The 72,089-nt window shown below is 41.3% G+C and overlaps 2 protein-coding genes and 1 pseudogene across 2 annotated transcripts; 1 reads left to right on the top strand and 2 right to left on the bottom strand.

The window, feature by feature from the left end:
* Window positions 1-6,232: 6,232 nt before the first annotated feature.
* Window positions 6,233-18,621, bottom strand: LOC135538889 (solute carrier family 2, facilitated glucose transporter member 11-like). Its single transcript, XM_064964775.1, has 12 exons — window positions 18,486-18,621; window positions 17,947-18,045; window positions 17,493-17,653; window positions 16,303-16,427; window positions 15,897-16,026; window positions 15,544-15,692; window positions 15,116-15,303; window positions 12,268-12,378; window positions 11,739-11,840; window positions 8,772-8,847; window positions 8,298-8,425; window positions 6,233-7,432 (listed from the first exon to the last, which is right to left on the bottom strand). The coding sequence occupies exons 1-12, from the start codon at window positions 18,588-18,590 to the stop codon at window positions 7,214-7,216; spliced, it is 1,593 nt and encodes a 530-aa protein (XP_064820847.1). The 5' UTR covers window positions 18,591-18,621; the 3' UTR covers window positions 6,233-7,213.
* Window positions 18,622-21,995: 3,374 nt separating this feature from the next.
* Window positions 21,996-32,023, top strand: LOC135538888 (protransforming growth factor alpha-like). The gene is made up of 5 exons (XM_064964774.1): window positions 21,996-22,038; window positions 27,495-27,650; window positions 30,645-30,759; window positions 31,520-31,656; window positions 31,947-32,023. The coding sequence occupies exons 1-5, from the start codon at window positions 21,996-21,998 to the stop codon at window positions 32,021-32,023; spliced, it is 528 nt and encodes a 175-aa protein (XP_064820846.1).
* Window positions 32,024-52,276: 20,253 nt separating this feature from the next.
* Window positions 52,277-62,767, bottom strand: LOC135538890 (pseudouridylate synthase TRUB2, mitochondrial-like; annotated as a pseudogene).
* Window positions 62,768-72,089: the final 9,322 nt, after the last annotated feature.

The following is a 72,089-nucleotide window of genomic DNA, read 5'->3' on the forward strand; positions in this document are numbered from 1 at the left end:
CAATTGTGCAAGTTCTAGAACTTAAAAAGATGAGAGAGGCCTGTAATTTTCATCATAGGTACACTTCAACTATGACAGACAAAATGAGAAAAAAATTCCAGAAAATCACATTGTAGGATTTTTAATGAATTTATTTGGAAATTATGGTGGAAAATAAGTATTTGGTCACCTACAAACAAGCAAGATTTCTGGCTCTCATAGACCTGTAACTTCTTCTTTAAGAGGCTCCTCTGTCCTCCACTCGTTACCTGTATTAATGGCACCTGTTTGAACTTGTTATCAGTATAAAAGACACCTGTCCACAACCTCAAACAGTCACACTCCAAACTCCACTATGGCCAAGACCAAAGAGCTGTCGAAGGACACCAGAAACAAAATTGTAGACCTGCACCAGGCTGGGAAGACTGAATATGCAATAGGTAAGCAGCTTGGTTTGAAGAAATTAACTGTGGGAGCAATTATTAAGAAATGGAAGACATACAAGACCACTGATAATCTCCCTCGATCTGGGGATCCACGCAAGATCTCACCCCGTGGGGTCAAAATGATCACAAGAACGGTGAGAAAAAAAATCCCAGAACCACACGAGGGGACCTAGTGAATGACCTGCAGAGAGCTGGGACCAAAGTAACAAAGCCTACCATCAGTAACACACTACGCCGCCACGGACTCAAATCCTGCAGTGCCAGACGTGTCCTCCTGCTTAAGCCAGTACATGTCCAGGCCTGTCTGAAGTTTGCTAGAGAGCATTTGGATGATCCAGAAGAAGATTGGGAGAATGTCATATGGTCAGATGAAACCAAAATAGAACTTTCTGGTAAAAACTCAACTCGTCGTGTTTGGAGGACAAAGAATGCTGAGTTGCATCCAAAGAACACCATACCTACTGTGAAGCATGGGGGTGGAAACATCATGCTTTGGGGCTGTTTTTCTGCAAAGGGATCAGGACGACTGATCCGTGTAAAGGAAAGAATGAATGGGGCCATGTATCGTGAGATTTTGAGTGAAAACCTCCTTCCATCAGCAAGGGCATTGGAGATGAAACGTGGCTGGGTCTTTCAGCATGACAATGATCCCAAACACACTGCCCGGGCAATGAAGGAGTGGCTTCGTAAGAAGCATTTCAAGGTCCTGGAGTGGCCTAGCCAGTCTCCAGATCTCAACCCCATAGTACATCTTTGGAGGGAGTTGAAAGTCCGTGTTGCCCAACAACAGCCCCAAAACATCAATGCTCTAGAGGAGATCTGCATGGAGGAATGGGCCAAAATACCAGCAACAGTGTGTGAAAACCTTGTGAAGACTTACAGAAAACGTTTGACCTCTGTCATTGCCAACAAAGGGTATATGACAAAGTATTGAGATAAACTTTTGTTATTGACCAAATACTTATTTTCCACCATAATTTGCAAATAAATTCATAAAAAACCCTACAATGTGATTTTCTGGATTTATTTTTTCATTTTGTCTGTCATAGTTGAAGTGGTACCTATGATGAAAATTACAGGCCTCTATCATCTTTTTAAGTGGGAGAACTTGCACAATTGGTGGCTGACTAAATACAGTACTTTTTTGCCCCACTGTATATGATGAACAGAGAGTAGCAGTAGAATAAAAAGAGGGGTTGGCAGGTGGTGGGACACAATGCAGATAGCCCGGTTAGCCAATGTGCGGGAGCACTGGTTGGTCGGGCCAATTGAGGAAGTATGTACATGAATGTATAGTTAAAGTGACTATGCATATATGATAAACAGAGAGTAGCAGCAGCGTAAAAGAGGTGTTGGGGGGTGGTGGGGCACACAATGCAAATAGTCCGGGTAACCATTTGGTTACCTGTTCAGGAGTCTTATAGCTTGGGGGTAAAAACTGTTGAGAAGCCTTTTTGTCCTAGACTCTGCCCTCTGGTACCGCTTGCCATGCGGTAGTAAGAGAGAACAGTCTATGACTGGGGTGGCTGGGGTCTTTGACAATTTTTAGGGCCTTCCTCTGACACCGCCTGGTGTAGAGGTCCTGGATGGCAGGCAGATTTGCCCCAGTGATGTACTGGGCCATAGGCACTACCCTCTGAAGTACCTTGCAGTCGGAGGCCGAGCAAATGCTCGGAGGCTCGTGTCACACATATTCTTCAGATATACTACATATTCTATCCACATACTGTCCATAATGTTTATACATCCCATCCATATATTTACATATATTCTATATTTTGGAATTGCATTATTTTACTTTTAGACTTGTGTATTTTTAGATATTACTGCACTGTTGGAGCTAGGAAGAAGCATTTCGCTACACCAGCAATAATCTGCTAAATATGTGTATGTGAACTATAACATTTAATTTGAATTCAGCATTGAACACTGCATGGAGATGAATTACGGACAGTACATCCGTTTGGCGAGTAGGCATATGCTTAATGATTCTGATGAAAATACACTCTTTGTCTTTATCAAACTAATGTTTTAGCATATTTTCAGTGTGGAACCTGTTTACGTTTCGGGGGATTATAGCCTAGGCTAACCCATTCTAAAAGGCACCAGCAGTTCGCAAAGGAGCTTCAAGCCAAGCATCACACCGTTCTTCTCCCTAAATTCCATTTTCCCTACATGTCCCATTCACTCAATTGCGTTCCGACTGCTCCCTCCACACAGGCATGCTGAGTGTGCACACAAACTCCCGCTAGGACTACAGAAATGCCTATAAATACATCAGTTAGATGTATCCCATCTAACTAATGGGATACACAAGCAACATTCCTTGCCAAATGACGACAGTCTCATCACAAATTAAAAATGGACTGGTTGATTGAAGTAGGAAAATATGTGTTCCAACATCGAGCTGCAGATGTGGAATAATTGCTTTGCGTCTATTTTCCATTTAAACTGGCTTGGTTTCATTTTTGTTGGGTCTGCAAATGTGCATGTATAAATGGAACCCTAGAGTCAAAGCAAATTAACGTTATCTTCAAGACAAAATTTCACTTGTCCGTTCAAGCAGCCACAAAGCACATTCCGCCAAATAGTATTAAACAAAATCTCTGGTTAAAGATCGATCTTTGACATCCGTTTACTCGATTACTCATACCCATCCCTAAAAGGGAGCTAGAAAATGAGGAAAGAAAGCTCAGGAAAGGATAGGAAGAAGATAATTTGTTAGGAAAGGAAATTAGGAAAGGAACGGAGGAAAGGAGCTAGGAAAGGAAAGGACATTTATCTTCATGTACAGAAGACAGGCGATCTATTCACCTGTAAATCCTCACTGGACAGGTGTAAAGATCAAGTATCAAAATACATAACAGGCGTTTACAACAATAGTAATTGAAACAGGCGATATAGTTACCTAGAAATGCACAACGGACATGTGAGAAGATCAAGTTAAAAAAATAGATTTGACAGTTTAAAAAATGAAGTGGAAAATAATAATAACAAGCGTTAATATGGCCTGATTTACGAGCCAAACTTTTCCTGTGACACTACACAAGTTTTCAACTCGTGTAGAGGAATAACAGGCGAACACATCGCTTGTAATTGACACATATACACTTGTTTTGGACGGTATAATAGCAAAAGCCTGTTTTTGTGGTGAGACGATTTGAACCTTTTGGCTTTAAAAGTCTGCAACACTGGAAGCATAACTTTTGGTCTGGGCGCGCAGAATGTGTCGACATCTTGAAAATACATTTTATAACCTGAACTCACGCAAATGTTGTGCATTCGACATAGCCCTGTAGGCCAGTAAAACATTTGTTTCTGCTTCCTCCCTGTTGTTTACTTAAGTGACCAACAGGTTCTGACAATGTTGTGTGAAAATAAAATTTGACCAACAAAATACTGCTGACTTGTCAGATGGAGAAGTGCCTTTCAGACCTTAATGTCAATCCCTGTTCACTCCAAACTGTACCTCATAACTCATTGAAACAAAGGGCAACATTAGGTTGTACAGTACACAGACATGATTCACGTTTGATATTACTGTCAACAGTCAAATTGGATGCATATGCCTACATTGTTTGTAACATTGACATAGGCTAAGTGCCACATAACAAAAGGATTAGTCATTTCAAAGTGTGCCTCATCAGTTAATCAAATGTATGTTCATAATGTTCATAAAGCTCTTTTAACATCAGCAGTTGTCACAAGTGCCTCATGATCAGTTAGTTTGTGAGTGATGTTCTGCGCTCCTACCAGGTTTTTGAGTGCTTCTCTCATCTCTCTGTTTGAGGCTCCCTGGGATGCTGACTGGAACAGGAGAGCAGACGGTCATTTATCCCCACGACCAACCCGCCCCTGTCCCTGAAATAGTTACTATTTACGCCAACTGGGTTGATCATTGAGCCTTATAGTGGAGAGGAGGTAAGATGGGAGAAGGAGGTTGGAGGGAAGGTAGGAATGATAGAGAGACAGAGACAGAGATAGAGGGAGAGAGAGAGAGAGTGAGTATAAGATAGAGAGAGTGACAGAGGAGGGAGAGGGCAGGCAGAAAGGTGTTCTACCTGAGAGCTGTTTGTAGGTATTGTAGGTATTGCATTTGGTAATTGTTTAGTATGGCCACACAAATCTTTTTGCTGGTTTCAACTTGTATATGTATGTGTTTTTATATTGCTCCATAGGATATAATTTTTTTGGCATGGGTATACATTTGTTTCCAAAAACCTTTGGGACAACAACGTAGTCAGTGATTAAGGAACTATCTGCACTTGGTCTGACGGATGGTATATTTGCCTGCCAAACTGTCAATTGTGTAATAAGTTAGTTGATATCTAACTCAGTTTCTCTGCTGATCCTTCTATACTTATTTCCCAAACGTACAGTGCCTTCGGAAAGTATTCAGACCCCTTGACTTTTTCCTAATTTTGTTAGGTTACAAGCTTATTTGAAAAATGATTACATTGTTTTTCCCCTCATCAATCTACACACAATACCCCATAATTACAAAGAAAAAAATGTTTTTTTCTAGACATTTCTATTAATTTATTAAAAACAAAAAAACAGAAATATCACATTTAGATAAGAATTCAGACCCTTTACTCAGTACATTGTTGAAACACATTTGGCAGAAATTACAGCCTCAAGTCGTCTTGGGTATGACGCTACAAGCTTGGCGCCCTTGTATTTGGGGAGTTTCTACAAATTTTCTCTGCAGATCCTCTCAAGCTCTGTCAGGCTGGATGGAGAGCGTTGCTGCACAGCTATTTTCAGGTCTCTCCAGAGATATTCAATCCGGTCTGGGCTCTGGTTGGCCACTCAAGGACATTCAGAGAACTGATGAAGCCACTTCTGTGTTGTCTTGGCTGTGTGCTTAAGGTCTCCTTGTCCCTGCTGCTGAAAAACACCCCCACAGCTTGGTGCTGCCACCACCATCCTTCACCGTATGGATGGTGCCAGGTTTCCTCCAGACATGACGATTGGCATTCAGGCCAAAGAGTTGAATCTTGGTTTCATCAGACCAGAGAATCTTGTTGCTCATGGTCTAGGAGTCTTTAGGTGCCTTTTGGCAAACTCTAAGCGGGCTGTCATGTGCCTTATACTGAGGAGTGGCTTCTGTCTGGCACTCTACCATAAAGGCCTGATTAGTGGAGTGCTGCAGAGATGGTTGTCCTTCTAGTTTCTCCCATCTCCACAGAGGAACTCTAGAGCTCTTTCAGAGTGACCATCGAGTTCTTGGTTACCTCCATGACCAAGGCCCTTCTCCCCCGATTGTTCAGTTTGGCCAAGCTGCCAGCTCTAGGAAGAGTCTTGGTGGTTCCAAACTTCTTCCATTTACGAATGATGGAGGCCACTATGTTCTTGGGGACCTTCAATGCTGCAGTAATTCTTTGGTACCCTTCCCCAGATGTGTGCCTCGACACAATCCTGTCTCGGAGCTCTAGGGACAATTCCTTCGACCTCATGGCTTGGTTTTTGCTCTGACATGCACTGTCAACTGTGTGACCTTATATGGACAGGTGTGTGCCTTTCCAAATTATGATCAATCAATTAAATTTACCACAGGTGGACTCCAATCAAGTTGTAGAAACATCTCAAGGATGATCAATGGAAACAGGATGCACCTGAGCTCAATTTCGGGTCTCATAGCAAAGGGTCTGAATACTTGCATAAATTAGGTATTTTTAATATATTTGCAAAAATTTAGAAAAACCCGCTTTGTCATTATGGGGGTATTGTGTGTAGGTTGCTGATATTTTTTTGTTTTGTTAATCCATTTTATAATAAGGCTGTAACATAACAAAATGTGGAAAAAGTCAAGGGGTCTGAATACTTTCCGAAGGCACTATATTTCACATAGATACATTACATGGTCTTATTTGTTTATGATCACAATCTATTCCAAACAATGGAATATATGACATACTGTTCAAAACAAGTTGATTATTTGATAATATAGTTTGATATGAAATGAATACAGTATAATACTCTCACACTCTTACAGTATAATACTCTCACAACATACAGTAGCTTAGATATCTTTGGTTTTACCTTGTTACAATATCATCCACCATATCTGTATGATAACCCTATGACACATGTAACAGCAGTTGAACTTTGCATTTGACTTGGACAGCAAAAATAAATAAATAATCCAAATTTGATTTGAATATACTTTCTTCATTTTCATCACAAGGCAATATGTGATTGATATGGCATAAACAGGCTCACAGGGATGTGTAAATATTGGTCCTAAAAAATAAAAAAAATAAAAAAACATAACTTCACTGATCAGTGTATATGGGATTCACCATTAAATATTTATGTGGATTACATTCACCCTTTCAAGATATGGGACCCACAACATTGCATTTTATTCTGTACTGGTAGACTAAAAATGCACACTACTTGATGCCAAAGGCACATTATTAAAATGAACATCTTTCAAAGTAGACAGTCCATCCCTTAGCACCCTTTGTACATAAAGTTTCACTCAAGCCACTCAATACTACATAATTACATATTATAAATTTAATGGGATCTCTGTGCTCAAAACAATAATTATTCTCTCCAAGAGTTTATTGCCGACAATGGACTTACTGTACTTTCATTTTAATGAAAGGGAATGCACCATCTTTGCATGCTTTTTCCAAACCCAAGACGATGGAAAACCTGGTTTCCTGTGGGAAAAATGTATTCTGACCTCAATTGGATCTCCCGGTTAATTAATTAACCATAAATAGTACTGTGGTCAATGGTAGAAGTCGTAGGTCATAGGTAGGAGAGCAGTAGGCCTACAGTGCAGTGGAGTGGCAGACTTCTCCCAGCTGATACTGTGCCTGAGGGGCAGGTAGACCCTGCTTGTCCTGGCCCCTGTAGTTGAGCTTGTGGAACTCGTTGGCGATGGCTGAGAGGGTCTTCCCTTTGGTCTCAGGCAGAACCAGGCCCACGTACAGAGCAGACAGGAAACAGACAGCAGCAAATGGGACGAAGCAGAACTCACCCAGCTCACTCTGCAGAGAGAAAGTACAACACAAATGAGTCCGTGTGTGTGTTTGTATGCGTTTGTGTGTGTGTGTGTGTGTGTGTGTGTGTGTGGGGGGGGGGTGGGGGTGGGGTCGTTCCGCCAGTTACTTGCCTTTTGAGTATTGGAACTTGATGAAAAAAACGTTTTATTTCACCTAATTTTAACATTATGTTAAAATGTTCAACTTAATAAAAACATGTTTTCCCATCTCAAAAGATTCAGTTACAAAATGACTATAGTAAGTGCCTACTAAAGTAACAGGGTTGACCGTAACAGGGTTGAACGTAACAGGGTTGACGACTTCATCTTAAATCATACATAAATCCCCTTGTGACAGGGGGAATGGAGGCTTGTTGTGTGCAACAGAGAGGGGCAATTGAATGCAAGCTTCACCCAAATGTTTTTATTGTTAAAACATTTCTGTCTTGTCTATTGTATTTATTGTTAATTAACAGGGTTAATTTATAGATTTTTCCATGTGGTCTATTTGATATAACAAGCTTTTAAAATGCAATATTTTTGCACAATTTCTACTTCTATCAAAGTGACGCAAAAGGCACTCGTTTAGTAGAATGACCCTGTGTTTGTGTGAGCGTTTTTATTCATTTAACCAGTGAAGTCCGTGAAAAACAAATTCTTATTTACAATGACGGCCTACCCCAGCCAAACCCTAACCCGGACGACGCTGGGCCAATTTTGTGCCGCCCTAAGGAACACCCAATCACGGCCGGTTGTGATACAGCCTGGAATCGAACCAGGGTATGTAGTGACGCCTCTAGCACTGAGATGCAGTGCCTTAGACCGCTGCACCACTCGGGAGCTGTGTGTGTGTGTGTGTGTTTTTCACCCACCACCAGGAACGGAAAGATCATCCCCATAATGAAAAGGTTGATCCACATCATTGAGCCAGCTATCATGTAGGCTGCTGGACGGGCAGTCTGGCTAAAGATCTCTGTAGGGAGGACCCCTGTCACTCCAGCTGTAGGCAAAGATAAACACAGACCTTACCAATACCGATCAATAATGAGATGAGTGTACTTTATTCATCCCCAAGGAAAAATACATTTGTCATCCTTACAGCCATAGTTGAAATGAAATGAAATCACAGTTTATTTGCACAGACCCTTATATATGATCTACAGATGCTCAAACTATCAACAAACTGTCAGCTGCAGCTCTGTTGGATACTCTGTAGTGTGTAGGATAAAATACTTAAATGCCAATGTAATTCCCTTCAATATTAGCTAGTATTTCTAACTGACTGGTCTAATAATATTAAGCTAAATATTAATATTAAAGCTATTGAAAGGAAGAGACTGGCTTACCTGGGCCCATGCCAAAGCTGAGTATATAGGTGAAGATACAGGCCATACTCAAGTAGGGCATCCACTCCACCTTGTGCTGTTACAGTAAAACAAAGAACTTAGTTATCAAGTCGAAAGTATATGATTTAACAAGTCTATTTGTATTTTATTTTTTATTTCACCTTTATTTAACCAGGTAGGTTAGTTGAGAACAAGTTCTCATTTACAACTGCGATCTGGCCAAATTAAAGCAAAGCAGTTCGACACATACAATAACACTGAGTTACACAAGGAATAAACAAACATACAGTCAATAATGCAGTAGAAAAAGTATATATGCAGTGTGTGCAAATGAGGTAGGATAAGGGAGGTAAGGCAATAAATAGGCCATGGTGGCGAAGTAATTACAATATAGCAATTAAACACTGGAATGGTAGATGTGCAGAAGATGAATGTGCAAGTAGAGATACTGGGGTGCAAAGGAGCAAGATAAATGAATAAATACAGTATGGGGATGAGGTAGTTGGATGGGCTATTTACAGATGGGCTATGTACAGGTGCAGTGATCTGTGAGCTGCTCTGACAGCTGGTTCTGAGGGAGATATGAGTCTCCAGCTTCAGTGATTTTTGCAGTTTGTTCCAGTCATTGGCGGCCAAAGGAAGAATTGGCTTTGGGGGTGACCAGTGAGATATACCTGCTGGAGAGCGTGCTACGGGTAGGTGCTGCTGTGGTGACCAGTGAGCTGAGATAAGGATTTACCTAGCAGAGACTTGTAGATGACCTGGAGCCAGTGGTTTTGGCGGTGAGTATGGAGCGAGGGCCATCCAACAAGAGCATACAGATCGCAGTGGTGGGTAGTTTTGGTGACAAAACGGATGGCACTGTGATAGACTGCATCCAATTTGTTGAGTAGAGTGTTGGAGGCTATTTTGTAAATGACATTGGCGAAGTCGAGGATCGGTAGGATGGTCAGTTTTACGAGGGTATGTTTGGCAACATGAGTGAAGGATGCGTTGTTGCGAAATAGGAAGCCGATTCTAGATTTAATTTTGGATTGGAGATGCTTAATGTGAGTCTGGAAGGAGAGTTTACAGTCTAACCAGACACCTAGGTATTTGTAGTAGTCCACATATTCTAAGTCAGAACCGTCCAGAGTAGTGATGCTGGATGGGCGAGCAGGTGCTGGCAGCGATCGGTCGAAGAGCATGCATTTAGTTTTACTTGCATTTAAGAGCAGTTGGAGGCCACGGAAGGAGAGTTGTATGGCATTGAAGCTCATCTGGAGGTTAGTTAACACAGTGTCCAAAGAAGGGCCAGAGTTATACAGAATGGTGTCGTCTGCGTAGAGGTGGATCAGAGAATCACCAGCAGCAAGAGCGACGTCATTGATGTATACAGAGAAGAGAGTCAGCTCGAGAATTGAACCCTGTGGCACTCCCATTGAAACTGCCAGAGGTCCGGACAACAGGCCCTCCGATTTGACACACTGAACTCTATCAGAGAAGTAGTTGGTGAACCAGGCGAGGCAATCATTTGAGAAACCAAGGGTGTTGAGTCTGCCGATAAGAATGTGGTGAAGCCTTGGCCAGGTCAATGAATACGGCTGCACAGTAATGTCTCTTATCGATGGCGGTTATGATATCGTTTAGGACCTTGAGCGTGGCTGAGGAGCACCCATGACCAGCTCTGAAACCAGATTGCATAGCGGAGAAGGTGCGGTGGATTCGGTGAAGGAGAAATGGGGAGGCTTGGGCGAGTTTCTGTGGGGGAGGCGCAGGGCTGTTGATCGGGGTAGGGGTAGCCAGGTGGAAAGCATGGCCAGCTGTAGAAAAATGCTTATTGAAATTCTCAATTATAGTGGATTTATCGGTGGTGACAGTGTTTCCTAGCCTCAGTGCAGTGGGCAGCTGGGAGGAGGTGGTCAGATTCTCCATGAACTTTACAGTGTCCCATAACTTTTTGATTTTGTGCTACAGGATGCAAATTTCTGCTTGAAAAAGCTAGCCTTAGCTTTCCTAACTGCCTGTGTATATGGGTTTCTAACTTCCCTGAAAGGTTGCATATCACGTGGGCTATTCGATGCTAACGCCAAGTTAAAAAATATATATAAAAAATATAGTAATTTTCCTGACAACTCAGTTCTATCTTGCTGAATCAATATCAGTAAAATTGAAAACATCTGACTTTCTTGCAGACCAAAGGCTGAGGTCCAAAAATAATTGAGCTAAATCAATATTAATTCAAATGAGCACCACATAATACCACTGATTGAGTGGGCTTTTTAAGAGTGTCCTGTCGCCTTACAGATTTAGAATCTGAATTGAGCCAGTTTGCTACAGCAGAGAAATAATACTGCAGCAAGAGGAAATGTGAATTATGATGTGGATTATCATTTTTTTGCAGGGATTTGATACATTTTTTCATTGGGGAAAATCAAGTCTGACCTTTTAACGTGGAAATTACAAACTCTCGAAGCCTTTTTAAACCTTTGAATACACTACAAGTTTGCATTTTCTGCCGTGCAGAAAAATTCTCAGCAACAGAAGAGTGATCAAATTAAGATCCTACAACTGTACCTGACTACACCTATCCAACCACCCACTGCACAGACACATGCAAAGCACAAAGTAGAATCACCCCTCCTAGTGGATAGAGTGATGTGTTGTCACAACATGAAGAGGAACAGGGGGTTCAAAAGGGTATGTTTACTTTTCTGCCTGGTACACAGCAACCCAAGCGTGACTGCGACGCAGATGCACCATGTCAGACTGCTGTCCTTCATTAGGATGAGTACGTTCGCACTTCAGAAGTAATAGAGTCCCAAAGGTCAATAAAACCAATGAAATTAGAGACTGGGACATGACTAGGACATGGCATTTCAGCCACGTATCTCCATCATCTAGTTTCAGATCACCTTTTGACTTCCACTCGCACTTCTATTTTCTTACATTGACAGGGGAAGAGGATGACATAAGAAGATAGAATACCTCAAAACACAGAGCTATAGTGAAGACAATGGCCCAGACCGTCATTAAAACGTAGCCTCCCATCAAAAGAATCTTCCTGCCCTGTTGTTCAATCAGCAGGTTCTGAGGAGGATGCAAACATTACAATGTATATTAAAATCATGTCATTTTCAGCCCTGAGGTTAGCAGTAGACGCAAAAGAGAGGTGTTTCATCATCTTTTACGTCTCTGGTTACCCTGAGGTGAGCATTTTTGTTTTTTTTGCCTTGTGTGAAAATACATTCCAAAAAAATAAATTCTAATCCAAACAGAATGCCTAGAAAAGCACTTTAACAGCTCTCAGAATGCAGGAACAATTTTAAAATGTAACTTTTCTTACAGAGCAACTTTTTCAAAGGTCTGGATTAAGGATTTAACAAGAACAAGAACAAGAACAAGAGAGAGAGAGAGAGAGAGAGACAGGGGTAAAACAATCCCTACTTGCCTCTGGTGTGGTTAGTTAGTTACCAATAGTTACACAACAGCCACATTATTACTCAGGAATACTCACACATATTATACAGGCTGTGAATTCACATGTACCAGTGCATATGGTGATATACTGGATCATATCCGGAGAGATCCCGGACTCTTTAAACACATAGTATGCATAGAAGTAGATCTGTTGGAGTGAAAAAGAGAACATCACATACACTGTACATACAGTAAGCATACTGACAGAGTACAGTGGCTGCTGTTTCAGTTATGATGATTTTTGAATAAAACTATGCTTTTTCTATCGTTTTTCATAAAATGACTCCCGTCCTTATCATGTACTGACAGAGTACTGACAGACTGACTGAGCATTTCAAATCATTACATCAAATGACCAAATTGAAATTGTGTTGTTGATAAGCTGATTCAGCCGCAAAGCATTTAGCATATTACTGCTCTAATACCCAGTCAGCTCTCTCCCTAAGGCTTCCAGCTGCCAGCCCCCTGGTCTAAATAATCCCCTGAAGAAAGAAAGGTACTGTAATTACACAGTCATCAGTTAGGGACTGTGAGACGCAGCATGAAGGCAACTAAGAGACTGCAGCAGCACTATTAACTTGGCATGGCCTTGGACTGACTACACCTCTTCATTAAACCCTATCTGAAATACAAACAACATGCTCTCTTTCAAATAATCGTTTGGTGTCTCACATTGGGATTCGCTGGATAAGCAAATCACTACAGAATGTCCAATCTCACGATATTTGTCGCAGACAGACAGGTCACGTAGTGAATGAGGAGAGACCCCACTCATTATAAGTTGCCACGGCCCCGCCCTCCGGTCATTCTCCCCCTCTAAGCTCTCCTCAGCACGACTTGATCCCTGTCTCCCTGCTTAACTGTTCTCCAATGAACCGTGAGCTTTACGCTGCCGAACGTAGGACCTCAGCTTCTCGTCTCTAGTTTTGAGCACTGTTCAAAAGTAAAGTTTTTGCTTTGCGTAGAATACTTGCTCCAACTATCCGGTGGTAGCTAGCGGCACACGCCTAGTTACTGCAGGTAGCCTACTGGTTAGAGCATTGGGCCAGTAACCGAAAGGTTGCTGGATCAAATCCCCGAGCTGACATGGCAAAAATCTGTCGTTCTGCCCATGAGCAAGGCAGTTAACCCACTGTTCCTCAGGTGTCAAAGACATGGATGTCGATTAAGGCAGCCCCCCGCACCTCTCTGATTCAGAGGGGTTGGGTTAAATGTGGAAGATACATTTCAGTTGTACAACTGACTAGGTACCCCCCTTTCCTTTTCCCTTACGCTGCAAAGCTAAGCTACTTGGTTAGCTCGCTGAAAATCCAGCTCACCTCTACTAGGTCTTCATACCTGCCCAAATGGTAGAATTGCTAGCTTCCTCCTCTTGCTAGCTTCCTCCTCTCGTCCAGTAGAACCTACGTTCATGCTCACTAACCCCGAGTCCTGTGTGCGTGCATTGTAAGGAGTTGCCAAGGACGAAAACTATGTAGAGCATCTCCTCTTCAGGGCTCCTCACAGCCGCAACAAAGTCCCGCCCCGCTGATTCCCTTGGAGGGAAGAAGGGGCGACCGACCCAGGGTTCTAGTAGCTGAGGTAAGAAGACACATTTTCAGTCCCCACCCAGTGTCTCTTACTTCCCTTTGTAATAAAAGTCTCTGTTGCATCCAAGCGTCTTGGTAAGTTAAAAAATACAATAAAAGGGCAACTCGGCTGCTACTGCCTGTACTTATTGGGGGGGGGCACACATATAATAGGATACCTGGGTGTCAGACTGGATTCTCTCTCATTGCGGGCTACACTATCAGATGGATGGGGGTGGGCGCAGTTCACAAAGATAAGAGTGGTTATTAAACAGGTTGTGGTCCCCACAGCTCCGCCCGCTCACATAAACTACCCTGAAACTGATGACAGTGTTCCTATCTCCGAAACACTTTCTGCCTTCTCTTTCCAAATTGTTACATCCTAGTCAGGACAGACAATACCACTAAGCTAGCATACATCAAAACGCCAGTAAGGCCCTCACTCTCTGCAGCTATACAGGTTCCTTTTTCAAATATTATTATGTGGAGCAGCGCACACCTCTTCTCAGTGGAGAACCAGATCTGGGAGAGATACGTTGGAGCCAGCGTAGATCTCTTGGCGTTGCACAAAAGACGCACACTGCCCTCTGTTCTTTGCGCTGGCAGGAGACGCACCACCAGGGGTGGATGCGCTGGCACACCCCTTATCCCAGCGAATCCCAATGTGAGACACCCCACTCTATTATCAGAGAACTGGCGTTACGAAAGTAACCTTAAGTTATGTACTCCTCCCTAACTCCCGCAGCATTACAACTGTAAAGTACAACCACATGTCATCATCACCAGCATGCATTTTTAACAAGGAAATGTAAACCCGTCTACGCACAGTATGAAATATTGATAGCTGATATCACATTTCTAATCAAGTTTGCTGTGAGAAGGAGGGGTCAGCAACACTGTGGCCAAAATTGTGTCTGAGCTGGGTATGTTCTACTGTCAGAACAATGGTGTTCTTTAGAGGTAGGTAACTTTGATCCTAGAGAGAGAGTTCTCAGTCAGAAACCCCAGGACCAGAGAGAACCAAAACCCTGCTTACTCAAAACCAAACATCTGAGAAACCCAGTAACTGTGGGGAGAAACCATACTTACAATAACAATAGAGGTCTGCTGGCAGGAGTCTGCTTCTTACATCATTTGTAAGAGGGTAAATTAATAATAAAAGGACATTGCATCATCATTCACCACAGATATTATTTGTGATTTTATGCGACACATGTGGCCTACTTAATCCACTAGAAATTAAGTTCCCTGTTGAAAAACACAGTTATTTAAAATTCTATGTTTATTTCTAATTCACAAGCTTTTGTAGTAACTCACGGAGTCGTTGCCACAGAGTTGCATGGCGCTGCTGAGAGTGATGATAGAGATCACCTGCCAGCGCACATTACGGTCAGCGAACAGCTCCCAGGGTCTGCTGGGCCTCAGGCCTTTAGCCTCAGCCTGCTCCTGGAGGATCTCATCCAGCTCTGATCTCTGGACCTCACAGCCACGCAGACGCCTCAGAGCTAACACACGCACACACAGACACATACACGTGGACGGGCAAAATGGATTTCGGAAATACAAATGATGGCAAAGTACACAGATGCACATATAAGATTTAAAGACTACCCCTCCCTGCTGACGCAGAGGCGGCACAATGAACATCCACAGAACCTGCTCATGCTTTTACTGTATATCTCCCTAACTCACATACAAGAGGAACAGAACAACGTGGACCATGATTTGGCTTTCCCCCTACCTACCATTGATACAGGCTTCCTTGTCCCCCCGGTCTATGAGGAGGTATCGAGGGCTTTCTGGGAACCAGGGGAGAGTGAGGAGCTGGATGAAGCCTGGGATGGCATTACTGGCCAGTAGGTATTGCCAACAGGGCTCACTGCCCAAGATCTCCCTGGAAACATGACACCATCAAATGAAATACTGACTTAATTAAAACAAAGTTTACAAATGCAATTATTTCCCCAAACAAATCACACAATCCATTGTAGTGCTAGATTTATGTGTAAGTAACACTAAATTGCAGGCTTATTTGGTAGCCTCTGAATGCTCTGCTTGGATGTTTGTCTTATGTGTCGGTGTGTTGTATGTTGCCTACCTGAGGCCCACGACCTGTCCTAACACCACTCCAAACGCTGTGAAGATGGCTGACGACAGGGAAGCAGCCCCTCGCAGGTGCTTGGGAGCACTCTCACCAAAATACATGGGCTGCACATTCATACTGATCCCTGTGAAAGGAGTGGATCATTTCTCTACTGTCTGTGGTTTCAGTTTCTTGCATCAAACATAATGCTGTAATTGTACAGCTGCTTGTCTTATCTAAATCTACACTTTACATGTCATTGACATTTAAAGACCTAAGACAGCAACAAACATACAACCAGTATTACACTTTTTTCTCTATACACAACGTACAAGTAATGCAGTCAGTTGCACAATGAGCATGGTTTGATGACATGAGAACCCCCATTTGAGAACCCTCTGGTTGAATATACAGTAGATACCAGCATTGATTCCAACCAGGACCCTGGAGATGATGATCATCTCAAAAGACTTGGCAGCTCTGCTGGTCAACGCTAGGAGTGAACTCAGCATCAAGAAGATATTATTCAACAGCATAGTCTTCTTCCTGTGGGAGCAACACAAGGGGGTTAGAGTAGAGTAGAATATAGTGGAGTAGTGTAGAGTAGAGTCGAATTTAGTAGAATTAGAGTAGAGTATTGTAGAGTATAATTTAGTAGAGTACAGTAGAGCAGAATAGAGTAGAGACAAGTAGAATAGAGTAGAGACGAGTAGAGTAGAATTTAGTAGAGTATTGTAGAGTAGAATAAAGTAGAGTAGAGACAAGTAGAGTAGAATAGAGTGGAGACGAGTAGAGTAGAATTTAGTAGAGAAGTGGAGTGTAGAGTAAAGTAGAATATAGTAGAGCAGTGTAGAGTATAGTACAATTTAATAGAGTAGTGTAGAGTAGAATTTAGTAGTGTAGTGTAGAGTATAATAGAATAGAGTGGAGACATGTAGAGTTGAGTGGAAGTGAGTATAGTAGAATAAAGTGGAGATTAATAAGGTAGTGGAGACTAGTAGAGTAGAATACAGTGGAGAAGAATAGAGTAAAGTGGAGATGAATAAAGTAGAGTAGAGTGGAGACTAGTAGAGTAGAATATAGTGGAGACGAGTAGATCCAAGTAAATCTTGAGTATCAATTAACTTATACTGTAGTAATGATGTTATAATTACGTTTATGCAAATACTACTATCTGTCCAGATATCATATATGCCCTGGCGCCAGCCTGCAAGGTTCAGTGTGCTCTTTCAGCCTTGAGAAACATAAACACCACCACATTGTTCATTAACTGACTCCACTGTGAAGAGAAATCATAAAGTCGCCTTGCTGTCTTCAGCGACACTGTGTCTATGCTCTCTTTGATGCAACCCCCTTCTACATCTGACCCATAAACAGATGAAAATCTTCTCATCAGTCACTAAACATTTCTCTTTGAGGCATTATATCACTGATAGATCCCAGGTAATATTGAATTCTAAAGCACATAGTGAGCTTTTCAGTGTGGGCCACATATCAAGGTTACCGCACATCCTTGTGTCAATATCTGACATTGACATTGCCTTGACATTGATGAGATTACCTTCCAAAGGTTATGATCATGGATCCAGATATACAATAATACATTATTACCTTCCAAAGGTTATGCTCATGGGTCCAGCTATAAGAGCTCCGGCCAGCCCTCCCAGGGAGTAGATGGACACAATGCAAGTCCAGACCAGAGTGACCTGGTAGTTCTTCAGCTGCACGTCCCAGCGCTCCCGAAATGTCTCATTAACAAAGTTCTGAATGAACTGAAAGGAAAGGTCAAGTGTGGTCAAATACATTCAAGTGAGCCTGTGCACACACACATACATGCACAGATTGTATTTGTTTATTTGGATACCCATTAGCTTTAGAAGAAGCAGCAGGTACCCTTCCTGGGGTCCAAACACACACACACACACACACACACACACACACACACACACACACACACACACACACACACACACACACACACACACACACACACACACACACACACACACGCACGCACGCACACACACACACACACACACACACAGGTGTGTCAAAATAACCTTACTATGGTGGGTGCGTTCATTATGGCAAGGTTGTAGCCATACTGAAGAGTGCCTCCAATGGCACATGACGTCACCATTAACATCAAGTTTAGATCATTGCCCTGTCAGTACAAACGAGTATTAATAAAAAAGAAACAACAATGATAGGTTGTTCACTTTAATAAATATTGGAGATTTACAATAGTGCACAGTACTTAGCCACACAGTATTGATTTACATAAGAGAATTAGGAGAAACACTGTGTTATGCCCCCAGTCCTATGTTTTCAGGTACTATTCGAAAAATAGGCAATGGGAACAGTGCACGAAAAGAAGAACATGCCAAAAGTCAGAATAGTCTGACTAAATGGATAAATGTCAATAAACACAAAAAAAACACGTTCACATATTACATTTTTCTAATGCATTTTTGTGACTATCATTATTTTCACATGGGGGAAAAAGTACATTTTGCTAAAATAAGTTTAACGCGACACCAATCTACATTACACGGTCCATAAAAAAATATAGCCTATTACGAAATAAAAACAAAATTACTGTACCTTTTTATCCACTCCAACATGCGACATAGCGAATCGAAAATTATATTTTGTATTTTTAAGTAGAACAGCGGACCTATTCAAGTCTTTGCAAAATCCTTGAATCATACAGGTTGCCAGGACGCAGAGCGCAGGACTGTGGACATCACCGAACTCCCCAGCCCCAACCTTCTGAAATACTGTATAAGTACAGTATCCACTCCCCCTGCACGTGTGTGTGTCACGTTTCGTGTGACATCCAACTCGTTATGTTAAGGGAATGTTTAACCACTATATGAACTGTCAGGTTTATGTATAACGTTGACCTTCACGTGGGTGTTATCCTACTGTAGGTCTCATACAATACGTTGTTATTCTCTATACAATACCTCAGATATGGAATATGGATCGCCTCCCACTGGGCAGAGACGTAAATTCAACGTGTACTCCACGCTGGTTCAACTGACGTGGAAACAACGTTGAATCCACCAGTGTGTGCCCAGTGGGCTGTTGCCTCACATCAAATATGTAATGGTACTAGGCTATTCACCGGTCACCTCGCTCGAGTCATTTACCTATACTGTGGAATTTGTCTCATATCGTTTTCACAACATTGCGGCATCATAAGCCTACCAAATGTTTGTAAATCAGTTTATTATTATATGCAACGCATGTGCAGAATATCTGCCCAGTCTTTCTGGAAATCAACTTTCGTTGTCGCGACAACGAACATTGCAGGTGCGTGCAGCTTGCTCTAGTCCAGTCACCAACGTCCGGTAACTCATACTTCCTGTCGATTTACAAATGCTGGACCATGTCTGGAGTCATGCTCAAACCAGACCTATAGCCTATACTCTCATTATGGGGCTGCATCTTTACTTCAAACGCACGTCCTTGCGAAAATGTCCAAATGACATCAATTTATGACATTGTTGATGTTTGTGTAGCCTGTACGTCACCAAATGGAATTGAGGCATATACTATCATCATTCGTACCATGATCAGCCTCTTCAAATGTCGCTGTCTCGCCAGCAGATGGTGCTGAATTGTAAGCCTATAAATTACTTGCATAGGATGAGTCTTCAGTACAAATACTTCCAAGACACAACACAGTTCTAAAATACCAGGGTGGGTTGCACCAACATGAATTAACGTTTAAACTGTGTTAAATCAAGGTTTGTCTATTAATCATGTTGCACAAAACTTTAAATCTAGTATGAAATTAGTCATAGTTAGATGAAACCCTTAATCTAATTTTAAGTTTAATTTCACTATGATTGTTTGTTGTCACTCTTGGCCACTATAGTGTACTATTTATTCTTGCCTGCCTTGAACACATTCAACATTTAATTGATTAGTCCAGCATGGACGGAATGGGCTTTTAGATGTTCTCTCATTAACTTCCTGGTGGTAAATTAATGTACACTTTATATACAAAAGTATGGGGACACCCCAGCCACACCCATTGCTGACAGGTGCATAAAATCGAGCAAAAGAGAACCATTGCGCTCTCCTAAAAGCTTGGCTCGTGCATAAAAGCCACACATTTAGAAAAATGAAGAGTTGTAATGGGTTTGTAAAAATGTAAAAATATGTTGCCTAAAATGTACTTCATTATTCAATGTATTATTTTTTTTACTGCATCAGGGATAGTGTACACAGACTGTTTCGGCTTTACAGCCTTCTTCAGTCTACACACACAGCCATGCAATCTCCATAGACAAACACTGGAAGTAGAATGGCCTTACTGAAGAGCTCAGTGACTTTCAATGTGGCACTGTCATAGGATGCCACTTTTCCAACAAGTCAGTTCATCACATTTTTGCCCTATTAGAGCTGTCCCGGTCAATTATAAGTGCTGTTATTGTGAAGTGGAAATGTCTAGGAGCAACAATGGCTCAGTCGTGAAGTGGTAGGCCACACAAGCTCCCAGAACTGGACCACCCAGTGCTGAAGCACGTAGCGCATAAAAATGGTCTGACCTTGGTTGCAACACTCACTACCAAGTTCCAATCCACCTCTGGAAGCACAATAATTATTCGTCTGGAGATTCATGAAATGGGTTTCCATGGGCGAGCAGCCGCACACAAGCCTAAGATCACCATGCGTAATGCCAAGCGTCGGCTGCAGTGGTGTAAAGCTCATCGCCATTGTACTCCGGAGCCGTGAAAACGCGTTCTCTGGAGTGATGAATCACACTTCACCATCTGGCAGTCAAAATCTGGGTTTGGCGGATGCCAGGAGAATGCTACCTGCCCCAATGCATAGTGTCAACTGTAAAGTTTGGTGGAGTAATGGGACGGGCTAGGCCACTTAGTTCCAGTGAAGGGAAACCTTAATGCTACAGCATACAATGGTATTCTAGACGATTCTGTGATTCCACATTTGTGGCAACAGTTTGGAGAAGGCCCTTTCCTGTTTCAGCATGACAATGCCCCGTGCACAAAGCAAAGTCCATACAGAAACGTTTTGTCGAGATCGGTGTGGAAGAACTTGACTGGCCTGCACAGAGCCCTGACCTCAACCCCATCAAACACCTTTGGGATGAATTGGAACTCTGGCTGCAAGCCAGGCCTAATCGCCCAACATCAGATCAGCAATTTTCCAACGTGCAGTGGAATGCCTTCCCAGAAGAGAGGAGGCTGTTATAGCAGCAAAGGGGGACCAACTCCATATAATTGATTTTGGAATGACATGATTTTGGAATTAGATCCATGGGTGTTGTTGGATCAACATAAAGGGAGTGATTGCTCATCATCCTTTTATATTTTATGCTGATTTGTGAAACTGTTTTTGCCCTAGGAAGGCATAATCAGGCCAACAAAATTCAGCAATATGAAGTATGCACCCACATATGGGTGCACTAGACCTAGGCTATGCAGGCACTGCTCATATGAAAGCTACCACAAATGCTACAAAAGCTACCACAAATTGAAATATGAAAGCTGGTAACTTGAAGATTGAGTTATCATAATGAGATTCTTGTGATGAGAGTAATTCTACAACATTCCCTAAAAACAAGTTATTTTAGGCAACTAGAAGTGAGCCCGGCAGGGAGAGCAATATTGATTTCTCTCTCGCTCCCTCCTCAGGGGAAACCATTGAAAGGATTATGTGTGAGAGCGTTTATTTAGACTGTGGAGGAGAGTGGAATTGTTTAGCGCTTGGACTAAATTTATCCGTTTAAATTGAAGAGAAATTTATCGAAACAAAGTTTTTGAAGACTTGTTTGTTGTTACGTTAAATTAATGATATATCAGACAAGGAAACTCAGCTTGCACATGGCACTGGAAATGAATCAAGTTGCCGAATAGCGACGCACTTGCATTTTTTTGCGACATTTCTGAAGACTGTCAGTAGCCTATAGTCTAAGATACGCGGAAGGGGTTTTGTGATGGAGGAAGGATTTACTTAATTTTATACAAACACATTTCTCTCTCCTGACTGACCTATGCGAGCATATACAAATGTTTATGGACTTGAGAAAAGAACACTAGCATTTCGGAGGATTACATTGACAAACATACAACCTTCATGATGAATCGGGCATTCTGGGATGTGATCTTTCTCATTACTGGTGAGTTCTATGAAGAAGAAAAAACAACACAGTTGGTAAAATATTTGAAAAACTACAAGCGAAGTGGCAGAAAGTGGGAATGGTTGTAAAATGTTATATGGGGGGGGGGGGGGGTAGTGAATTGGAATGTGCTATACCAGAAGGGGAAATGTCATTGTGTCCTAATACGGGTTTGCGTCTGTAAACCTTTTTCCCTTATAAATTAAGCCTCAACCAGGGGACCCACGAGGGCCACACTGAGTGTAAAGTTTCCCTGAAAAAGTGCGGGAAAACGAACAATTGAATTATAAAATGTAATCAGTAACCTCAATTCCCCCAGTTTGTCACATTTTAAGGAAGAGCATTATTTTAGTGAGCATCAGAAAGGAGAAAGTTGAGAACCCCAGGACTATAGGCTAGCCTACCCTACTCTTAGCAGGAAGTCCCGTTTACAGTTTTGATTGTATCTACTCCAGTTTGTGAATTATAACCATTGTCAGGCTCAGTGATATTTTAACATTTTTATGAGAAACAAAGATGGTAGACCTTCCAATGAGCCATCATTGATGTTTTATGTGGCGTGCGTATGCTGCCAGTGCAGACCTATTCATAGGTTTCTAATGGCCTCATCCTTTTAGCAGGGGATACTTGACCCTGTTACTGTTATTGGCTGGTCAGTCACTCTTCTACGTCCCAACTGGTACCCTATTCCCTTGATCACGACTTACAGTTACATTACATTATGCCTAAGTCATTGGTCTTCTGTATTGGGAGTTTTGCTAAGATCGCCGGCGCTTAATCAAAACAACAGTATGATTATGGATGTATAAGGACCTTTTTCTTTCATATCAGCGAGAAATAATAATAATTTAAAAAATATTAAATTGATACACAACTTGATATGGCAGTGTGGAAACACTAACCCTATCTCCATGTCACAGCGTTTGTTTACGGAAGACAAGAGGCCTGTGCTATCTAGCATGCGGCAAACACCTGTGTGTAAGCGTAACTCGGGAAGTGTAGGTCAAGTGTACAGTCGTGGCCAAAGGTTTTGAGAATGACACAAATATACATTTTCAAAATCTGCTGCCTCAGTTTGGCAATTTGCAAATACTCCAGAATGTTATGAAGAGTGATCAGATGAATTGCAATTAATTGCAAAGTCCCTCTTTTCCATGCAAATGAACTGAATCCCCCAAAAACATTTCCACTGCATTTCAGCCCTGCCACAAAAGGACAAGCTGACATCATGTCAGTGATTCTCTCGTTAACACAGGTGTGAGTGTTGATGAGGACAAGGCTGGAGATCAGTCTGTCATGCTGATTGAGTTCGAATAACAGACTGGAAGCTTCAAAAGGAGGGTGGTGCTTGGAATCATTGTTCTTCCTCTGTCAACCATGGTTACCTGCAAGGAGACACGTGACGTCATTGCTTTGCATTGCTTGCCTCACAGGCAAGGATACTGCTGCCACTAAGATTGCACCCAATCAACCATTTATCAGATCATCAAGAACTTCAAGGAGAGCGGTTTAAATGTTGTGAAGAAGGCTTCAGGGCGCCCAAGAAAGTCCAGCAAGCGACAGGACCGTCTCATAAAGTTGATTCAGCTGTGGGATCGGGGCACCACCAGTACAGAGCTTGCTCAGGAATGGCAGCAGGCAGGTGTGAGTGCATCTGCACGCACAGTGAGGTGAAGACTTTTGGAGGATGGCCTGGTGTCAAGAAGGGCAGCAAAGGAGCCACTTGTCTCAAGGAAAAACATCAGGGACAGACTGATATTCTGCAAATGGTACAGGGATTGGACTGCTGAGGACTGGGATAGTCATTTTCTCTGATGAATCCCCTTTCCGATTGTTTGGGGCATCCGGAAAAAGCTTGTCCGGAGAAGACAAGGTTAGCGCTACCATCAGTCCTGTGCCAACAGTAAAGCATCCTGAGCACCCAACCATCCAGGAACAGTTTGGTGACGAACAATGCCTTTTCCAGCATGATGGAGCACCTTGCCATAAGGCAAAAGTGATAACTAAGTGGCTCAGGAAACAAAACATCGATATTTTGGGTCCATGGCCAGGAAACTCCCCAAACCTTAATCCCATTGAGAATTTATGGCCAATCCTCAAGATGCGGGTGGACAAACAAAAACCCACAAATTCTGACAAACTCCAAGAATTGATTATGCAAGAATGGCTTGCCATCAGTCAGGATGTGGCCCAGAAGTTAATTGACAGCATGCCAGGGCGGTTTGCAGAGATCTTGAAAAAGAAGGGTCAACACTGCAAATATTGACTCTTTGCATCAACTTCATGTAATTGTCAATAAAAAGCCTTTGACACTTATGAAATGCTTGTAATTATACTTCAGTACTCCATAGTAACACCTGACAAAAAAATATCTAAAGACACTTTGAGAAAAATTAATATTTGTGTCATTCTCAAAGCTTTTGGACACGACTGTAGTTTTTGTCGGGTGGAGGCACCCTGGGGTAAATCCATTTGAATTCAGACACTGTTTGACAGCATTCTTTTTGATTTAAGCAAAACCTTCCATACATGATTGCCCATGGAAGACGTGGTCAGAAAGTTACTTTTTGGACCTGAATGGCAAAACATTCAAGAGATAAAGGTGTTCAAAGTTGACCCATTTTGCCTACCCCACCATACCCTGAGACATCCATGTCTTCATCACTGGGAAAGATTAACGGTTGAGTTTGATACCTTACAAAAGCTTACATTTAAAATCTTACAAACAGTGTTGTCAAACTATTTAATTATTTGTTGAGAAAAAAAGGTTCACATATGTTGCAGCTTAGACCATATTTCACAACATCTGAGGTTTATGAGTTATGCCCGCTATCGGTTGAGACACAACATGCTCTTGAACACAGGGTGGGTGTCATTTCAATCATAAAAAGTGTATTTCCCTTAAGAAGACTTCAATTTAGCGGCTACTTCATTTAAATGTAATTGAAATTATAACTTCTAATTACTACCACAAAGATGGCTGCCGGTCCACATACCGTCAAATGTCAACTTAAATGGTCTTGTCTATTCTATCTATATTTCTATGATTTCAATATGTTTTCTATGGAGGCATGACAGTTTGAATTTAAAACAACAGATATTCCCATTCAAGTCAATATTATCTGATGGGTGAACCTCCAAATATCTTTGGAAGTTGACATTTCAATCTGATTCCCATTTTAGTACATTTATCAGCCATAACATGACACTGACCCTGTATTCAAGAGCATGTTGTGTCTCAAACGAAAGCCAGCACAACACAAAAACCATAGATTATGAAGAATAGGGTCTAAACTACAACATATGTGAATATGAAAAACATCTGAGTTTAGATGTTTTTAGATTAAAAACTTTTTTTTAAATTAAAGAACATTTTCTCAAAAATTATTTTAAAAAATGTACAACCCTGTTTGCAAGCTTTTAAATGATATCAATCTCAACCATTTGATATTTTCCAGTGATGAAGACATGGATGTCTCAGGGTATGATGGGGTATGCAACATGGGTAAACTTTGAGCACCTTCTATCTCCTTGAATGTTTCCGCATTCATGTTCAAAAAGTCATTTTCTGAGCTCTTCTACAACAGGCAAATATGTATGGAAGGTTTCATTCAAATCAAAAGGGGTGCTGTCAAAAAGTAATTAAATTCAAATTGATTTTACCCTCTTGTCAAATGTAGTGCACTATGCACGGAATAGGGTGCCATTTGTGACGCAGCCTGCCTTGACACAGCATTCATCCACCGTCTCTCTCTCTGGTCTTTGTACCTTGTCACACTCAGTGTCCTTAGCAACATCAGGGACGTCACGATTGACTGACTGATGAAATGCTCAGTGGTTCTCCTCTCCTTCATAACCAACTGATATGGATTAACCTGTGTTATGTGAGCAGTGTGTTTTCAACCATTATTTGAATTGAACCGGAGAATGAAGCTCTAATTTGATACTCAGCACTTTCATTGTCTGATATCTCCACATCACTGAATCTCGTCTCTCATTGGCTGCCTTACAGAATTCTAATTGTGTGATCACTCTCCGGGATCTGTCTATATTAAGACTATCCCAGCTTAGTCCCATTACAGACCCATTGTAGTGTGTCCATCCTTTCATCCCATTGTCATTCTTGAAATACGCAACACAAGCTGGTAAGAGGAAATCCAAACATAATGACAAATGGGAAAGTTGTGTGAGTTATGAGGACAGTACATGCCTCAGGATTCAACCCTTGATGGGACCAATGCAACAGAAAAAGGAAAAGTGGCTAATTAAGGTCAAGAACTTGAAATAAGATATAACACCATTTCAGTGCAATATTTGGTTAAGATCTCCTGGCAAGAGTGAAAAGCCCTCACACAGAAGAGTCAGATGGACACCCTATGCTCCCAAGGGGGCCAAGAGGTTTAAGTTAAGTAAGTCTGATATGTTGACATGTAGTGGTTTGGCAACGGAAAACAAAAATCTGTGTTCTTAGGTAGTACCTTAATTTCAGTCAGCTTTTCTCTACTGAATAGGAATCTGGTTGATCAGTGGGAACATAATTAATGTCACCTTGCTCTGCTGTGATCCGTGAGTTGGGAGATGGTTCTATTTTAAGAGCGACAAGTCATTTGTAGACGGCTTGTTTCTCTGATTCAGTCAACTAAGTCACTTCGGATGAGAGCTGTTAGGTACCCCAAACAATGTAATAATTATACTGAACAAAAATATAAATGCAACATGTAAAGTGTTGGTCCCATGTTTCATGAGCTGAAATAAAACTTCTCATACATTTTCCATATGCACAAAAAACACATTTCTCTCATATGTTGTGTACAAATTTGTTTTACATCCCTTTTAGTGAGCATTTCTCTTTTGCCAAGATAATCCATTCATCTGACAGGTGTATCAAGAAGCTGATTAGGCAGCATGATCATTACACAGGTGCACCTTGTGCTGGGGACAGTAAAATGCCACTCTAAAATGTGTTTTGTCACACAGCACAATGCCACAGATGTCTCAAGTTTTGAGGGGGCGTGCAATTGGCATGCTGACTGCAGGAATGTCCACCAGAGGTGTTGCCAGAGAATTTTATGTTAATTTCTCTACTCTAAGCCACCTCCAACGTCATTTTAGATGGAACCCATGTATTTGATACTATTCCACTCCAGCCATTACAACAAGCTTGCCCTCCCTAATTAAGGTGCCACCAAACTCGTATGCATTAGACATGGCAAAATGTATAGAATTGCAAAGAAATTAGCTTTAAAACTGCAATATTTTCTCTGCACATTGACAAACCTCTTGCAGGGGGGATGTTCCCCAATACAATACTGGAAGGGGGTGCCTGAGTGGAAATGTTTAGGAACCCCAGGCCTAGTGGGATCTTCTTCAATGTCCCAACAGTTTCTTTATCTGATCATAATTTAAAATCAGTACCGATTTGTATACCTAAGCATTTCATCTGTTTCTTTTAACAGGGTCCCTCTTTACCTATGGAACCGGACAGGATAATTCTACTATTGCTACTAATTCTACTATGACCACCACCCCTCCTGTGACTACTACCACTGTAAACACTACGCTATTTTCTACCACTACCAGCACCATTACTACAACCAACCTTCCAGTTAAAAGTAAGTGTGTGTGTGTGTGTTTGTGTGTATGTGTGTCTCTTCAGGTGACTGACAGTCTAAATATGAATGCCTCTATAAAACCTCTCTACAGGGTGCTCCAGAGAATCTTTCACCCTTCAGACTCATTGACTGGTGCCAAAGTTAATTCAAGGCTTCTCTAGTGAAGAGTCAGATGGCAACATAAAATGCCTTACAAAAGTGGACACATACAGACACTGTGCTGCACATGAATGAATTAGTTGAATTTTTTATATGAATCTAGTCCTCTGTTTGGATAGAAAGTAGCCAGTGTGGCAGACGTCAAACAACGCTAAAATAAAAATCCTATAGCTTAATTCCCAGGCGACCCCCGATCACATTTCAGTCATCATCTGTGAGTCACCACAAAATCCAGAAATGCACTAATGGCATTTTGACCATAGGGGGCCATTTGGGATGCTGCCAGAGGGGCTGAGGAGTAGCTGGGGAAGATACCTAAGGGGAGAACAGAGAGCTTTTTACAGGCTCTGAAAGAGAGAGAGGAGAAGGGACAATGCATGTAGGCTGGAATCCAACCGGCCATTTACCAATGGAATGGAGTGTGTGACGGTCGGCTGTAATGCAACCGTCTATCTCTCTGTTCATCCTCCCTCTCTCTCTCTTACTCACTCCCTCTTTCTCTGAATGCCACATTGTGGCATCTGTTTTGGCTCCCTGAGAAAAGATACTCAAACTTTTGTTTGGGCCAGTCCAGTTGGAATTTAGAACTCATTGTACAGTTGATGAGTAAGAAATTCGTCCAGACTCTGTAATTTGGTTACTGTGTTCCTCCTGAGTCTTGACCCCTTCAGCCCATTCCAATGTTCATTTATTTCAGGAGATTCATTCTGTTATTCCAGCATCGCTTGGCCATAATAAATCACGTTTGATTGGATGTGAAGGAAAGAGGCAGGAGAGGGATGGGGGGCTGTGTCTGAAAAGGTTACTAGCTGTCAAATACTTGCCTCCTCCATCCTTATTTCCTGAAGTCCTCTCAAAGCTCAATGGAGGAGAGGTCTGAAGAAGGGACCTTTTTGATCTTCTCCTCAAATGCACTATGAGAGTCATTCAGAAATCAAAGGAGGAAGCAAGGATTTGACGGGTATCTTTTCAGACAAAGCCCTGGAAGGAAAAGGATGAGGATTTCACTCCTTGGCTTCAGGGATGTGCTTTCTCCAGACTTCTAATGGGTTTGATGATAGACAGACTTGTTGTTTGCTGTGTCATGGCACTGGGGATTTGATTGGGGTTTAACTTGTCCATTTGCATGCGACACATCTTAATGCATGGTTGTCCCTCGAAGGGCCTTGTCCCTGACATAAAGCCATGACAAAACGCAAGTCACTCAGAGGTAACAAAAGAAGTACAGTGCCTTCAGAAAGTATTCATTCCCCTTGACTTATTCCATAGTTTGTTGTGTTACAGCCTGAATTCAAAATGGGTGAGAAAAACATGTATTTAATCCATCTACACACATTACCCCATAATGACAAAGTGAAAATAGGTTTTTAGAAAGTGTTGATCATTTATTGAAAATGAAATACCAAAATAACTTATTTACATAAGTATTCACACCCCTGAGTCAATACATGTTAGAATCACCTTTGGCAGCATTACAGCTGAGTCTTTCTGGGTAAGTCTCTAGGAGTATTGCACATCTGGCTTGTACAATATTTGCCCATTTATTATTAGTTTTAATTCTTAAAGCTCTGTCAAATTTTTTGATCATTGCTAGATGACCATTTTCAAGTCTTCCCATAGATTTTCAAGCAGATTTAAGTCAAAACTTTTGTCATGGCCACTCAGGAGCATTCAGTGTCTTGGTAATCAACTTCCAGTGTTGATTTGACCTTGCGTTTTAGGGTATTGTCCTCTGAAAGGTGAATTCGTCTCTGTGTCTGGTAGAAAGCAGACTGAAACAGGTTTTCCTGTCCTTTAGCTCTTTTCAGTAAAAATTTTTATCATGAAAAACTCCCCAGTCTTTAAGGATTACAAGCATACCCATAACATGATGCAGCCACCACCATGCTTGAAAATATGGAGAGTGGTACTAAGTAATGTGTTGTATTGGATTTTCCTCAAACATTACTTTTTGTCCTGAATACAAAGAGTGTTAATTGCTTTGTCAATGATTTTTGTATTACTTTAGTGCCTTGTTCCAAACTGGATGCATGTTTTGGAATATTTTTTATTATGTACTTCCTTCTTTTCACTCTGTCAATTAAGTTAGCATTGTGGAGTAACTACAAATGTTGTTGCGCCATCCTCAGTTTGCTCCTATTACAGCTGTTAAACACTGTAAATGTTTTAAAGTCACTATTGGCATCATGGTGAAATCCCTGAGAGGTTTCCTTCCCCTCCGGCAACTGAGTTAGGAAGGATGCCTACATTTTTGTAGTGACTGGGTGTTTTAATACACCATCCAAAGTATAATTAATAATTTCATCATGCTCAGAGGGATAGTCATTGTTTGCTTTTTATTTTTACCCATCAACCAAACGGTGCCCTTGCAAGGCATTGGAAGAACCTTCCTGGTCTTTGTGGTTGAATCTGTTTGAAATTCACTGCTCGACTGAGGAATCTTACAGATAATTGTGTGTGTGGGGTACAGGGCTGAGGTAGTCACAAATCATGTTAAACACTATTATTGCACACAGAGTGAGTCCATGCAACTTATTGTGTGACTTGGTAAGAACATTTTTAAATTTTTACGCCATAACAAAGGGGTTGAATACTTACTGACTCAAGCTTTTCAGTTTAAATGAATTTCTAAAAATGTCTGTAACATAATTCTACTTTGACATTATGGGGTATTGTCTGTAGGCCAGTGACAAATGTAATCCATTTTAAATTCAGGCTGTAAGGCAACAAAATGTGGAAAAAGTCAAGGGTGTGAATACTTTCTGAAGCACTATAAGTTTCCTCTGCCACAGGGCCTTGAAAAATGTCCATATGTATCTCCTGTCTCTGACTCAGAGTTTGTGGCAGCAGCTGTTCGATCACACTTCGATGACTGTCCTGACTCGCACAGCCACTTCTGTTTCCATGGCACCTGTCGTTTCCTGATTCTGGAGGAGACCCCTGCATGTGTGTAAGTTCAACTTCCTGTCCTGTGGTGCAGAAAATACAAGGATCTCTCTCTCTCTCTCTCGCTCTCGTTACACAGTCGTCATTATTTCAATATCCAATGAATCATTGTGTTACTCTGTCTGTATGGGAAATTGTTATTTGATAGTCATGAACTTGTGACCTGTCCTTGCTGGTGTGCAGTCACATCATAGCATATGTCCTAATTATTATATTTTGAGTTATCGAGAGTATTTGTTGGGTAACCCACCCAGTGTTAATGTCTGTGACTGACGGTTGAACAGCTCTTTCACGCTCCTCAGAACAATATGTGTTTAGGATCTGTTCTGCCAGTGCTCTGTTTGTACACGGATTCGCTGCAGTTCACAGAGCTGGTCTAAGCATGATGCAAATTGGAATTAGAGAGCGGCAGTCCACTTCTATCTGACTGAGCAGAGTAGAGAACTCCCTCCAGGATTAGGGTCTTTACTAAATAGCTTTTTAGTAGTGAATCCTTGAGACCCTTTTTTGGCATGTTCATAATACGAAAGGTATTGTGTGGTTGTTTATCTGATGCAAAATAGTTTTGCAGACTGAACTTCACTACCACCTAATATTCCTAAAACTTAGGTGTACTAATTCTACTTCAACGATATATTTATAGATTGTAATTTTTTTGCTGTGGTCTCTCCATTGCAAATGGAGTCTGTGAATTTGTCAAACACCCCTGAAGGAACAAGTCCACGTTGCTGTATGATGTCCTTTCTCCTCTCCGTGTTGGACAGGTGTCACCAAGGCTTTGTAGGGATGCGATGCGAGCACGCCGACCTGCTAGCCGTGGTGGCCACCAATCACAGGCAACAGACAGTTGCCACGGCGCTAGTGCTGTGTGTGATTGGCTGTGTCTTGACGATGCTTCTCTGTACACTTTTACAGTAAGTACATCATGTTACATCTTGATTCTGGTCAATTGGAAGAACACAAGTGAACAGAAATGTCACCATGACACTGCCCGTTCTCTGAACCTACAAACTTGATTGTGTAGACATCAGCGTCATCACATAGTTGATTACCCAATCCTACTGCCCATGCTACCATGATTTTGTTCATAAAGGAAGATTAAACCCTGCACTTATACTGATAGTCTTTATAAAGGTTAATGAATGTGTTCACCCAAAATCATCTGTAATTGAAACATGTCCTCTCTCCCAGTTGCTGGTGGAGGCGGGACGGTTTGGGGCGGAGGCACAGACTTCACTGTGCCCCAGAGAAACAAGACCGTAGGCTGAAGGGCCGAGGTCCCTGCTGTCACTCTGAAAGTGGTACAGACTTCCTTTTTAACTTTTGCCTAGTTTGTCTATGTTTCACATTCCAAACTCTCATCAAGTTTGAAATTGGAAACTACAGGGGTGTATTCATTACATATTGCAAGGGAAACCAAAAGGAAGCAAGTGGAACCAAATGGTAGGGATCTACCTGAATTTGTCCAACAGAAACTCTAATTTTTGTTGCAAAACTTTTTCTGTCGAAAAATGTTTTGCAACAGAAACGGTACAAAGGATACACCCCAGGGGTTCTAATTATGACAGGAGAAGGTAGCTATGAGCCCTTAAGGGAGGTTTAATGGCCTACTGTGTCCTAGCTGCTGAAGCATACTGAAGCTTTTCGCTGTGCGTTTAGGACCCATCTGGTTTGAACGTGACGTTATTAGAGGTTCATGCTGTCAGACTTAATGTATAGGAACCATTGAGGTGTTGCTGACACTGTTGTCGCTAATTGATGTTTCCTGTCCTTAACATCCATTGACATGTAGATCTCACTTGGGGAGCCGCTCTAGCTCTTCTAAAGGGTTATGAGAACACTACACTGAGATCATAAAGAGAGCAAAATACAGTCTTGACCATATCAGAACAGGATTCTCTATAGATCTATTAGTTACAGTGAATCTTTTCAAAGATATGCTTACTACTGTGCTCGACCTCACCCTAAATGAACTTTGAATGCTCTTGGCTCGTGCTTTTTGTGAAGTACACACTAATAACATGATCACACCCAGACCACAATGTCAATCAAATGATAAACTACTTTCCTCGATAGATACGGTAGTTAGATGCTTGAAAGACTCAGTAAATACAGTGTTCTCTCTTAACCAGCAGTTGCATGCTATGGGTCTATCCGATGCTTATGCAAACCCAGGACCAGTATTTCCTTAACGTCTGCCCCCTCGTGTAAGTTTCATATATCATGTAGAAATTTGGACTTCTTCTGAAACAAATTTTAGATTATTAGGTACTTTTCTGATTTTAATTGAATGACATTTTCTGTTTCTACTTTGTCCTCTGTCAGATCACGTCCCTTATTCAGAAGGTACCACTGGGGCTGTGTTTTGTTGTCGATCCTATTTTAGATGGTCTAGACTATAGGCTCTAGCTCTGTTTTGTGGGATAGTGTGTTTTTTTGTAGTCCTGATCTGAGGTTATACATACAATTGCTGGAAACTGATCTCTCGTTTTAAAAGAGGGATCAGACAATTGTCATGGAATCATCCCCAAACCTTATGTGCATTGAGTAGAATGTAGAGTGACTTTGTGCTTGACTTCCAAGTCTCCATACCACATTGTCATCATGGAAGTTTCTACAAAATGGGTTGATTTCATTTCCTTATTTTCTGAAACCTTTTTTATCTTATCATTTCCCCTCAGTGGTTTGAGAGAAAACGTTGCTTGGAACGCCAGGGATTTTCACGATGGGCTGCCTTCTCTTCCCATCTGTCCATTCAACCCTAATGCCTGCTGGGACTACTATGGACTACACACAAGATGGCATCAGACGCCCTGGCTAATAACATCCTCACAAAACTGAAAGGGGTATCTTTCTTACCAGACCAAGGGAAGTTGAATGTCATATTTGATGTCATATTCTCCACAGACCGGGATTTACAGAACCTCAGCACACTTGGAATACTGTGATCTCACTACTGTTGTAATGCATGGAGAGAAGAGAGGGAAACTGACCTCTCAGAAATACGGAACTCTCCGGAAGATCTCTCTGGAACCTGACGTGAGGAGATCCCCTCAGTGTGACATAATGACTGTAATAATAATGATGCCAAGGACACGGTTGGGAACATATAGCCCATGCTGGACATAACTAGACAAAATACTTGCAGTCCTCTGAGGATTTTGGAGCAAGAGAGCAACTATTTATTTCAGATTTGGATTTGAGGGATAACTTTGTTTAATTCACTTGAAATCAGAGGAACTCAAAATTCTCTCTTTTTTTCTCACTTTTAAAAATCTACACAAGCTAAACACAATATATAATTATCCAAATTTAAAGCACACAGAGATTTTTAAGGTGGAGCAAGAGTGTTTGAGTTTCTGTTTTTCAACAAGGGATATTGACATACCTCACCTGACAAAAATGGGAGAGTCCCAGTAGCAATATCTTTTTAACCCCACTGTGGATTAAGGACCAATGGTGGGACTTGGACATAGTAATGGGATAGATTAGGTTTGGATTAAATGCATGCAAAAGAGTAGATTTTAAGAGGACTGTGAGGCATCCAAAGCATTGCCAACCTATAGTCCTTAGTAACTTGTAAATCAAGTAATATAACACCATAAATTAGTATTCCTGACACGAGTCTTGCAATTCCATTGCACCTCAGATGTAGTTTGTTGTTTCTGTCCATTCCTGCACAAAACCTGCATTACATTTAGGTTTCTAAGTGAGTGATGCACAGACTTTGTTGTGTTCTAACACTTGTTTTATGCACATGCATGCAGTGTTGGGGTAATGCGTTACAAAAGTAACATGCAAGGTAATCCGATTATTTTATGAGTAATGGAGTTAAGTAATGTTACTTTTTCAAACAGGGTAATATTATGATTTTGTCAAACTCGTGCGTTACTTTCAGAATCAACATCTCTACCGGGCGCGTGTTTCCATGATCTGATCCTGACCCGTTTCTTTATTTAGTTCTCGAACAGGCGGAGAAAGTCTGTTTGGAGAAATCATGATGGCTGCTGTCCATAGAAATGTGTAGAGGGTGCACATCTGATCTTTGCCATTGATCTCTTCCGTCTAGTGACACGTGTGCCCTCTATACATCTCTATGGGTCCGTGTAGCCGACATGTGGTGTATAACCAAAACTGGCAGCCTGAGAGAAAGATTTTGAATGAAAATATAGGAAATATGTACAGATATTTGGCTTACAATGCATTCGGAAAAAGTATTCAGAACCCTTGACTTTTTCTACATTTTGTTATGTTACAGCCTTATTCTAAAATTCATTCAATTGTTTTTTTCCCTCATCAGTCTACACACAATACCCCATAATGACAAAGTAAAAACAGGCTTTTAGAAATGTTTAATAATTTATTACAAATAAACAACTGAAATATGAAATTTACATAAGTATTCAGACCCTTTACTCAGTACTTTGTTGAAGCACCTTTGGCAGCGATTACAGCCTCGAGTCTTCTTGGGTACTAGCTTGGCACACCTTTATTTGGGGAGTTTCTCCCATTCTTCTCTGCAGATCCTCTCAAGAACTGTCAGGATGGATGGGGAGCATCGTTGCACAGCTATTTTCAGGTCTCTCCAGAGATGTTAGATTGGGTTCAAGTCCGGGCTCTGGCTGGGCCACTCAAAGACATTGAGACTTTTCCCGAAACAACACCTGCGTTGTTTTGGCTGTGTGCTTAGGGTCGTTCCTGTTGGGAGGTGAATCTTCGCTCCCCAGTCTGAGGTCCTGAGCGCTTTGCAGCAGGTTTTCATCAAGAATTTTTCTATACTTCGTTCATCTTTCCCTCGATCCTGACGAGTCTCCCAGTCCCTGCCAATGAAAAACATCCCCACAGCATGATGCTGCAACCACCATGATTTACCGTAGGGATGGCGCCAGGTTTACTTCAGACGTGATGCTTGGCATTTAGGCCAAATAGTTCAATCTTGGTTTCATCAGACCAGAGAATCTTGTTTCTCATGGTCTGAGAGTACTTTAGGTGCCTTTTTGCAAACTCCAAGCAGGCTGTTGTGCCTTTTTACTGAGGAGTGGCTTCCGTCTGGCCACTCTACCATAAAGGCCTGATTGGTGGAGTGCTGCAAAGATGGTTGTCCTTCTGTGAGATTCTCCCATCTCCACAGAGGAACTCTGGAGCTCAGTCAGAGTGACCATCGGGTTCTTGGTCACCTCCTTCACCAAGGCCCTTCTCCCCTGATTGCTCAGTTTGACCGGGCAGCCAGCTCTAGGAAGAATCTTGGTAGTTCCAAGCTTCTTCCATTAAATAATTATGTAGGCCACTGTGTTCTTGGGGGATATTCAATGCTGCAGAAATGTTTTGGTACCCTTCCCCATATCTGTGCCTCGACACACTCCTGTCTAGGAGCTCCAAGGACAATTCATTCGACCTTGTGGCTTGGTTTTTGTTCATACATGCACTGTCAACTGTGGGACCTCATATAGACAGGTGTGTACCTTTCCAAATCATGTCCAATCAATTGAATTTACCACAGGTGGACTCCCAAGTTGTAGAAACACCTCAAGAATGATCAATGGAAACAGGATGCACCTGAGCACAATTTTGAGTCTCATAGAAAAGGGTCTGAATACTTATGTGTAAATGGCTATTTCCAAGAACCTGTATTTGATTTGTCATTATGGGGTATTGTGTGTAGACTGAGACATTTTTATATATATTTTTTTACACATTTTAGAATAGGGCTGGAATGTAACAACATGTGGAAAAAGTCAAGGAGTTTGAATACTTTATGAATGCACTGTATATGGCTAATTAAGCAGCTCATATATAGCTCAGACTAGCAAAGCAATTAAGCAGCTCCACCTATGAAAGGAGAAACTAACTGAGTTAGTAAGTTGTTTGTCTTTGGTAGAGCGCGTGCGGCTCACTCCGACAGACAGACAAACAAACAGTTCATTTGTTCATGAGATCAACAGTTCATGAGATGTTTTTCTTGATACTAACAAAGTTATAGAACTACTGATATAGTGTGTTACTTTCCACACAAAGTGTAAAGTACAAGTTGATCTATCTACTTAAAGTACTATATTGCATTTTAACATCTCAACACTGCATACATGTTACTGAGAACATTGCATGCGATTCTTCTCGCGACTTTTTCAAGACATACACTTCATTGTATAGTAATGTTTTCCTGGTGTACACTACATAGCAAGTTTCCTCACTCCTTCGAAGCACACCTCTGCACTTAAGTTGCAGTCCCTTCACTTGTGAAAGATGCCAAATGCACCTGAAGATCTTACATGTCTGATAGAGCTCAGTTACACATGCAGAGACACATGCTATAGGGCACATCCACCTATGCGTGCATACACAAAATACACTGTTTCTAGATATGAAACAAATATGACAACACAGTATTTATATTATTGCACCCCACAAATATGCACAAACAGAGCTTTTAGCTAGAATGTGTTGTTTTACAACTGTAAATTGTGGTTTAAGAGGAGAGAACATATGATGGGAATAGAGAGCTGAAGCATCTGAATGGAGATTTTTGTACAGTTCTGGGGAAAAAAATAAACATACAAAATAATTGTGAATTGCTGAAATACAAATACTTTGAGGGAAAGTAAGTAGGGTTGGAGACCAGCTCTATATTTATTTGTAAATGTGTGTATTCAATTCAGACATTTTGGCTATGCTTATTATTCCGTAAGCCTACAAAATTCTATTTGATTAAATGAAAGCAGTCAGAAACCACATTTTTATCAGTAGATAAATATTTTGAACTTTCAGGTGCATGAAAAATGTGCAAGAGATGCTAAAAGAGAATCGAATAAGGAGGGAAAGTTAGAGGGGGTGAAATAAAATGTATGATTGAGACAGGGGCGAACTCTTTTTCCATTGTATTGTGAATATTTTGTTTAGAAGCCTCAATACAACAGTTTGTGTCCCAGATATTACTCATGTTTTTCTGTTAACAACATCTGGTTATGAACTGAAAATGAGATTTCAAGCAACAATATCTGTGTATACAGTGAAAGTTGATGGTCATGTAGGTAAGCATGGACAACACACCTACTGAACAATGTAAAGTTGTAAACTATACAAATGAAATACACTTCAGGGCCAAAAGTATGTGGACACCCCTTCAAATGAGTGGGTTCAGCTATTTCAGGCACACTTGTTGCGGACACAGCCATGCAATCTACATAACAATCATTGCCAGTAGAATGGATTTACTGAAGAGCTCAGTGACTTTCAATGTGACACAGTCAAAGGATGCCACCTTTCCAACACGTCAGTTCATCAAATTTCTGCCCTTCTAGAGCTGCCCCAGTCAACTGTAAGTGCTGTTATTGTGAAGTGGAAGCGTCTAGGAGCAACAACCGCTCAGTCGTGAAGTGGTAGGCCACACAAGCTCGCAGAATGGAACCGCTGAGTGCTTGTCTTCGGTTGCAACATTCACTGCTGAGTTCCAAAATGCCTCTGGACGCAACTTCAGCACAAGAACTGTTTGTCGGGAAATTCATGAAATGGGTTTCCATGGCCGAGCAGCTGCACACAAACCTAAGATAACCATGAGCAATGTCAAGCGTTGGCTGGAGCTCGCCGCCATTGGACTCTGGAGCAGAGGAAACACGTTTTCTGGAGTGATGAATCACACTTCACCATCTGGCAGTCCAACAGACAAATCCGGGTTTGGCTGATGACAGGAGAACGCTACCTATCTGAATGCATAGTGCCAACTGTAAAGTTTGGTGGCAGAAGAATAATGGTCTGGGGCTGTTTTTCATGGTCACAGGCTAGGCCCTTTAGTTCCAGTGAAGGGGGAACTTAACGCTACACCATACACTGACATTCTAGACAATACTGTGCTTCTAACTTTGTGGCAACAGTTTGGAGATGGCCCTTTCCTGTTTCAGCATGACAATGCCCCCTTGCAGGAAGCGAGGTCCATACAGAAATGGTTTGTTGAGATCGGTGTGGAAGAACTTGACTGGCCTGCACAGAGCCCTGACCTCAACCCATTGAACACCTTTGAGATGAATTGGAACGCAGACTGCGAGTCATGCCTAATCGCCCAACATCAGTGCCCGACCTCCATAATGCTCTTGTGGCTGAATGGAAGCAAGTCCCTTCAGGAAGTCCCTTCAGCAATGTTTCAACATGTAGTGGAAAGCCTTCCCAGAAGAGTGGAGGCTGTTATAGCAGCAAAGGGGGGACCAACTCCATATTAATGCCTGTGATTTTGGAATGGGATGTTCGACGAGCAGGTCTCCGCACACTTTTGGTCATGTAGTGTGTAATCCATGTACACTTTTTATTTTGAAGAGAATAAGGATAATGGACTGTACAGCACATAACGGTAGTATTGACAATGTGAGTCTAACTGCTGACTTTACCTTGTCAAATATAAACTGTTTGGATCTTCATCAACAATACAACGTTTCTGGATATTTTCGTGTGAACTAACCAGTTGTATGATGATGTAATGTCCTTGACTTGTATGGATGTTTATTTCTTTTTCAATGAAGACTGAAATCTGCAAAGGTGGCTGTCTCCCTGCTGTTTTCTGTTGCCCAGTAACATCTTAGGACTCCTACTCGCTAACAGAGGACAAATGGCCAAGAAGGAGAAGTAAGCTGATCGTTAGGAAAGCAGTGTACTCTTATACCCTTCATTCTGAAACACTTTTTGTTCCCCAGTTGACTTTCTCTCTCCTCAAAGATATTTCCTCCATTGCGTTTCTACCCTTTTCACTCACTTCTTCCACCTCTCCTCTAACAGACCAGTTACACTCTTTATTCAGAGCTCTCTGCCCATCTATTTTTTCCTTCTACTGAATATTTTAGAGGTAGAATGAATGCAAACAGAAAAACTAAACCGCAAATCTCAGGCACAACTGAACAAAGAGCCTCGGTCTAGAGTGCTTTTTTTTTTAGCTGAGGGAAGCAAAGGTTTTACTTTCACAGATATTTGTTTGTTTGCTTGTCCCCTTTAAGTGAGTGTATATTTCCCAACACGGGACAGAACAAAATGCGTGTGTACTTTGTTCAGTGCATGAGTGTAGATGACGTGAAGTTGATTCCATCCACCACCATGTTAAACTCCTTTCCCGCTGCAGATGTTTTTGCTTGACCTCTTCCTCCTCCTCTCGTATCTACATTTTGCTCTACCCTTTCTTTTTTTTCTCCCTCCATGTGCTGCGTTTTTCTTTCCCAATCCCATTATGTTAACAATTGGATTTGTGTGGAGCCGTCTGCCTAAGCTACCAAATCCAGCTTTGAATTAAGCTCTTCTGGTGGCATCCCTCCCTAAAGATACACAAAAGACTTACTGCGTGATGGATGATCGGAGAGGGGGAAAGGAGAAGCTCTAACTCACCTGTTAGGGTGCTAGTTTTCCCCCAACCCTTTGGAGCCTCTCTCAGCCCCACCTTCTCCCTTTGTCTGTTTCGAACTGACCCTCAAATCAAACGTTATGCTCCGAATACAACAGGTGTAGACCTTACAGTGAAATGCTTACTTACAAGCCTTCAACAAACAATGCAGTTTTAAGAGAAAAATAAATAGAAATATATCAAATAATTAAGGAGCAACAATAATATAACAGTAGCGAGGCTATACACAGGGGGTTCCGGTACAGAGTCAATATGCGGGGCAGCTGGTTAGTTGAGGTAATATGTACATGTAGGTAGAGGTAAAGTGACTATGCATGGATAATAAACAGAGTAGCAGCAGTGTAAAAATGGGGGGGACATTGCGAATAGTGCGGGTAGCTATTTGATTAACTGTTCAAGAGTCTTATGGCTTGGGGGGGGGGGTAGAAGATGTTAAGAAGCCTTTTTGACCTAGACTTGGTGCTCCGGTACCGCTTGCCGTGCGGTAGCAGAGAGAACAGTCTTTGACAAGGGTGGCTGGAGTCCTTGGTAAATCTTTGGGCCTTCCTCTGACACCACCTGGTATAGAGGTCCTGCATGGCAGGAAGCTTGACCCGAATGATATACTGGGCCGTACGCACGACCCTCTGTAGTGCCTTGAGGTCGGAGGCCGAGCAGGATGCTCTCGATGGTGCAGAACTTTTTTAAGGATCTGAGGACCCATGCCAAATCTTTTCAGTCTCCTGAGGGGGAAAAGGTGTTGTCTTGGTGTGTTTGGACCTTGATAGTTTGTTGGTGACGTGGACATCAAGGAACCTTAAGCTCTCAACCTGCTCCACTACAGCCAAGTTAATTTCTTTTGATTTCTTTGTATTTATTTAACCTTGATTTAACTAGGCAAGTCAATTAACAAATTCTTATTTACAATGATGGCCGACCAAAAGGCCTCCTGCGGGGACGGGGATAAAGAAAAGTGTGTGTGTATGTATTGTGACAAACCTCTTCAGGTTAGGAGAGTTTGTCACAAATGAAGTGGGAGACCGTCACCAAAATCACCTCAGAATGAGAGTTATTTTGAACAGGACAGTACCTGTGTTGGTTCCTCCATCCTGGTCCGCCCAGGCCGCAGCCGGGGTCAAGGATAGCAGGGTTCGGTACATGAATCGGGTTCTCGGTAATGTTGGTCCAAACAGTCCAGGTCATACATGGTAAATCCAGCCGACATATATAAACTCAAAAAATAAATATCCTCTCACTGTCAACTGCGTTTATTTTCAGCAAAATTAACATGTGTAAATATTTGTATGAACATAACATTCAACAACTGAGACATAAACTGAACAAGTTCCACAGATCTGTGACTAACAGAAATGGAATAATGTGTCCTTGAACAAAGGGGGTGTCATAATCAAAAGTAACAGTCCGTATCTGGTGTGGCTACCAGCTGCATTAAGTACCGCAGTGCATCTCTTCCTCATGGACTACACCAGATTTGCCAGTAATTGCTGTGAGATGTTACCCCACTCTTCCACCAAGGTACCTGCAAGTTCCCGGACATTTCTGGGGGGAAGGGTACCTGGAAGGGTGAGGGAGGAGGATGTTTTCCTTGTAACGCACAGCATTGAGATTGCCTGCAATGACAACAAGCTCAGACCGATAATGCTGTGACACACCCCCCAGACCATGACAGGCCCTCCACCCCCAAATCAATCCCGCTCCACAGTACAGGCCTCAGTGTAACAATAAAAAGCATTACAAAGCATTAGTCTAGGCATGATCGGAGAGTGAGAGGGAGAAAAAGAACACAATTAGACCCAACCAAATAATGAGAAAATAAAAAGATAACTACTTGACACATTGGAAAGAATTAACAAAAAAAGCAGAGCAAACTCGAATGCTATCTGGCCTCAAACAGAGAGTAAACAGTGGCAGATTACCTGACCACTGTGACTGACCCAAACTTAAGGAAAGCTTTGACTATGTACAGGCTCGGTGAGCATAGCCTTGCTATTGAGAAAGTCCGTCTTAGGCAGACCTGGCTCTCGAGAGGAGAGGACCACAAAATGACGTGGAAACTGAGCTGCATTTCCTAACCTGCCAAATGTATGACCATATTAGAGACGCATATTTCCCTCAGATTACACAGATCCACAAAGAATTTGAAAACCAACCCAATTTTGATAAACTCCCATATCTACTGTGTGAAATACCACAGTGTGCCATCACAGCAGAAATATTTGTGACCTGTTGCCACAACTAAAAGGCAACCAGTAAAGAACAAACACCATTGTAAATACAACTCATGTTTATTTATTTTCCCTTTTGTACTTTAACTATTTGCACATCATTACAACACTGTATATAGACATAATGACATTTGAAATGTATTTATTCTTTTGGAATTTCTGTGAGTGTAATGTTTACTGTTAACTTGTATTGTTTATTTCACTTTTGTTTATAATCTACTTCACTTGTAATGGCAACGTTAACATATGTTTCCCATGCCAATAAAGCCCTTGAAAGGGAGGGATAGGGCGAGAGGGAGGTCATAGCCGGAAATGCCATGCCCCAAGAGTCCCTAAGTGTAGGTATCCATGCCCCCAAGGGTGTAGGTATCTTACCAGCACAGGTCAGGAACAAAAATAGAAAGAGACAATGAATCTAAGACCCTTTTAAACATCCAAGTTGTTTGGATTCAAAATCTGAGTCGTTGACCAATAGCATTACTGTGAAGTTAACCTCCAATCAGATATCAGACCTTACAGTACAGGTCGAAAAGACAACAACACCTACTCCTTTACAGAATGGGGGATGGTGAGATCAACACAGAGAAGGCTGAATTCCCGAGAAGAAAAAACCTTTTGCATAGAGGGTTGATAAGTCACTTCGGGTGCTAGGCCGCCCTACAAAATCCTCCCTGGAACAGATCTGATTCTGCATCAGATAAGTGTTAAAAACCGGACAGCCAGCCCTGTAGTCACTAGACAATCTTCAGACCAGCAGTTCATGGTTCTAGCAGCATCACTTCAGTGGTGTCCATTTGCGTGGTACCATTGTCTTCTGCTTTAGACCTGCAAATGTCCTTAGGTAACACCTTTCTGCAAGCAAGCTAGAGAAGGAATGCTCTGTTCTTCCCTTGAGATCAAAACACAGAACTGAAGGTACATCGCAAAATCACAGATTAAATCACATTTCACTGAACATAAAATAGTCTTTATCTGATTGGATTGATCAATAGCAACTTTAGACGTAGTTTTATCAAAACAGTCAGATTAATATAACATACATCAAAGCTCACTGCATCATATAAGAAAGAATATTTGAAATTAAAAACTCTCCTCCCTTTGAGAGAAAATGGGATAGCCTTGAAAATGAGAAAATACACAAAAGAACCAGACTTTTTAAATAATCAAGAACAATTCCTGAAGTTAAATCAGGACTTCAGGGTAACTGGTTTCACAAGCAAATTGAAAATGAAATGTATTAGCATCTCAGTATACAGCACCCAACATTAGCATACCAGTGGTGAAGGTTCGACGGCCATTTTGTTAGAAACAAGGCAATGACTTGACTCATAGCACACGCACATCTATACATACAGATAGACTTAGCAGATGCCCTTCGCAAATATTATGTGAGTAACAGGTGGCAGTTCCTTTTGTCTAGCAGTCTGTACACATAAAAAAAGCACATTCTGAAAAGTACCCTACATCGCCATCACAAATGGATGTAGAAATTATTGAGTTGCAAGGGAAGAAATAATTAACAAATCATCGTCACATAATCTACATCCTACATTTTAGGAGAAAGCTCCTAATCTACCTTAGGCTGCAAGTAGACTCGAGACGGTCGGTCCCTCTCTAAATCCCAACATCTCTGCATAGTAGAGAATGCTGAATTCCTGAGAAGACAAATGATTTTGCATATAGTGTTGATGAGTCACTTCGGGGGCTGGGCAACCCTACAATAGCACACCAAAGATTGCAATAAACTGATTAAATAAAGACAGCCCTCCTACAAACCTATTTCACACCATAAGCCTGCGGAATTTGCATGACAACTTTTCTTTCATTTTGATTTCGGCACAAATGGAAATGTGGCATTCACTCGACCATTGATTGATGTTTCAGCACTGTCTCAGTGAAGAGTTTGAAGTGCGACATGCATGTGCAGTTTCAAGACTGCTAGAGTTAACGGCAGGCGGACTAGCAATATTCACTGTTTTAATATAGATAAAGCCTAAGCTGGAATGTGAAGCTAACTACAAGCTGGCTAGCATTAGAAAACCCCGAGTAGAACTAGCCTGCATCGTAGAATAACCCTCGGGACAGTCTGATTTCAATTGTCATACTTTGGATCCCCTCCTCTCTCATTTTTGGCTTGCTCCCCTGTCCTCTCCTTTCTGATCCTAACCCAACATTCCCATTATCTGCCTCGGAGCAGATGGCTAGGCTAGAAGTAAGAGTATTTGGGTATTAGGGTTAAGTGATCAAGCTCCTACTTCCCCACTTGGCTTCCCAGCCTCCTGGGCCGATGCTCTCTCTCTCCCCTTGAACATCTTGGTTGATTGTGCTCAAACACAATCATCATTAAATAAAACACCCAATGACATCTGCACTCAGCATAAACATGGATGGTCTTTAACGGGTTATTCTTTGTAAAAGAAATAAATGGATCTACTGTTCTCGCAGTAACAGCTTAACTCTTCCATTGACGCAGTACACGCTGAGTGTACAAAACATTAATGACACCTGCTCTTTCCATGACATAGACTGACGAGGTGAATCCAGGTGAAAGCTATGATCCCTTATTGATGTCACTTGTTAAATCCACTTCAATCAGTGAAGGGGAGGAGACCGGTTAATGTCCACCACCCAAAGGACATCCAGCTAACTTGACACAACTGTGGGAAGCATCGGTGTCCATTTAGAGTCTATGCCCCAACGAATTGAGCCTGTTCTGAGGGCAAAAGGGGGGGTGCAACTCAATATTAGGAAAGCGTTCTTAGTGTTTTGTAAGCTCAGTGTATAGGGAAGAATCTCACGCAATCTAATCTGGGAGAAGGGATTCCAGTCCACAGACTAACTCCTTTCCCAGTAAGCGTTGACCAATGATGGTACTGTAGTTCACAGCAGATTCATGATAATGCATGTGCTCCAGTGGGCTGTGTGATGATCCCATCCCTCTTACAATGTCATAACGTCAAACTCCTCCCTCCTCTCGTCAGGCAGTTTGGCACACTTACATGCCAATTAACACACACTGCAGGCACACATTTTGTGGTTGGATTTCAAGTCTGCATTGGAATGATAAGGAGCATGTCCATGGCATTGAATTAGAGGGTTTAGGGGGTTTGCCTGTTTTGTAAGTTCTGATCCATCCCATGTGTGACACATGGGCTGTAGCCAAGCCTGTAAGCATGATATGAGATGGCTTTCTTATTGTCAACACAAAAGTAATGGTGACTGTTCTTATGTTCCATAATGCAGTTGGGTTATATGATTGATGGTACATGTGATATGAGCTGAAGTGTGCCAATTTGCCGCTGCAGAGCCCTAACAAAGGAGATCGACTATGATGAAATATCGTCGGTGGTAGATGAAAGCAGGACTGGCTGCAGGACAGACATTTGTATTTATTGAACATAATCCATTTATTGGAGGCTGTCACAACAACTTGACAGAAAGTGTATTCGGAAAATGTTAGATAAATGATTCAGAATGTATTTGGACAGTGAAGCAAAACACTTTAATTGGTTTCTATACTCCAGCATTTTGGGTTTGAGAGCAAATGTTTCATTTGAGGCGACACTACAGAATGTCATCTTTTATTATATATATTTTTTAAATACATGCCTGTTTTACGGTTTAGAAGTTATGACTTCTTCAAATGTAAAATACTTAAGTATTTGGACAAATTAACTTATAGTGTATTAAAGTAGTAAATTGTTTAGTATTTGGTCCCATATTTCTAGCACACATTGACTACATAAAGCTTGTGACTTTACCAATATTTTGGATGCATTCACAGCTTGTTTTGGTTGTGTTTCAGATTCTGTTTTGCCCAATAGGAAGTGAATGGTGAATAATGTAGTGTGGCCTTTCGGAGTCACTTTTTTATTGTAAGTATGAATAGAATGTTTTTGAACACGTCTAAATTCATGTGGAAGATACAATTATTATGCATAATCATGAATTAATTGTGAATGATAAAAAGTGAGAAATAGGGAAAAATATCATAACAGCCCCCCCCCCACTCTTCCCTTGTTACTGGTATTGGTGAGAGGTTAGCATGTTTTGTTGTAACCACTGTAACTTTATTCATGATGCATTGATTTTCTTAATCATGGCATTATCAGCATCTTATCTACTCACACTCACTATTAACAAGGTGTATAGTTTGTTTAAGTTTGCAATCATTGTTGTTTGTCTTTTTTAAAATTTAACCAGGCAAGAGCAATGAAGGCCTACCCCGGTGATGCTGGGCCAATTGTGCGCAGCCCTATGGGACTCCCGATCATGGCCGGATGTGATACAACCTGGAATCGAACCGGGGACTGTAGTGATGCCTCGTGCACTGAGATGCAGTGCCTTAGATCGCTGTGCCACTCGGTAGCCCTAGACATTTAGTGCCTTCAGAAATTATTCACACCTGTTTAACTTTTTCCACATTTTGTTGTGTTACAGCCTGGCCAACACACAATAACCCATAATGTTACAGAGATTTTTTTTTCTTCTAATGTTCTACAAATTAATTAAATATGAAAAGCTGAAATGTCTTGAGTCAATAAGTATTCAACCACTTTGTTATGGCAAGTCTAAATAAGTTCAGGAGTAAAACTTTGCCTAACAAGTCACATACGTTGAATGGACTCACTCTGTGTGCAATAATAGTAAATACAAAGGTTTATGTTTGGGGCAAATCCAATAGAACACATTACTGAGTACCACTCTTCATATTTTCAACCATACTGGTGGCTGCATCATGTTATGGGTATGCTTACTCCGGGTTAAGTTGATGGTAAGCTAAACCTCCTACACATTTCTGCACTGAAAAAAATATTACCACCTTTTAAAAACCATGTCTATCTTTATTTCCCAAACACAATTCAACACAATCACAATAGCTTTCTTTGCATTTTAATCATATTAACCATCTCTTAGCACAGGCTTAACATATAACAAACACTTTGTACGTTTTTTTTAACACTGTTAACATAGACCAGGCCCTGTTCTTAACTCATATCACAGCGATAATGCCTTGCATTACACCTGGGAAGAAAACACTTACTTGCTCAACTCAACTCAACTCGCCATTGGCTCAACTTACCCCAAGGTGAACATTTTGACTATATTTAGCCCATAAAGCGACAATGATGCACTTTCATGTTAGGTTTAGGACCTTATATTGAAGCTTATAGAGACCCCAATTGTTCAATGTATAGAACAATCTTAAAAGTATCTACTTTGGTTTAGATACAAGCATCATGGAACCTCTAATGCAATACATTTATATAACTTGGTGAAAATCTGTTTTTGGACCTAACTTGCTTATCACACGTTCCATGTGATTTCTTCCTTCCAGACTCCGAGAAATTCAGATTTTTTGGTCAAATTATAAACATTTTGTATGGTTTCCTAGAAACAAGGATGGCTCAATTTACCCCTTTGGCTCAATTTAACACCACTGTTCCCTACTGCCACCTCATGTAAAACATTTAATCTCAAATCCAAAATGCTGGTGTTTAGAGCCACATTTAAAAGTTTTGCTTCACTGTCCAAATACATACGGAGGGGAGAGTCCAGTTTTAGACAATCTAAAAGTGGTCATATGTTAATGATTTTGTGGCTGGTTTCACTAACATTGATAGTAAGCAAGGTTATTATAGAAAACAAAAACTGAAACTAAAATAAAAACTACAATGTTAAAATCAATTTTGTAAACTAAAATAAAAATAAAAACAAAAAACATTTGGAAAACTAAAACTATACTGAAACTATTACCTTTTGCTGCAAAACGAACTCATATAAAATAAAAACCCACATAGATTATGATTAGTTAGGGGTTTTTTCCTACATTTCTGGGGATTTAAGCTTTTTTTCTAATGCTGCCAGTAGATGGCGATGTTTCAAAGAGGCCTAGTTTGGGGATCACTATCACTAGCTATCACTAGCTAACAGGGAAGAAATCTGAGGGCGAGCACAGAACTTGGCTGGGCCAAGCTGGAGAAGCTTGTGACGTTGCTGGAGCCATTCAAAATTCACACTGACCACCTTCAGACTGACAGTCGCTGTCTGATGTGGTGCTGTGCCTTCTCAAACTTGAGGCACACTTGACAAAACAGTTGACACAGGTCCTCCTGAAGTCACTGTGTGAGCACCTCTCACACGCAGCTTGGCTGATGGACCCAAGTGTGTCTCTGGTACCTCGCTCAACAGAGATGGAGCCACTGATGAGGGAAGCAGAGCCTTTTGTACTTCAGTAAATCAGAGAGTACAGCCGTGGAGCAGCAGGACCGCAGAAAGATGCCAGGAGGATGAATGCAGCAAGATTCTCGACCACAGTGCTTCAGAAATATAGCTTCCTCACATTGAAGATTGTGTCTGAGGTCACTGTCCAGCCAGAGGGTCAACCTGGCAGAGAGCATTAAGTGCTCCGTGTGCGGTGAAGAAATACCTGGAATAGGTAAAGGGTGGCATGTTTACAGAGTCACCTCCAGTCCTGGCAGGCAAGGATGGCTGTTGATCAAATCAAACTTGCGCCAATACAACAAGTGTAGACCTTACCGTGAAACTTTACAAGCCTTTAACCATTTGATTTGATCCAAAGCTGCGCTGTGGCAATAGATCTGGTTTCTGCCACTGCATCCCAAGTGTTCTTAGAGAGAAAACAGAGAAACCGAAAGACCCCCTTTCTGTAGCGCCATCTTCTTTTAGATAAACCACACACACACACACACACACAATCTGGCTGGCTGGGAACTGCTATATGGTTGTTGTGTGATACATCAGTGATACATAAGCATAACATGCCAGATGTGCCATGTCTTCATTTGTAGGTTTTTCCTCTTTCTGTCAGATAAAGGTACTTGATTCTTCTTACATCTACTACTGGAGTTAAAAAACATTGGATTGGTGGAAACATGGGCAAGAGTTTCCTTCCACCCTATTTCTTGCACCAGTCTAGGTGCTTATTCTTTTAAATCCAGGTCACAATAGGATTGATTTATAATTTAAATCTAACCAAACCTATGTCCTGGCCCATCACCATATGTATTACTTCTTCCCCAGTGGCAGGAAGTGACATCCCAAACTAGCAAACTGTCACGATTGTTTGAAGCATACTCAGACCAACGTGCAGCGTGATCTGGGTTCCACATCTTTATTTAGTGAAACACACAAAACAATAAAGCAAGAACAAAGATGCACTCGAGGCTCCTGCCCTGGAGCTGGAGGTTCCGGCCCGTGGACCGTCGCAGGAGGTTCCGGCCCATGGACCGTCGCAGGAAGCTCTGGACCGGGTACCGTCGCAGGAAGCTCTGGACTGGGGAGGTGCACTGGAGGCCTGGTGCGTGGAGCTGGCACAGGACGTACTGGGCTGTGAAGGTGTACTAAAGACCTGGTGCGTATTGCCGGAATCAATTGTAACGAACTTTAACACACTTCGCACGGTGAGTACGAGGAGTTGGCACAGGACGTACTGGGCTGTGAAGGCGTACTAAAGACTTGGGGCGTAGAGCTGGCACAGGACGTACTGGGCTGTGAAGGCGTACTAAAGACTTGGGGCGTAGAGCTGGCACAGGACGTACTGGGCTGTGAAGGCGTACTAAAGACTTGGGGCGTAGAGCTGGCACAGGACGTACTGGGCTGTGAAGGCGTACTAAAGACTTGGGGCGTAGAGCTGGCACAGGACGTACTGGGCTGTGAAGGCGTACTAAAGACTTGGGGCGTAGAGCTGGCACAGGACGTACTGGGCTGTGAAGGCGTACTAAAGACTTGGGGCGTAGAGCTGGCACAGGACGTACTGGGCTGTGAAGGCGTACTAAAGACTTGGGGCGTAGAGCTGGCACAGGACGTACTGGGCTGTGAAGGCGTACTAAAGACTTGGGGCGTAGAGCTGGCACAGGACGTACTGGGCTGTGAAGGCGTACTAAAGACTTGGGGCGTAGAGCTGGCACAGGACGTACTGGGCTGTGAAGGCGTACTAAAGACTTGGGGCGTAGAGCTGGCACAGGACGTACTGGGCTGTGAAGGCGTACTAAAGACTTGGGGCGTAGAGCTGGCACAGGACGTACTGGGCTGTGAAGGCGTACTAAAGACTTGGGGCGTAGAGCTGGCACAGGACGTACTGGGCTGTGAAGGCGTACTAAAGACTTGGGGCGTAGAGCTGGCACAGGACGTACTGGGCTGTGAAGGCGTACTAAAGACTTGGGGCGTAGAGCTGGCACAGGACGTACTGGGCTGTGAAGGCGTACTAAAGACTTGGGGCGTAGAGCTGGCACAGGACGTACTGGGCTGTGAAGGCGTACTAAAGACTTGGGGCGTAGAGCTGGCACAGGACGTACTGGGCTGTGAAGGCGTACTAAAGACTTGGGGCGTAGAGCTGGCACAGGACGTACTGGGCTGTGAAGGCGTACTAAAGACTTGGGGCGTAGAGCTGGCACAGGACGTACTGGGCTGTGAAGGCGTACTAAAGACTTGGGGCGTAGAGCTGGCACAGGACGTACTGGGCTGTGAAGGCGTACTAAAGACTTGGGGCGTAGAGCTGGCACAGGACGTACTGGGCTGTGAAGGCGTACTAAAGACTTGGGGCGTAGAGCTGGCACAGGACGTACTGGGCTGTGAAGGCGTACTAAAGACTTGGGGCGTAGAGCTGGCACAGGACGTACTGGGCTGTGAAGGCGTACTAAAGACTTGGGGCGTAGAGCTGGCACAGATGGTGCCGGGCTGAGAAGGCGCTTTTTAATGCGCCTGCGCTGCAGCATACTCCTTTTCACAACCTCTCTCCGGTATCTCTCATTACCTTCTTCTATCGATTCCCACACAGGCTCTGGCTCACTCCCCAATTCCGCCGACCACCCCATATTCCTCCCCCCCCCAAATATGTTCGGGCTGTCTTTTGGGCTTTCCCTGTGGTCGCGAACCCCGTCGTCGTTGCTGTCTTCCCTTCTCTTCCTGCGTCTCCCGCCAAGGAAGGATTTCCCACCAAGGAAGGATCAGGATTTCCTCCCAAGTCCAGGATCCCTTCCCATCCAGAATCTCCTCCCAAGTCCATGTTACCCTCTCCTCCTGGGCACGCTGCTTGGTACTGTTGTGGTGGGATATTCTGTCATGATCATTTGAAGCATACTTGAACCAACGTGCAGCGTGATCTGGGTTCCACATCTTTATTTGGTGAAAAGCACAAAACAATAAAGCAAGAACGAAACATGACGACAATGGAGTGCTGACATACAACTACCCATAAACAATATCCCACAAACCACAGGTGGAAAAAAGACTACCTAAATATGATCCTCAATTAGAGACAACGATTACCAGCTGCCTGGTAATCATACAAAATCACCAACATAGAAAAACAAAACTAGAACTCCACATAGAAATAATAAACTAGACTAACCCTCAGTCACGCCCTGACCTACTCCACCATAGAAAATAAAGGCTCTCTATGGTCAGGACGTGACACAAACTATATGCCTACAACACAGAAATGGCTCCTAGTCTCCCACGCATAGGCTACTTTCTGTGCCTAACACTAAACCTGAAACTAAATAATAAAAAAAATGAAATAGAAACATTTTTATCAAACTGAAACTAAATAAAAACTAGTAAATCAACTCTGAAAATCGAAATGGGATTGAAACAAAATAACCTTTAAAAGTCAAGTGCAGGACGATGTTGGTGTGGTTTGTTTGAATCCAAGTTTACTTGGGTAATAAATAACATTTAGTCCATGTCTTTCTGGAGACGTGCAGTTTGCGCCTACGTGGTCTTTATCGATGCTGTGGGGTGCATCAGGGTATTTCTCCCTGCCCTGTCTGCCCAGCAAGTACCCATGGAGGCCTAGCGACTGAGAGGTCAGGTAGTCATAGACATAGTGGTCCCCAATGTGAGCTACGCTGGCGGCTGGCACACCACTTTTCTCTAGTGTCTGGCGGAAGATGGCTAGGTCAGGTTTGGCTATACCGGGCCTCCTCTGAGGTGAACAGGAAGCTGAAGTGAAACAGCAGGTCACAGCCTCTTAGAATCCCCTCCAGATGATTGTCGAATTTGGACACCAAACCCTGCTTCAGACCCAGGGAGGAGATGCTCTCCAGGGTCTTCCCTGAGTCTGGACAAAACCATGCCAATCAGGTGTTCAATGGTAAGAGATTGAGAATGGTTTAGAATAGAACATGTCTAATGCATGCAGGTATACTTGATCATTTTGCGCATATTATGTCACAGAATATTTTTGGAGATGTTGCATGAGTTATGCAACATATTGTAAAGCTGATAAACTATTTCTGAATGAAAGTACAGTTATTATAATCCTTTCACCTCCCAGTTATCAGGAGCTGCAGAAGCTGTGATACAGATTGGGTGCCAGTGTGTCCAGTAGGGGTACTCAACACTGGGAAAAGGTGTCCTGGACCATCCCCATCGATAAACGATGCCAAATTAAGCACAAAAATGCTCTGCTAATCAAATGTCCACCCTCTACCTACATGTACATATGACCTCAATTACCTCGACTAAGCTGTGCCTCTGCACATTGACTCTGTAACTGTACACCCTGTATATAGCCTGGCTACTGATCTTTTATTGTTGCTCTTTAATTATGTTATTTTTCTGTTTTCTTTATTTTTTCTATTTTTTTTTTACTTCAGTTTGTTAGTAAATACTTGAACAATAATTTTTCTTCAAACTGCATTGTTGGTTAAGGCCTTGCAAGCAGGCATTTCACTGTAAGGTCTACACCTCGTTGTATTCGGTGCATGTGACAAATTAAAATGTGCTGTGAAAATCAAGTGTTTTCATTCCCAGTTCTTCCCTCTGAATGACCCACACAGAGATAAACTACTGATTAGGAAGTTAGCTGTCAATGATAACAGTAAATAGGGGAAGCGGGATTATTACACGTGTGTTGTTATAATATACTGAACAAAAATATAAACGTAACATGCAACAATTTCAAAGATTAAAGTTCATACAAGGAAATGAGTCAATTGAAATACAATCATTGGGCTATGGATTTCACATGACTGGGCAGGGGTGTAGCCATGGGTGGGCATAGGCCCACCCACTTGACAGTCAGGCCCACCTACTGCGCAGCCAGGCCCAGCTAATCAGAACTCGTTTTTCCCCACAAAAGGGCTTTATTACAGACAGAAATACAGTACTCCTCAGCACGCCCCAACCCGCCTCAGACGATCCCCAAGGTAAAGAAGCCGGATGTGGAGCTCCTGGGCTGGCGTGGTTACACGTGGTCTGCTGTTGTGAGGCCGGTTGGACGTACTGCCAAATTCTCTAAAACGACGTTGGAGGTAGTTTATGGTAGAGAAATTAACATTAAATTCCCTTGCAATAGCTCTGGTGGACATTCATGCAGTCAGCGTGCCAATTACACACTCCCTCAAAACTTGAGACATCTGTGTTGTGTGACAAAACTGCACATTTTAAAGTGGCCTTATATTGTCTCCAGCACAAGGTGCACCTGTGTAATGATCATACTGTTTGATCAACTTCTTGATATGCCACACCTGCCAGGGGATTATCTTGGCAAAGGAGAAATGCTCACCAACAGGGATATTAACAAATTTGTGCACACGGGGAGATCCCGGATAGCACGGGCCTTACTGACGGCGGTCATGTGCTGCAACTAAAATATGAGCACGGAATCTCTTGCTAAGGAAGGGTTCCATTTGAGAATGCATTACTATAATGAATGTATTGTTTTTGTGTGTTAATCCTTTACATAAATGTTTTATAATCCGAAGTGTGGTTGCAAAATTACACAGATTGCTAAAACATGATTTCTGAAATGTGGCTAATCAAATTTGTCTTGTGCTGCCATCTAGTGTTGACTTGGTTGTAGTGTAGTTCATTCTGGTATTTCTTGGTCGCTAAAGTGTATTTTGATATCATATATCATCACAGTTGGAATATTATTTCATTTATAAGATGAATAAACACATTGATACACAAACATAAAGAGGTCACACATTTTACATTGTCAGAAAAAAAGCACAGACATTGCACTTGAAAAATAGCTGTCTATCCACATCTGCATTGATTGACTAAAACCAGTCTATTCAAGGATATTTAATCCCAAGGACATCAAGAGCCAAATGCTTTTGAGGTCAATACCAAGTGTAACCGGTGGGAATCACCAGTGACTGCTGCTTCTTCCTCTATTTCCTGTCTTCGCCTAGCTGTTCCTGTATTCTCCCCTGGCTGTGTGCTCTTGGATTTTCTAGCCATCCTGGACTGTCGGATTGCCTGTGTAACATCAGGGGCAGTCCAGTGTTGGCGGGTCAAAGCGTGCTGTACGGTGAAGGGTCCGTCACTCGTGCGGCGCACTGCTTTACATACAGTCGTGCTGCGGAGCTCCAAGCCCACCTCATGCAAGATTCTGCACAGGTATCGCTGGGTTTCATTCAAACACTGCACCTCTGATTAATGTAATGTGAAAAATGGAATTAGCAAACTATTACAGAATATCTAATACATATCGAATGCAACATTAAGGTGACTGTTGCAGTTTATCAGTTAAAAAGAGACATGTGCCAAGTCCTATTGCATGTATGAGTGTTGCTCTGTAGCCATGTGTGTGAGCAAGTGTCTATTCAGGAGGGTATTGTACAGTACAGGTGAAATACTTACCCAAGGTATAGTGGGGTGGTTGGAAGTGTAATAAACGCAGGCCTGTCATAATAGGGAGAGATTTCCAGTCGGGACGGAGTTTCCCCTTCTCAGCCAGCTCATAGGCCTCCTGGGTGTTTAGTTATCCTACACTGCTCTCACACTAGGTATAGCAAAATTACAAATAAGCTTGAGCTGGCACTGACAACTGTGCCTTCGGGAAGTATTCAGACCCCTTGACTTAAATCCACATTTTGAGAGATTACAGCCTTATTATAAAATTGATTAAAATAGTCCCCCCCCCCTCAATCTACACACAATACCCCATAATGACAAAGCAGAAACAGGTTTAGACATTTTTGCTAATAAAAAAAAAATGAAATGATACATTTGCATAAGTATTCAGACCCTTTACACAGTACTTTGTTGTAGCACCTTTGGCAGCGATTACAGCCTCGCATCTTCTTGGGTATGATGATACAAGCTCGGCACACCTTTATTTGGGGAGAATCTCCCATTCTTCATGCAGGTCCTCTCAACCTCTGTCTGGTTGGATGGGGAGTGTTGCTGCACAGCTATTTTCAGGTCTCTCCAGAAATGTTACATTGGGTTCAAGTACGCGCTCTGGCTGGGCCACTCAAGGACATTCAGAGACTTGTCCCAAAGTTATTTTGGCTATGTGCTTCGGGTCATTGTCCTATTGGAAGGTGAACCTTCACCTCAGTCTGAGGTTCTGGGAGCTCTGGAACAGTTTTTTTCCCAGGATCTCTCTGTACTTTGCTCTGTTTATTTTTGCCTTGATCTTGTCTAGTCTCTCAGTTCCTGCATCTGAAAAATATCCCCACAGCATGATTCTGCCACCACCATGCTTCATCGTAGGGATGGTGCCAGGTTTCCTCCAGACGTGATGCTTGGCATTCAGGCCAAAAAGTTACATCTTGGTTTCATCAGACCAGAGAATCTCGTTTCACATGGTCTGAGGGTCTTTAGGAGTTTTTTTGCAAATTCCAAGCGGGCTGTCATTTGCCTTTTACTGAGGAGTGGCTTCTGTCTGGCCACTACCATAAAGGCTTTATTGGCGGAGTGCTGCAGAGATGGCTCCCAAATAGAAGAAGTTTGGAACCACCAAGACTCTTCCTAGAGCTGGCCTCCCGGCCAAACTGAGCAACCGGGGAAGAAGGGCCTTGATCATGGAGGTGACCAAGAACCCGATGGTCATGCTGACAGAGCGCCAGAGTTCCTCTGTGAAAATGGGAGAACCTTCCAGAAGGAAAATGATGGAGGCCATTGTGTTCTTGGGGATCTTCAATGCTGGAAAATTGTTTAGGTACCCTTCCCCAGATCTGTGCCCCGACACAATCCTGTCTAGGAGCTCCAAGGACAATTCCTTCAAACTCATGGCTTGGTTTTTGCTCTGACATGCACTGTCAACAGTGGGACCTTATATAGACAAGTGCGTGCCTTTCCAAATCATATTCAATCAATTGAATTTAGCACAGGTGGACTCCAATCAAGTTACAGAAACATCTCAAGGATGATCAATGGAAACAGGATACGCCTGAGCTCAATTTAGAGTCTTGTAGCAAAGGGTCTGAATACTTATGTAAATAAGGTATTTCTGCTTCTAATTTTGAATACATTCGCAAAAATGTCTAAACCCCTGTTTTTACGTTGTCACAATGGGGTAGTGTGTGTAGATTGCTGATTTTTTTATTTATTTTTTCCATCCATTTTAGAATAAGGCTGTAACGTAACTAAATGTGGAAAAAGCCAAAGGGTCTGTAAACTTTCTATGGCAATGCTCTAATTGCTATACGCCGTGGCTCAGTGAGTAGATAGAGCAAGGTGGACAGAGAGGGATAAGAGGTGGACCACAGAACTAGAATGAATGGTGGACGTACATGAGCAAGGCCTTCTGATTGGATCCCTGCATCATGGCCAGGACTTTCTCCAGCTGGCCATGTGATGTGTTCTGGAAGCCACGTCAAGGGTTGCAATGCAGTCAAGATAAGGTGTTTATAGATTCAGTATTTCTTTCAGTAAGGTGGAAGGCAAAAAAAGAAAGCACTGTAACTACCATATGTGGTTCTCTCTATGAGGCGGCCTGTGTGAGAGAAGTTGTCTGTGGCCATTCCGAATTCACCCTCCAATGTATAATCTTGAATAAATTAAAAGTAAAAAAAATGCATCATGGCAATCTCAACATTGTATCACAACAATGCCATATGGATTTTCCACTTCCAATTAACTGCACTCTTTTACATGTAACATAATTTGAGAGGAATGCTTACTCTAGTGACATGAGATCTGTAGAGATCAGTCAAAGCCTTGTTTGCCTAACCAACAACTAGAACTGAGAAGAAACAGATGTCATGATGATTTACAGCCTCAAACATCACATGAAAAGTGAAAACTTAATCAGTGCAGTAATGGAGGCCCAAGGGACTTCAGGGGACAAAAAAAGGTATGGGAACTGTAAAAATATCTGAACATTATGAAGTGGAAATGAACACACACATACTCAATTACATGCTTGCTTACACATAAGGACTTATACATACACACACCTGATCTCGCTCTCTTCTCTCACTCTCTTTTTTCTCTTCTCTTCTCTCCCTCTATTGTCGAGAACTGTTTTATAATTTAATGTGTTTATTGTTTGTCTATCTTTTTTATGTACAGTATTTGTCTTCAAGTTTATATATGTTTACAACAAGCAAAGGGAAGATATCAGAATAGGAGCATTGGGGAATAATAACATATTGTACGGAATACATTTGTACTGTAGTGAAGCCGTCTCTAGAGTAATGCAAGGTCTCTTTCATGTTCATTTGAAACGTCAATTGCTATGGAAGGCTACCCTGGGGCGGCAGGCGAAATAATAAGATAATTTTTCCAGTATAATATAGGTTCAGCAAATCCCTTTATTGTTCGAGATACCTTTAAATGTACCTTCAGGGGTCATTCAATTCAATATTAAATAATAATAAATAATAACAATATAAATAATAACAAACAGTTTCTTGCTAAAGAGACAAGACTAACAAGGGAACTAATAGTACCGATAGAGAGCAATAAAAACAATAGTATAGAGATACAAAATAAGTTAGAGGAAAAACAAAAAGAACTCGAGGAACTTACTCAAACGATCTCATGTAATCTATTACAAAAATAAAGCAAACTGGGTGGAATATGGAGAAAAATGCACAAAATTCTTCATGAATCTCCAATACAGTAACGCTAACAAAAATAATTTGCAGAAACTCGTTACTGAAGACGGAGTTATCTATGGTTCTCTGAATGATATTTTAAAAGAGGAAGCTAATTATTTTAGGCAGATGTTGTCTTTTCCATCTCGTCCTTTCCCACAGAATGAAGATTATGGTCAAGAATTCTTTCCAAATAATATAAAAAATTGAAAAATTAACAAATGTACAGAAAGATCAGTACGAAGGCCAAATTACAGAGGAATAACTTTTTGAGGCTATTAAATCCTTTCAGTATGGAAAAACCCCAGGGCTTGACGGCATATCAAGAGGTATATCAAGTTTTTTTTATATACTAAAAACTCCATTGTTAGATTGTTTTAAGTACTCCTATAGAAATGGTAGTCTGTCAGGTACTCAGCAGGAAGGTCTGATTTCTCTATTATTAAAACAAGACCCAGAAGGCAAATATAAAGACCAAGTCTATCTAAAAAACTGGAGGCCCCTTACACTTCAATGTTGTGATGCAAAAATAATAGCAAAATGCATAGCACTCAGAATTAAAAGGGTTTTTACCAGGTATTGTTAATCCTGAACAGACAGATTTGTTTTATATCGACGATACATAATAGATAATATACGACAAGTACTAGAAATAATAAAACATCATGAAACATATAAGAAGCCAGGAATGGTATATATAGTGGATTTTGAAAAGGCATTTGATAAAGTAAGACTGGATTTTATTTATAAATGCCTGATTTTTTTTCTATTTCGGTACTTTTCTTGTAAAATGGGTAAAAATAATGTATAGCAACCCCAGGTGTAAAATAGTAAATAACGGCTACTTCTCAGAGAGTTTCGAATTGTCAAGAGGATTTAAACAAGGGTGTCCGCTGTCACCATATCTATTCATTACGGCCATCGAAATGCTAGCTATTAAAATCAGATCCAATAAAAACATTAGAGGATTACAAATCCAAGGCTTGAAAACAAAAGGTGTCCATGTATGCCGATGACTCAAGTTTTATATTAAGTCCACAAGCATACAATGTCTCATTGAAGATCTAGATAACTTTTCTGTACTCTCTGGACTAAAACCTAATTATGATAAGTGTACAATATTACGTATTGGATCCTTAAAAAAATACAACTTTTACATTACCCTGCAGTTTACCTATAAAATGGGCTGATGGTGAAGTAGACATACTTGATATTCATATCACAAAAGATATAAATAAGCTCTCCACAATGAATTTCAATAGAAAACTTGTAAAAGTAGACAAGATCCTGCAACCATGGAGAGGTAAATACCTGTCTATTTATGGAAAAATTGCCCTGATTAACTCCTCAGTCATATCTCAGTTCACTTACTTATGGCACTGCCTACTCCTGATGATTTGTTTTTCAAATCATATGAGCAAAAAATATTTAGCTTTATCTGGGATGCTAAACCAGACAAAATAAAACGTGCCTATCTATATAATGAATATGAATTGGGTGGGTTGAGATTATTAAATATAAAAGCACTAAACCTCTCTCTAAAAGCTTCACTCATTCAAAAGTTTTATTTGAACCCTAGGTTCTCAAGTAGATTACTAAGAAAACCTCATCCATTGTTTAAAAATGGCCTTTTTGCCTTGTGCAGATTGCCATGTCTCATTTTCGATTAATTGAAAATAATACTTTGAAAAAAGTATCTCTCTTTTTCAAACAAGCATTGCAGAGCTTGCTACAATTTCAATTTCATCCCCCTAAAAAGAAATATTACAACAAACATTACGGCTGAACTCAAATGTGCTGGTTGATAAAATACTTGTATTTATGGGGAAGATGTTTGAAAAGAGTATTTTATTCTTAATATGGCTGCAGTCCCTGTACAGGGATCAACATCAGGGGAAATTTCAGAGTTTTTTTTTTTTTTTTTTTTTAAATTTTACCTTTATTTTACTAGGCAAGTCAGTTAAGAACAAATTCTTATTTTCAATGACGGCCTAGGAACAGTGGGTTAACTGCCTGTTCAGGGGCAGAACGACAGATTTGTACCTTGTCAGCTTGGGGGTCTGCCGCCCCAAGTAATAGTACTCGATAAAACTCAAACATTCATTAAAACACACATGCAGGGTACTCAATTAAAGCTACACTCATTGTGAATCTAGCCAACATGTCAGATTTTTAAAATGCTTTTCGGCGAAAGCATGAGAAGCTATTATCTGATAGCATGCAACCCCCCGAAATACACGAAGGGGACGTAAACAAAATAATTTGCGTAGCCGGCGCTACACAAAACGCAGAAATAAAATATAAAACATTCATTACCTTTGACGAGCTTCTTTGTTGGCACTCCTATATGTCCCATAAACATCACAATTGGGTCTTTTTTTTTCGATTAAATCGGTCCATGTATACCCAAAATGTCCATTTATGAAGACCGTCAGATCCAGGAAAAAACTCTGTTTCAAAATGCAACGTCATTTTTTTAAATTAAAAAAGTTGCCTATAAACTTTGACAAAACACTTCAAACTACTTTTGTAATCCAACTTTAGGTATTAGTAAACGTTAATAATCGATCAAATTGATGACGGAGCGATCTGTATTCAATAGCAGCAAGTCAACAAATCATGGATGATTTTCTCTCTTCCATAACTTTCTCTTGTGTACTCGATGACAGGAAGTGCCTATTTCTCATTTCACCAAGGATTAACTTCAACCCAATTCCCAACACTGACGACATTGTGCGGAAGCTGTAGGAACTGTAAACTGGGCCGTATCTATTTTCTCTTGCCATAGACAATACAGAGACTGGCGGAGTGATATGTTTTTTTTGTGAACAGATTTCCTTGGGGTTTTGCCTGCGACAGACGTTCTGTTATAGTCAGACATGATTTAACCAGTTTTGGAAACTTCAGAGTGTTTTCTATCCACACATACTAATCATATGCATATACTATATTCCTGGCATGAGTAGCAGGACGTTGAAATTCACACGCTCCTTAAGAGGTTTTAAATGATATTGTAAATTGGAAGGGTTGAGTTATTTCCTTCATGGAGTTATCAGAATTGTACGGAAAGGTCTGCTCAATTCAAGAGTACAACCAATTGATTACAGCATTGCCTCAAAAATGGAGGAGGCGGGTGGCAGCGGGAGGAGGTAGGGAACTGGTCTGTCTGCCCAATTTAAAGGATCAAAACTGGCAGAGGAATAAAAATAAATAAATAGGAAAGCATTCTATGTTTTGTATTTCTTTGTGTTTGGCCGAGTGTGATTCCCAATCAGTGGCACTTTGTTATTTTGTTGCTGGTTCTCAATTAATAAATATGATGACCACAAATTACGCTGCGCCTTGGTCTCCCTCAAACAACGCCCGTTACACCATCGTGCTTCTACATCTGCATTGCTTGCTGTTTGGGGATTTAGGCTAGGTTTCTGTATAGCACTTTGTGACATCGGCTGATGTGAAAAGGGCTTTATAAATACATTTGATTGATTAGTTTCATTTAACTGTTGAAAGTAAGGAATGAAGCAACAATAGAGAAAGGCATATATGCGTCAGCCTACTAAATATAAAATAGGTCCTATTAAATCTAACAATTAAAATCAAATTCGCTAGCATACACTTCTTATTTTGTCGGCCGCATGTCCTGCACCAGCATTGCATGTTTTCTCCCAGCTTCATGGTTTGAGCGAGGTGAGTAAATCCAGTACAATAAAATACACACTCAAAAAGATTAGCCTACTGGAGGTTTTTAATTTATTTACCCAGGAGAGTATAGCTACATCTATGGGCTTTTCTGTTTTTCTGTTGTGCGTAACATGCTATCCATGTGCTGGATAAAGGCACAATCATTTGGACTTTTTGGGGCTTGTGCTTATAAAATGTCTTTAATGTATAGCTCATCAGGCTCAGGTAGCATCAGACTTGAATTTTCACGCTGAGCAAAGCTCTAATCAAATCAACAAATATGTATATGCTTTAATAAATTACATGTCTGGTTTTGGCGGGAAATTATTTATTCTCATGCTGTAACATTTGTAAATACCGGGAAAATATTCAACTATAGGCTCTACTGTGCGACCATTTTATTTGCATATGGCCATAAATATTTTGCTGTGCACATTTTTATTCAGGAGCACCAGTGCCCCAAGACAAATGAAGGATTCTAGCTTTATTAGACGCACACGTGCTCCTTATAAAAAAAGTCAGGGTAGAGCCCTGCATGACAGAAAGTCCCACCTCGAACTCCCGAGGAGAATGCATCCAGTCAATGACCCACTGCTACTCGTATGTTCTGGAACTCAGTTCCACTCACTGATTTAGGCGACAAACAAGTAAACAATAGCATTGAATTCATACAAATCCAGCATCATAAACTACAGTGAAAGCACTCATAAGTGGTGTAAGGCTCATAAAAAGGCTCGGAAGTTTTTGTACAGCGCAACATACCCAGAGGGTGGTGGGCCAGCAAAGGGACAGAGGTGCAGACAGGATGAGCTCACTGGAACCCTCAGCCACAACACTGATGGGCTCAGCCAAGTACTGTACCCGCTGATGATGGGCAGTAGGAGGGGCAGCATTTATCCCTGTGAAGATAGAGTGCATCATCATCATAATTTCCTTCATCTGCATTAACCTGGAACGAACTGGATAGGTAACAATAAATCCCCTGCAGACATTTCTTGCTAAGTCTGGTCAGGTAGTAGCTCTCAAACTCTTGGGGGCATTAACGCCACCCACGACTACCTCATGTGAACTACAATCCCGAAGCTGTTTTAACGTTTAGAACGTCAATAATTACTGTTTGTGATATGGCATTCGAAACATAGGACCCTCTTTCATCAGCGAGAAAGAATCTGTCAAATAAAAAAATGACACACTTACTTACTGCACAGACGCCGACAGTTATGGGTGCCTCCATCCGATGAAACTACACTTCCCGAGTTAGGCTTACACAGGTGTTCGTCTCAGCATGCTTGATAGCTCAGTTGCAGTAATTAACTGAGGTACTAGCCTCTTGTCTTCCATAAACAAGCTCTGTAACATGGAGATATGGCTGTGTGGGAACACTAACAAGGTGTATCAATTTAACCTTTTGTTTTTTGAAAATGATTTATGCACAGATATGACAGTTAAAGTTTTTGTGCTTCCAAGACCATACTGCAAACGATTACTCGCGTGTTCAGACTGAGCATCGGGCTCTTAACAAAACTCCCCTGTACAGAAGACGCCTTCTTCCAATGACTCGTGTGTAATTTAATGGAACTGAGAGTCATGATCAAGGGCTAGTCAGGTGGTAAAGTACTGGGGATCTATATACGTGGAACGAATTGTGCTAAGAAAAATTGGGATCGAAAAGAAGCTACAGTACATGAGGCGGTTAAGAAGTGGTCCGATAAGAACACTAGTTATAAATGTATATGTATAGAATACTTATTGGTGAGATGCATATTTTATCCAAGCTAATGTTCCAAAGTGTTATATTCAAAGCGTTATATTTATATCCAAAGCGTTATGATATAGAATCTAAACAGTGTGATGAACCCATCAAAGTTGAAGAGATTATAGGGCCTCCCGGGTGGTGCAGTGGTCTAGGGCACTGCATCGCAGTGCTAGCTGTGCCACCAGGGACTCTGGGTTTGAGCCCATGCACTGTCGCAGCCAGCCGCGACCGGGAGGTCCAATTACATTAGAATTTTACAAATTATTTTCTGAACAAGTTGAGTCGGGGGTTAATAACACTGATACCTAAGCCTAAAAAATAAGTGCTGCTCATCAAAAACTGGCATCCAATTTGTCTTCTTAATAATGACTATAAGATAATAGCCTTACAACTTGCAAAAATAATTAAAGAAGTCCTGGATGCAATCATTGATGAAACACAGTCTGGCTTCATGAAGAACAGACATATTTCTAACAATGTCAGACTAGTATTAGACGTACTTGACTACTCAGACCTAATAATCGAGGATAGCTCATATTATATTTGGATTTTTATAAAGCATTTGACACAGAACTGATTGTAGCGCTCACCTTGTCTTCTCCGGACAGGCCTTTTTCCAGGTGACCCAAACAATCGGAAAGGGGATTCATCAGAGAATATGACTTTATCCCAGTCCTCAACAGTCCAATCCCTGTACCTTTTGCAGAATATCAGTCTGTCCCTGATGTGTTTCCTGGAGAGAAGTGGCTTCTTTGCTCTTTTTGAGCAGAGTCTGAAGGTAGGGAGGGGCAGTTCCTCTTGCTGTTCCGTAGGGAGCTAACGTTAGACTACTTGAACAGTACAGCTTCGGTTGGCCTGACTGTAAAAGACCAATATGGGATTAATCATTTAAGGTCATTCAGAGTCTATGTCACTGTATGTCATATAATCTTCCCCACAGGGCAAGCTATTTACCAGCATACAGGCAAAAGGACACTGTTGTGACTGGAAGCAATAGTGTAAAATTAACCTTATACTATTTTCAGAAGAACGAAGGGGGATTATTATTTCACTTTCCATCTCCTTTTGTCTTTCCACTATCATCAAGCTGTAATGATTGACATTTTAGAAAATTCAACATCTCTGTCTGCACAGCTTCCTAGGCAGCAAGAGTGCAGTGATACAAAATCAGCTTTCCCAAGGCAAAGAAGAAGGAATATGCTGTGAAGACTGTGAAGACAGACCCAACATATTGTCATAGTTATTCATTTCAAATCTGCATCAATTGAGTATTCCAGGCATGCAAAAAGAAAAAAAATACAAACATTGAAAAGTTTCACAAAAAAGTACACAACTAAATATTGCATATTCCAAATTGAGTACTTACAAAACACCAGAAAACACATTGTAGAATGAGATCCCTACATCATCGAATTGATAGCATCATAATCAGAACAGTAAATTAAAGGAAATTAAATTCACTACCCATTTAACAAACATTTCCCTTTTCAAAAACATTGCAGGCTACGTAAACAGGCTCCTTGACCACCTTTGATCCAACGTTGTATGTGGGGAAGCTGTGCGAGCTGACCATCCCAGGACCCCTGTCTGCTCAGTGTGAGAGGCCTGACAAGAAGGAGGCCACATCTGGATTTGTTGCCCGCTTCAATCTTGAGGGTGACTGAAGCCAAGTGGACGACTGAATCCTGCTTGATTGAAGTGGGTTACATGGGTCCCCCTCCTCTCCCGCTCCCCTCCCATCAATCTCTGTAGTTGGTTGCATTCTCTAAAACCTATGTAATCCACTTTTACCTGATATGACATCACAGTTTGTTACTTTGTATTGTTGTTTATCTAGCATTCCGATGGAAGATGAGTGTCACAAATTGTACTGCACCCAGTAGAGCACCCTATATTATGCTTATTGCTCTAATTCTTAAAAAAAAATCAAATGATGTCTCGCCACAGAAGGTTGGTGGCACCTTAATTGGGGAGGACGGGCTCATGGAGAGGAATAATTGGAATAGCATCAAATACATCCAACACATGGTTTCCATGTGTTTGATACCATTCCATTCATTCCAATCCAGCCATTATTATGAGCTGTCCTCAGCAGCCTTCTGTGTGTCTCACCATTATTTCTCTTGAGTATTCATGTTGATCAATATTTTGTATTTGCTGGCCTATTGTAAATGATAAAATAAATGTCTGATCAATACATACAGTACAATTCTGAACGTATTGTCAAATTTAATGCAAACGAAGAGGCAACAAGAAATTGTCCAGACACTTATTGTAGGCTGTTTTCATTTACATTCCCCTAAGTAATAATAACACATTTAATTTGTATAGCTTTTCATTACAGAGCTATCTCTACTGAGGTAAAAATAAAACATATACAATAAAAATAACATAGTATATGTTACGATTTCCTAATTGTTGTGGCTAATGTTAAATAAGTGGCTAGGTTTACTAAAGCTAACATTAGCTAGGCTAGGGGTTAGAATTGGGGATTAAGGTTAGGTTTAAGGATAGGAGTTAGGTTAAAGGGGTAGGTTTAATGGAAGGGTTAGCTAACATGCTAAGTAGTCACAAAGTAGCTAAAATGTAGTAAGTTGTTACAAATGAGCTATATTGCTAAAATTGCTCATGATGAGATTTCAACACACAACCTTTGGGTTGCTAGACATTCGCGTTACACACTTACCCATCCACCACCAAACAATCATCATACTTCTGTTGCCTTACGTAACCTTCTGTTTTATGTAACCATATCAAACTTAACATATCATACTAATTTAGATGTCCCTGATTTACTATGTTTACGATGACACCAGGCGGGTCATTCCAAGCCTAAATAGTATGCCTCAACACATTTTCTCTGCAAAATTCTCTCATGGTCGAACATGGACTGTTGGATATAAGACAAACAGCAGCAAAGACACAATTGCATTGCTATTGTTTTGTAACTATATACGTTTGACAAATTCTTAACATATTGTACGAATTGCAATTCATAACATATTGTACGAAATGGATGATTGACATCCACAAATGAATACATACCATACGAAATGTAAGATATCATACTAATTGGAGTGTCCCGGATTTACATTTACTATGTTACCCCTGAGTCCAGGTTGGAATGACATCAGACCCATTGTTTACCTTATCATCAATGTCCCATCGGTTACCGTGTTACCTGCAATGACCACAAGGGCATTTCAAAGAGCTGTCAGTTAAGAAGTAGCTGATGAATGTAAGCTCCCCTCCCACTCAGCCTGTTCTTTCAGGCTTCCTGATAATTAAAGATGAAATGGTAAAAAATCCCCCATAATATAGCATACAAATATTATGGGTGATGTTTTGGTCATTCAAAGGCTATTTTTACATAGAAAATAGAATGACTGTGCGGGACCTTTAAAAACGACCACTGCGTATGCATATTAGCCAATACATATGGCATAGCCTACACATACAGCATATCTTGCAATACAATATTTTCTATAAACAGTTGTACCAATGTGCTCTGCAATAAGATAACCAGAGTTTGATTTCTAAACCAGATACTTTCTCAAAAAGCAGCTTCCCAATACCATGGAGGGCATGCATAATCTTGGATGTGTTGGAATATAAAGTATGGAGAATGATAAAGAGCCTGTAAGATCGTAGAAAAAGCGGTTGGGAAATAAATGTTTGAGTTTCAAATACTAAATGTTCAGTGAGTGTGAGTATATTTAGGTGGTTTAAATGATCAACTTTCCTACTAACCTTCTAAAAGTTGATGGTGCCAAAATCTTGCCAATCCATTTATTATTCTATTATGAGACATCCCAGGTAAAAAATATGTCTATTTTAATATACTTAAATCATACTTCATTAATATATTTAAGTAAGTCTGTGGTAAATATTTTATTTATATTTTATTAGCATTTAAGTATATTAAATACATTTTAAATTATATAAATGGGGACACTTTTTTTGTACTGAAGTATATTCTTAGTATATTTGATAGAGCAAAATAAATAAACTTTGAAAACACCTTAAGTACAATTTATGTACAGTGGCAAGAAAAAGTATGTGAACCCTTTGGAATTACCTGGATTTCTGCATAAATTAGACATACAATTTGATCTGATATGATATTCATCTTAGTCACAACAATAGACAAACACAGTGTGCTTAAACTAATAACACACAAATTATTGTATTTTTCTTGTCGAATACATCATTTAAACATTCACAACGTAGGTTGGAAAAAATAGTACCCGCAAAACACCAGTCTCACCGTCAACAGTGAAGAGGCGACTACGGGATGCTGGCCTTCTAGGCAGAGTTGCAAAGAAAAAGCCATATCACAGACTGTCCAATAAAAATATTAAGATGGGAAAAATAACACAAGACACTGGACAGAGGAACTCTGCCTTGAAGGCCAGCATCGTGGAGTCGCCTCTTCACTGTTGACGTTGAGACTGGTGTTTTTCTCATACTATTTAATGAAGCTGCCAGTTGAGCACTTGTGAGGTGTCTGTTTCTAAAACTAGACACTCTAATGTACTTGTCCTCTTGCTCAGTTGTGCACCGGGGACTCACACTCCTCTTTCTGGCTAGAGGCAATTTGCGCTGTTCTGTACTGTTCCCTTCTGTTCTGTAGTACACAGCGTTGTACGAGATCTTCAGTTTCGTGGTAATTGCTGGCATGGAATAGCCTTCATTTCTCAGAACAAGAATAGACTGACGAGTTTTAGAAGAAAGCTCTTTGTTTCTGGCCATTTTGAGCCTGTAATCAAACCCACAAATGCTGATGCTCCAGATGCTCAACTAGTCTAAAGAAGGCCAGTTTTATTGCTTCTTTAGTCAGAACAACAGTTTTCAGCTGTGCTAACATAATTTCAAAGGGGTTTTCCAATGATCAATTAGCCTTTTAAAATGATAAAAATTTGATTAGCTAACACAACGTGCCATTGGAACACAGGAGTGATGGTTGCTGATAATGGGCCTCTGTAGATATTCCATTAAAAAAAACTGTTTCCAGCTACAGTAGTCATTTACTGATCAATTTGATGTTATTTTAATGGACAAAAAAAAAACATTTCTAAGTGACCCCAAACTTTTGAACGGTTGTGTAGTCGTTGCTCTCTAAGTCAATACATGTTAGAAACACATTTGGCAGTGATTACAGAGGTTATTATTCTTGGGTAAGCCTATATGAGCTTTAGTCCACTATTAGCCCATTATCTACTTTTTATTATCTACTGTATACTGTATAAATGATTTAACTATAAAACAACACCATGTGTATTTTGAATGACAATACTAAATTACAATTAAAGCATCGGAAATTGAGGTATAATTATAATGTGTGTTTAAGTTTAATGATAATGAACGTAAGGATACTTAGACAGGAAAACAATTCATTTAAAGTACACTTTTAATAAATGTATTGAAGGGTGATGATAGTATATTTTTAGTATACTGAAAGACTGAAAAACAATTAATTTATGTACAATTTTAACAAGTGTGTTAAATGTTGATGGTAGTATATGTATAGTATACTAAAATACTGAAAAACTATACATTTAAAGTACACTTTTAATAAATGTGTTGAATGTTGATCGCATATCTATAGTATACTAAAAGACTGAAAAAAATGTTATTTTAAAGCACACTGCTATTAAGTGTGTTGAAGGTTGATTATAGTATATTTATAGTATAATAAAAGACCGAAAAAACTATGAATTTAAAGTACACTGTTAATAAGTGTATTGAAGTGTGATGACAGCATATTTATAGTATACTAAAAGACTGAATACAAAGATTGGCTTGGCATGTTTTGCATAATGTACGATCCATGCATATGTATTTGAGCAAAGAACACTATCTCTAACGGTGTTTCACCATTTGTTGAGTACGGCAACACATAGCAAAGGTGTCTATCTCAGGCAGTCTTTTTTTTCTACAAGTCTCTCAGGCAGTATTTGAAGTATCTAAATATAGTGTAGCCTACAAATCAATGTATATCAAGTCCCGTGGAGGGAACAATCTTACAATGTTGCAGTTCATAAATTAGAGCTTTTACCGTCTATGCCAAAAGCCTGGGCCTGTGATGTAGACAGTAGAACTATCATCAACACATGCTTCAGTATTCCCCCATTTGTGTGCCAAGCCCCTCATAAGCATATCGAAAGGTTCCCATCCTGGTCAACAATGTAGCTGACCGATGTAGAGAGACAAGTGCCTTATCAGAATGCATTCTGAAAGCTTGTTGTGGTCCAGAGACGAGAACTCTACTGTCTATGGCAAAAGCCTGGGCTTCTGACGGGGACAATAGAATGTTACAATAGTAAAATCATATGTTGGTCACTTGTAAACTGATTATACATTGAATTTAGTCTTCAAGTTGCTCAAACAAGCACGTATATCTGCAGTTGGTGTTAATCGACTCCAAAATGCACTAGATTGTGTGAGACAAAACTCAAAGAAAAGACAACAGGCAAATGCACATGTGGTCTCAATGTCTAAATAGTGATGTCAGGGCTGATTCAAACTGCAGGACTTCTTGGTGAATAGATAATGGGAGACAAAAGTGAGAGACAATAATGAATAAAGATGCTCAAACAAGCACGTGTATCTGTAGTAGGTGTTCTTCAACACTAAAATGCACTATACTGTATAAGACAAAATACAAAACCCACAAAGAAAGACAACAGGCAAAGACATACAGCATGTGGTCCCAATGTCTAAATAGAGACAGCAGGGCTAGTCCAAACTGCAGTAGGATGGTTCTCCTCACAGGGGAGGGAATCAGCTCATGCTTGGCGAATAACACTTGGTTGATCTCTGGGAGCAGGACACAGGAGAGCTGAATAGACCCTGTGAGACAAACGTGAGGGACAAGAATGAATCAAATAAATCATCACAGCGAAGGAATGTAGCTTGTATGCAATGAAAATGAACATCCTGACAGTCTGAGGCAGGGGGCTCCGTGATCGTCCTACTCCAGCTATGGACAGGGACAAATGTGGCACCTCTTATTTGTCAGGATAAAATACATTAGTGGGTCCTGCCTTGATGACTGTGTTACCTTTACACTACTTGTCCTATAGATTTTTGCAGTCTTAAACTATTACTTGGAATAAACTAATAACTAAAACCCTCCTTGTCCAGGAATGACACGCCAGCTAGTGATTAAAGCCATCTGCTCCTGCTGGCTAGCAGTATATCTACTTGTTGTAGCTTGCTAGCTAACCAGCAAGCTAGCTACATTACCAAGGTTGCAGCTATCTACAGTATGTTGAGGGTCATTTTACAGCTTGTATTGACGGTAAATATAACTTAATAGTTATAGAACTAAATATAACTAAATAAATAGCTATATTTACCATCAATACACGCTGTAAACTAGAACTTTTCTATAACTAAATAGATAGATTACCAAAAAATGCTTTACCTGACAGCAGTTTGTCGGACGGAGATCTCTCTCTCTCGAGCTGGAACCAGCTTTCTACTACCGTAAGTATGGATAACATAATTGGCAGAGGTGATCAGCAGAGATAGTACCATGGATAGTACACGAGTTTTGATTGCTTTACAGGTCAGTACTTGGCGGGTTTTTGCATACCCAGCTAGCGAACATAAAAGTAAGTATTGTAGCGACCCGCACAGACAGCTGTGTGTTATGTGTTAGGCTAGGAGGTGGTTGTGTTGTACTGTTCGCGGGGTCCGACATGTCAATCAACCTGCTATCTGCCAATCACGGGAATGCCTGGAATGTTCTGATGCCGGGCATCCTGGTGGTTGGCGGAGTGGCGTGGAGGGGGGTTGGGCAGGGGGGTGGAGCATTGGAAGTTAAGACCAGGTTCAGCCTTTGTTCTCTCTCTCTTACGCCTGGGCTTCCCAAGAGAAGGTCACGATTGGCTTGTGGGTTATCTGTCATCTTTTTGGCGTGTGCTACGGCCCAAACAGTAGCCTGTGTAAAGTTGGTTTAATAAACCGTCAATTCGCAAACTCAAGCCTCTGTCTGGACAATTGTTCATTTATGATCTAGTCAGGTCATTACATTGGTGTCAGAAGTAAAAACGTTGATACAAGTTAGCCAGCTAGCTAGCTGACTTATGTGGCTAGCTACCGTAGGTGAGAACGGGGATTGAAAATGCGTCGAGGGAATCCGAAAGTGAAGGTGGAGGTAGGGGACGATTAGGGCCAAGGAGGTGCGTGTGAATGGACGTCGGGGTTCTGTCTGAGGAGATCGCCAGGGCGTCGGAGCGCAGAGGCCGCTTGAGGGAGGACGTTAGAGCGATGGCGGCTGAAGCGGGCATGAGTGCTTCGTCGACTGTATTTCGCGCGGATTCTGGTGGGCGGACCGAAGTGGCGACGTCGACGCGGCGTGACGAGGAATCTGGGGCTCAGGATGTAAACAAACATGGCGGCGCCCAGTTCCCGGCTGCGTCCGTATCTGTTAAGACCCCGAAGTATTCCGGTAAGGCGGATTGGGAAGCTTTTCATGCTCAGTTT

This window comes from Oncorhynchus masou, unplaced genomic scaffold (genome assembly GCF_036934945.1).
Source record: "Oncorhynchus masou masou isolate Uvic2021 unplaced genomic scaffold, UVic_Omas_1.1 unplaced_scaffold_18___fragment_6___debris, whole genome shotgun sequence".
NCBI lineage: Eukaryota > Metazoa > Chordata > Actinopteri > Salmoniformes > Salmonidae > Oncorhynchus > Oncorhynchus masou.

What these genes read in the sequence shown, in the direction of transcription:
- LOC135538889 (XM_064964775.1), bottom strand. Translation starts at nt 18,590, where the DNA reads ATGATTCAAGGATTTTGCAAAGACTTGAATAGGTCCGCTGTTCTACTT. An exon ending in AACTCTGTGGCAACGACTCC is followed by an intron (nt 12,379 to 15,115) that starts GTGAGTTACTAC and finishes TCACTCCAACAG; the next exon opens with ATCTACTTCTATGCATACTA. An exon ending in CTATAGCTCTGTGTTTTGAG is followed by an intron (nt 8,848 to 11,738) that starts GTATTCTATCTT and finishes TTACTGTAACAG; the next exon opens with CACAAGGTGGAGTGGATGCC.
- LOC135538888 (XM_064964774.1), top strand. Translation starts at nt 21,996, where the DNA reads ATGATGAATCGGGCATTCTGGGATGTGATCTTTCTCATTACTG. An exon ending in TGTGATCTTTCTCATTACTG is followed by an intron (nt 22,039 to 27,494) that starts GTGAGTTCTATG and finishes TTCTTTTAACAG; the next exon opens with GGTCCCTCTTTACCTATGGA. An exon ending in AACCAACCTTCCAGTTAAAA is followed by an intron (nt 27,651 to 30,644) that starts GTAAGTGTGTGT and finishes TCTCTGACTCAG; the next exon opens with AGTTTGTGGCAGCAGCTGTT.